The sequence below is a fragment of the Rutidosis leptorrhynchoides genome, chromosome 1 (genome assembly GCF_046630445.1).
Source record: "Rutidosis leptorrhynchoides isolate AG116_Rl617_1_P2 chromosome 1, CSIRO_AGI_Rlap_v1, whole genome shotgun sequence".
Classification (NCBI taxonomy): domain Eukaryota; kingdom Viridiplantae; phylum Streptophyta; class Magnoliopsida; order Asterales; family Asteraceae; genus Rutidosis; species Rutidosis leptorrhynchoides.
In genome coordinates, this window is record NC_092333.1 from 543,230,897 (window position 1) to 543,302,985 (window position 72,089).

Genomic DNA, 72,089 nt, shown 5'->3' on the forward strand with positions numbered 1-72,089 from the left:
CTATCCTATTGCTTCCCGAAGGTAGTGACGACTTTGTTGTTTATTGCGATGCGTCAAAAAGTGGTTTTGGTTGTGTACTGATGCAACGATCAAAAGTGATTGCCTATGACTCCCGCCAATTGAAGATTCACGAGCGGAACTACACTACTCATGATCTCGAACTTGGAGCCGTTGTCTTTGCACTTAAATTGTGGAGACATTATTTGTATGGAACTAAGAGCACTATCTTCACCGATCACAAGAGTCTCCAACACATATTCGATCAGAAGCAACTGAATATGAGACAGCGTTGATGGATCGAGACGCTCAACGACTACGATTGTGAACTCCGTTATCACCCTGGCAAGGCCAATGTTGTAGCTGACGCTTTAAGCCGAAAGGAGAGGACGGCACCTCTTCGTGTTAGGGCTCTAAACATCACCATCCATTCGAACCTCAACAGCCAGATCAGAGTAGCCCAAGTTGAGGCTCTCAAGGAGGAGAATATATCTCATGAACATTTGAACATACTTGTCTCTCGATTCGAGGTTAGGGAGTATGGACTCCGATGTTATGCCGGAAGAATTTGGGTACCTTGTTATGGAGATCTACGGAACCTTATACTTGATGAAGCCCACAAATCGAGATATTCGATTCATCCTGGAGCGGGCAAAATGTACCACGATCTTAAAGAACAGTATTGGTGGCCGAATCTTAAGAAGGACTTGCGACCTATGTCGGTAAGTGTTTGAATTGCTCGAAGGTTAAAGCCGAGCATCAGAGACCTTCTGGGTTACTTCAATAGCCAGAGATCCCACAATGGAAGTGGGAAAGGATCACAATGGATTTCATCACCAAGCTACCAAAGACGGTGGGCGGATACGATACTATTTGGGTTATTGTTGACCGCCTTACCAAATCTGCACACTTTCTAGCGATAAAGGAAACAGATACGATGGAAAGACTTGCTCAACTATACATCAAGGAGGTTGTATCTCGTCATGGTATACCTTTATCGATCATCTCCGACCGCGACCCCCGTTTTGCTTCTAGATTTTGGCGTTCTTTACAAGAAGCCATGGGAACTCGTCTTGACATGAGTACTGCGTATCACCCACAGACTGACGGGTAAAGTGAACGAATGATTCAGACATTGGAAGACATGTTGCGTGCATGTGTCATTGATTTCGGAAAGGCCTGGGAAAGGCATTTGCCACTAGCCGAATTCTCGTACAACAACAGTTATCACTCGAGCATTAATGCTGCACCTTTTGAAGCATTGTATGGCCGTAAGTGCCGATCTCCTATTTGTTGGGCCGAAGTAGGCGAAAAACAAATCACCGGACCCGAGGTAGTCCACGAAACAACGGAGAAGATTGCTCAGATTCAAGCTAGGCTTAAGACTGCCCGCGATCGTCAAAAGAGTTATGCTGATCTTAAACGTAAGGACTTTGAATTCAACGAGGGCGACCGTGTAATGTTAAAGGTTGCACCTTGGAAAGGTGTGATCCGTTTTGGAAAACGTGGAAAGTTAAACCCACGATACATTGGTCCTTTTGAAATCTTGGAACGTGTTGGACCCGTTGCTTATCGTCTAGACCTTCCAACACAATTGAGCTCAGTTAATCCTACCTTCCACGTGTCAAACTTGAAGAAGTGTCTCGCTGCACCAGAACTTATCATACCACTTGAGGAACTTACGATTGATGATAAACTCCACTTTGTGGAGGAACCTGTTGAAATTATGGATCGTGAGATCAAAACTTTGAAGCACAACAAGATTCCGATCATCCGAGTACGATGGAATGCCAAACGAGGACCTGAGTTTACTTGGGAGCGAGAGGATCAAATGATGCGGAAGTATCCTCACCTTTTCCCGACTCCTCCATCTACCTCGGCTTAAATTTCGGGACGAAATTTTCTTTAACAGGTGGGTAATGTAACGACCCTGGATTTTCCAACGTTTATTTATTAATAATTGTTATTATTATTACGTGTGATAAAACGAATGTATGTTATTACATTTACATGTTGCCATGATTGCCCGAACTTGACTTTAATTGCCCGAAACGTCTTTGTGACACCCGGAACTTACACGAATAATATTTTCAAGTATTATTTACATTCATGATTAATTTTATTAATCATTTTAATTAACTATGGTGATGGTGATTAGTTAGTAACTTGGGCTTTATTAGTGTTATGGACTTATGACCTTGGGCTTATAAGCCCACCCTACATTATTAGTGGACTTAGTTAGCCCACTCTTCCTTGTAAGTATTACTTAGAATATGTAACTAGTTGGTTAGATCAATTGGAATCTTGTTAGCTCTTAATCCCCGTGTAACCATCTCGTTTATCCACCCTTTTTAGCTTTAGCATGCAAGAACCCAACAAACAAACTCCCCCCTCCCTTTTTGCTGCAGAACCGTGGCCTTTAGGCCATTATATGGAGCATTTTGGTTTTATTTTTCATTACTACTTGCTCACTTGTTTACTCCCTCAAAAACACACACATACTTGCTTCATTTCTCTCTCAATTCTTTCTACATTCTTGTAAGTAACTTGAAGCATTTCTTCCTTTCTTTTTCTTGGTAAAACCGTGGCCATTAACTCCCATAATCATCATCATTCTTTGTTTGTTTAAATCTTTTGTTACTTGTGTTGATTACTAGTAGTTGTTTATTTATTTACTTACTAGTTTTCAAGAATCAAACTCTTTAGTTTCATTCTTCATTTATCTTGTAATTTCAAGAACAAACAAGAACTAACTTACTAGTTATGTTCTGCATATACTTTCTTAAAAGATTGCAAGTTCATGTGTTGATTAAAAATCATACTAGTGATTCATGAAGTAAACTTTAAAGTTTACTTTCTTAAAGATCAAACTTTGGTTTGAATCTTTAAAGTATGAACAACCATGAACAAATTACATGTGTACTTAGTTTACTTCTTCATTCTTGCACTTTAATTTCATGTAATTAGTTTAAATGGTCAAGTACTACAAGTTAGTCTTGATCTCATTAATCTTGAACTAAAAGTTAACTTTGAAAGTTCAAGAACACACAAATAAGTTTTCTTTAAATATAACTTTGTATACTTATGCTTGATCTAGACTTTTGAGTCTTGGATCTTCAAGATCTAACTAAAAACTATGTTCTACATCTTAAGATCTTGATTAGTTAGTTTACTTTCAAGTTTGTAACTTATTATTAGTTTTAAAGTTCATGTATGTGTTAGATCTAAGACTTTGATGTAACTTTGGTTCATCAAAACACTTGCAACACTTAAGTGAGTTGTGCTTCATGTCTTAGACTTACACAAGGGTTATGATGGTTAAACCTTGGTAAAGATGATGTAAACAAATCAATGAGTTGTACACTTGAAGCTATAGGCATCAAGGATGAGAACCATGATGAACATCAAGCACCAAACTCACCGGAACCCATTATTTTTCTGCTTTCTGTCTGCTACCTACTGTTTTATGGTTTCTGTAACAGACCAATAGACCTGGGCTGTTCTGATTATGATTTTCAAATATCTCTGTTCGATTAGATAACTTTTCATATAGGACTCGTCTTAATCCGAGTTACGGTTTAGGATTTATGGCCCTCCGATCGTCACTATGTCCTTTTAACGTTGTGCAGAAATTTCTGACCTACTCGCACTTAGACCGTCGCCACGGTCAAACGAAGATGAGTTTGATTCTGTAAATTTTACCACACTTAAAGGACTTATATACAGAGCCATGGCCACAGGTCTCACCTTAATTCAGTAAGGGTAGAGGCCGTGGTGACTGACTGAATTCAGCCTTTGTTTTAAACTACTTTCATGAACGAAACTTACTTTACGCCTTTTGTTTGATGATGAATGATGATGACCCTTAAGACCTTATTTACATACTTTTAAACCTATTAAGACGATTTACTGACTTAGTACTATTTGACTTAGGTTGAGGACCTTCGGACCGATTACTTGCACACCTTTTCCGAACCGACTTTACGACTACTTTATCATTGTGAGTTATAGCATTCCCTTTTTACTTTAACTATTTTGGGAACTGAGAATACATGCGGATTTTATGTTTTACATACTAGGAACGAGTACTTAAACTTATATATGTGTGGGTTATACAACGGCATAAACATTCCCTTTAGCTCAGTAACGTTTAATCATTGGTTTTTGAACCGTGAACGCGAATCTTAGATATGGATCCATAGGGTTTGACATCCCCACTCGGGCTAGTAGCGCTAGCATTTAACGAGTGTTTAATACTTCGTAAATATACGCACTTGCCAAGTGTACTTTCAGGGGGTATAAACGTTAAGTTAGTTACCAAGTGCCCACGGTTAACATATACTTTATCATACTATTTTGAAACGCTCTTTGTAGCACTGAAATCTCGTGGCCTACCTTACATACTGTTATACTTAAACTATAGCTCACCAACCTTTGTGTTGACGTTTTTAAGCATGTTTTTCTCAGGTGTTTGAGGTTAGCTTCCGCTGTGTACTAGTCGTGCTGTAGACACCCGCTGCTTAGAGTTGTCATCGCATGAACTACTTTACCTTGCATTCAAAATTTAGTACTTTTGAACTATGACTTGTAATGACCATTGAGGTCACATACACTTATTATTTGCTTCTACTTAGTGAAGCATGCTTTCGGATTGTAAAACATTCGATGTTGGTTTAGACATCACTTTATTTATGAATGCAAACTCTTTTTGAAATCGCATATAGTACTTAACCTTGTAATGATCCTGTTGTTGATGATTCGTACACGATGGTTTTGTACGGGGCACCACAAAGGTTAGACAAAAGTCAGTAACTGGATTTCATAATATTCGACTGATCTATTTTTCAATCGTATGAAAACGATTTCAAAAACTGAGTTATTGTAATCTATTCTTTATAAAGGTAAATTGATTAAATAGAATTAGAAGAATTTAAGTAAAGCTTTATATTATAAATATATATATATATATATATATATATATATATATATATATATATATATATATATATATATATATATATATTGTTTCAAAAACGCAAACGTGTTACGACATAATAAATTCTATTATTTAAATGATTATATATAATAATCTTTGAAATATAATTAGTTTGAAAAGCTAAATATTATATTATTAGATAAATATTTCAAACATAAATGAAAATGTATATATATATATATATATATATATATATATATATATATATATATATATATATATATATATATATATATATATTTTAACTTTGTCATAAAACGTTTTGATTTAAACAAATATTGTTAAATATGCTTTGATAAATAACGAGGCGTTGATTTATTGAAGCAAATGACCCAAAAACTCAAATGTTCAAGTTACATTTCGAGTGATATAGTTTATTGGCAATTTAAGTCTATTTATTAATAAAGTACGTGTCGCGAGACGTAAAATACGAGTTTTCTTAGCATACGAAAGGACGTTCAAAAAACCGGAACCGGGACATAAGTCGAGCGTCAACGTACAAGTTATCGGAACTAAAATTACAAGTCACCTATACACAATAATATAATATAATATATATATATATATATATATATATATATATAATTAATATAAATTATATATTATAAATATAAATATATCAATATGTTGACAATCAAAACAATAAAACAAGTGTGAGCTGGAATTCATAGCCATGCGATCGCATGGCCATAGAGTGTTAACCCCATGCGATCGCATGGGGTGCTGTTTCAGGTCAGGTTCTATAAAAGTTCGAGTGTTGCTTCGATTTCATTTACTCCTTCTCATTTTCTCTGCTCTCTAGTGTGTGTATATATATATATATATATATATATATATATATATATATATATATATATTAAGATTAATATTATTATTAATCTAATTATTATTAGTAGTATTAGTATTATTATTAATAATACACATAAAATACTACGACGAGGTTATGAGTGAATCATTTCAAAACGAGTTTTATGAGCGGAATAGAGCTAAGGAAATTATGGGTTATAATTTTGGAGGTTATAGATTTGGTTCGGGGGTATAGCTCGTGAGGTCAAACTAGCGTTTATCATCTCCGTTGCGTCTACGTATTTTCCTGCAATATTGAATCTCAATATTGATACGTGAGCACTCATATCTTATCTTTTATATATTAATAGTGCATCCCCTGACTAGTGCTCGAGTATATATGATCATGCATGATCGTATGTTTAATTTTGTCGGTAAATAGTTTATGATAGATCGTGAATTTAATACATATGCTACTAGGATAAGGTATATGATATGCATGTCGTTGGAAAGCTGACGAAAAATCAATAACTTTCCATTTAGAAATTGTGTGTGTTTTCAAGGAACGGATTAAAAGTTATGGTCAACTGAATTATGATTAATATTAATTGAAATTGTTTTTGAATATGCAATTGATATATAAACAACTTGTTTATGAGATTGATAAATTAGATTTTCAAATATTATTAGTCGAGTAAATGAATTCTTATATAAGACACGTCTCGTTTTGTTAAACCATTGTCAAAGCTGACTTTTTGAGATGACTTTTGTTAACTTTTGCATGTCGGTCTCGAGCATTAGGATTATGATACACTATAATCCGACCTAGCTTGTTAGACATGCATTGACCAACATATGTTCTCTAGGTTGAGATCTACGGTTATTTTGCATTCCGAGTTTCGGTCACATGTTGGTGAATGACCTTATGTGCTGCTAAGGTGAGTTTCATTTGCTCCCTTTTTAATTGCTTTTGCAATCTATATTTTTGGGCTGAGAATACATGCACTTTATTTTAAACGCAATGGATACAAGTACATACTAAATTCTACACTGAGTTTGAACCGAAAATCCCTTAGCTTTGGTAACTAGTAACTGCCGGTTATAAGAACTGGTGGGCGCGAACAGTTGTATATGGATCCATAGGGCTTGACATCCCCGTCTGTTCCAGGTATAGAAACCCTAGCCTGAACTATAAAACAGGCGTATGCTATTTGAGGTTAGTACACTTTGGATTGCGTGTATTGTACATGTTGGTTGCATGTATGTTAAAACAGGGGTACTTATTATAACGTTAAAGCTTAGTTACTAGGGTGCTCAATCTTGTGGAATATTTTGATAAACGTTTCTGGATGAAACAACTGAAATCTTGTGATCCACCTTTATATACAGATTATACGCAACATTAAAACTATGAACTCACCAACCTTTGTGTTGACACTTTTAAGCATGTTTATTCTCAGGTTCCTAGAAGTCTTCCGCTGTTTACTTATATGTGATACAAGCTATGTGCATGGAGTCATACATGCTTTATTCGAGAAAACGTTGCATTCACAAAATCATCACCATGTATCTTATTTCGACTGCATTACCAACAGATGTAGTATTGTAAACTATTAATTACGGTGATTGTCTATATGTAGAAATCATCAAACGTCAAAAACCTTGGAATTTGATATTCAAATATGGTGTGCCTTTTCAAAAGAATGCAATGTTTACAAAACGTATCATGTAGAGGTCAGTACCTCACTGTGAAATCGATGAATGATGTATTCGTCCAAATGGATTTGGACGGATCATCACAAATGGATATGGATATAAAAATGGATGAACAAAAATTAAATGGATATAGATACGACATCACCTGATCCATATCCGATTCATTGTCATTCCTAGTTATAGTTATTAACAATTGTAACAAAATATCCCCTTTTATGGGTGTGTTTGGCATTACTAGCTGGAGTTAGAGCTGAAGCTTATAGTTAGAGCTGGAGCTGGAGCTTATGACTGGAGCTGGTAGCTAGAGCTTATTTTTTAAGAGTGTGTTTGGCACACAGCTTCTTGGAGCTTATGGGAGCTTATTGGAGCTTGAGCTCATTATTTTAATAAGCTTCAAGTCATAAGCATTGTTTGGTAGACAAAAAAAGTGAAGCTTATGAAAATCATAAGCTCTTAAAAAATAAGCTACTTCTAGTAGCTTATGAAAAAAAGTAGAGCTTATGAATTGAAAAATAAGTTACAGCTAGTTTACCAAACACTTATAAAAAATAATAAGCTCAAGCTACCAGCTTTAGGGTGTGTTTGGCGTAGCAGCTTATGGGAGCTTATGAGAGCTTGAGCTTATGATTTTAATAAACTCTAAGTAATAAGCTTTGTTTGGTAGACATAAAAAGTAGAGCTTATGAAAATCATAAGCTCTAGAAAAATAAGCTACTTCTAGTAGCTTTTGAAAAAAGTAGAGCTTATGAACTAGAAAATAAGCTCCAGCTAGTTTACCAAACACTTATAAAAAATAATAAGCTCCAGCTACCAGCTTTAAAAATAAGCTTCAGCTCCAGCTCTAGCCCATAAGCTCCAGCTCCAGCTACTTTTATCCAAACACACCCTTAAAAATAAGCTCCAGCTCTAGTCCATAAGCTCCAGCCTCCAGCTAGTTTCATTCAAACACACCCGAAGTCGGAAGTTGAAGCTTATTTTTTAATAAGTGTTTGGTAAAAACTAGCTGAAGCTTATCGCTGTAAATTGACTAAAATGGACAACAACATATATGATAGATAATTATATAAGGGTTAAATATGTAATTTCTACTTCATAAGCTAAGAAGCCTATAAGCTAGTTCAACTAGTTTCTTTTTCAATAGATTTTTTTATAAGCTCTGGAACTTATGCCATCCAAACAATGCTACTAGCTTAAGGGGTCTGGCGACACAACTTCTACGAGCTTAAGCTTATTTTTTCATAAGCTACAGCTTCTAGCCTTGTTTGGTATACAAATATTCCAAAGCTTATGAAAAAAGTAAGCTATGAAAAAATAAGCTAGTTGAAGTAGCTTATGAAAATAAGTTACAAAGCTTATGGAAGTAAAATTACATTATTAGCCCCTAAATCATTATTTATCATTTATATTTTGTCCCTTTACATATGTAAGCTCCAACTACTTTATCAAATACTTATAAAACATAAATTCCAGCTTATAGCTTATAAAATAAGAAGTAGCTTTCAACTTCAGCTCCAGCTACAAACTAGTTTAACCCAAATACACCCTAAGCTTATAAAAATAACAAGTTTAAGCTCTTATAAGCTTCGATAAGCAATAAGGTGCGATGCTAAACACCCCTATGTAGAAAAAATCAGATGCCTTGACTAAAGATGAAAACAAAGTACAGGGTGTGTTTGGATGAAACTAGCTGGAGCTGGAGCTTATAGCTGGAGCTGGAGCTTATTATTTTTTATAAGTGTTTGGTAAACTAGCTGAAGCTTATTTTTCAGTTCATAAGCTCTACTTTTTTTCATAAGCTACTAGAAGTAGCTTATATTTTCAGAGCTTATGATTTTCATAAGCTCTACTTTTTATGTCTACCAAACAAAGCTTATTACTTGGAGCTTATTAAAATCATAAGCTCAAACTCCCATAAGCTCTCATAAGCTCCCATAAGCTCTTGCGCCAAACACACCCACAGTATATATTATGTTGGAAAACAGGCCCATCTTATTATCATGGGCCGGATCTATTCTCGATCCGCTTCTAGTTCACAGTTGAAACCTTAAAATAAATCCCTGAGCAGCAGCTTAACCTGTATAAAACCCTAATTTTCTAAAGCCCTGTTCTTTCATCGAGGTCCTCTGTTTTTCACCTCGTTCATAAAAGTTGTCCGCTTTAAATAAAATGGGTCGGTTCACCAAAAAGCCAAAGAAAGCTAAACGGAAGAATAAGGTTAATCCCCAATCAGTTTGTTTTTTCTACGGAGTATTATTTGTACAGATTTTAATTGTTATTGATTTAGGTGTTATGATATTTCATTTTAATTTTAAGTATTTATATTTATTTATATTTTTAACAAAATTAGGGTTCTAAAAAAGGAGAAGGGTCAAGTTCATCGTCATCAAATGCAATACCATCAATTCCAGCAAAAGTATGGCAACCAGGTGTTGATGCTTTAGAAGAAGGCGAAGAATTGCAGTGTGATCCTTCTGCTTATAATTCACTTCACGCTTTCCACATTGGCTGGCCTTGTTTAAGGTTTGATTATTCATTTTATTATTGCATCTAAAGATTGTTGTATTATGTTATTTAAAATTTATATATTTTAGTTACCCTATACTATAAAGTTGCTTGCTTTATTATAAGATAACTGAAGTGAAGAATTATAAATTAGTTATCAATTATGCAGTATAAATATCACAATGATTCTATCTTGATTCGGTGGTTATTGGGTCATATTGTTGCTTGTGTGTTTGGGGTCTTAATATTGAGGTCATGTTTTAAAAGGGTTCATTGCACAATCTTCTATGAATTTCTTTGCATGTTCAGTCTCGAATCTTTGTAAGTTTTATACAGAAATTTGGTTAATGTTTAAACTTCTACAGAGTATACGTTCAAACTTGTGTTTAGTTACTTTACGTAAACGCCTATTAGAGAAGTATTATCATTCGATATTCCAACTATGAACACTTTGTTTGGAATAATGGTATGATTATATGTTGTTCTAAATGATTTAGTAGTTGATAATGCTGTAACACTCACTTATTTCTAGAAGTTTGTTGAAATAAAGTTATGCTATGTTTACCTTGATGTAGCTTTGACGTTGTGCGTGATTCGCTGGGGTTGGTTCGGACAGAATTTCCGCATACCATTTACTGTGTCACTGGCACTCAGGTAATACTATTTGGTGATTTTTATTATAAATTATGTCATTTATCATTTATTGTTATCATTTATCTATTGTCTGCTTAAGTTATCCGATCGTGCTTGTCAATATGGACTTGTATCCGAGCTACAAGTTTGTAACTTTAGCTTTAAGTAATCAGAAGTCACTATTGGTTTGAATTATGAGTTTTTTTTTCCTTCTCAAAATAAGGTCCGTGTTTCTTTAATCAGTATAAACCTAATGCTGCATCTGTTTATGTAATTGCATTTTTTTGATCAAATTCTTTTTACCCTTTCGCTATTGTTTACCTTCTCTTTTATATCTTATTAGTTATTAGTTATAGTTATGATATGCTATTGTTATTCTACTAGGCAAACAATGCTCCCAATTCAATTGGGATATTTAAAATATCAAACATTTCTGGTAAGCGAAAGGAACTGGTACCAACAAAAAAGAACGATGACAACACAGATATGGACAGTGAGAGTAGTGATAGCGACGATGATGAAGATGATGATGATGGAGAAGCTGATAATGATGGACCAAAAGCTCCAGTCTTCCAGGTAACACACGCCAACATTTTTTAGTTTTTTTTTCTTTCTGTTTTTAATGTTTCTGTTTCTTGTTTAACTTTGTAACATATTTCAATTTACAGGTACGAAAAGTGTTTCACGAAGGTTGCGTGAATAGGATTCGTGCTATGACACAAAAACCCCATATTTGTGCATCTTGGGGAGATACTGGTCATGTGCAGGTATATATACGTATGTGTGTGTCATAATATAGTTGCTCAAAGTCTATGTTCTATAGTTAAAGAATTTATAATTTTGTTCTTTTAGAAGCATTAAATATGCTTATGTCAAAACGTACGCCCTATGTGACGCAGATTTGGGATTTCGCGTCTCATCTAAATGCTTTGGCCGAATCTGAGACAAATATTAGCAAGGATGCAACCACAGTTTATAATCAAACTCCATTAATTAAGTTTACTGGTCATAAGGATGAAGGCTATGCAATTGACTGGAGTTCTCTTGTTCCTGGCAGGCTTGTTTCTGGTACGAACATTGACTATTAATTTAAATAATTGCTTATTAAATAAATTAATAATATGATATTTTTTTGAAAAGGGGATTGCAAGAATAGCATTCACTTATGGGAGCCTGCTTCTGACTCGACATGGAATGTTGATGGTAAACCGTTTGTTGGACATACTGCTAGTGTTGAAGATTTGCAGGTACTTAATGTACCAGTTAATCTATTAAATGTGTACGATAAGAACACTATAAGTTCACCTTAAGATTTTTTTAAACTTGTTTTGATGCAGTGGAGCCCTACGGAACCACATGTGTTTGCGTCTTGCTCTGTGGACATGACAATAGCAATATGGGATATCCGTATGGGGAAAAAGCCAGGAACGTCTTTTAAGGCACATGACACAGATGTTAATGTTATTTCATGGAACAGGTTTGTATCGTTGTTTCTTGTTTAATCAATTTTCCATGCACATATATTTACCTTTTTTTTTTTTAATTATCGATTTCAAATTTAAATTAGGCTGGCGAGTTGTATGCTGGCATCTGGTGGTGATGATGGTACATTTACAATCCGTGACCTTAGAATGCTTAAGGTATGTCTTCTGAATTAGTTCACAATAACAAACATACTGACACTCCCTCTTTGTAATTTTGATATGTTTTTGGGTCAAAATAACCAGAATATTAGAAGCATGTGCTTCAAAACCCGATTATCGTACACGGACATGAAGTATTTACAGTGATTATTGTTTGTCCTTTACTTTTATATTTCTTCAGGAAGCTAATTCTGTGGTGGCGCAATTTGAGTACCACAAACATCCTATAACGTCTATCGAATGGAGCCCACATGAAGCATCTACCTTGGCAGTATCATCAGCCGATAATCAACTAACGTATGAAATTTAATTTAATACAGTAATATTATATAAAGCATCCGAATTATTTGTAAAAAATTACCAATGTTTAATATCATTTTCAAAATTATTTCAGAATATGGGATCTCTCTTTAGAACGAGACGAAGAAGAGGAATCGGAGTTCAAAGCCAAAATTCAAGAGGAAGTACACGCACCTACTGATTTGCCTCCACAACTTCTTTTTGTTCATCAGGTTACTTACCTCTGTTAGATATTGATTGTAGTTAATTATATTCGACGTTTTTTTGACTTTTGTTTGACTTTTTTGTTGGTATGATGAACAGGGCCAGAAAGACTTGAAAGAACTTCATTGGCATACACAGATTCCGGGAATGCTCATATCTACAGCTGCTGATGGTTTCAACATTTTAATGCCTTCAAATATTGAAAGTAATCTTCCGGCTAATAACGCTGTTGCTGCTTGAATGCTATGATCTCATCTGTAGCCCATCATTGAAAACAAAGGTTTGAACATCCGCAAACGATGAGAGAGCCAGATGGGAACAAGGTTTGCATAGTTTATGATTGTCAATTTTAATTGTGTACGAACATTTTGGAATTTTGAGTTAAGTTGAAATGGGTTTGAATGGTAGATTTTCATGTTGACTGCTATTTATAATTGCAAGATTTTACAAGTGATTTGTAACGTTTTTAGTCTTCACTCATAAGAGAAAAATAATATATGAGTAATCAATAATAAATCATAAATAATAAATTTATATAATCAAAGTAAAACTCTTCTTAGTTTGTTTGTTTATGGAAAAAAGTGAATCTTTAAATATTACAGTATCTTGTTAGAGTGTTCCCAATGGTTATGTCTTAGTCCTCCAGGACTAGACGTCAACTCAACGTCACATCAGCGCTTAACAGTTACATCTTTATTTCATATTTTTCAATAACTTTATTTTTTTCTAAACAATATTTATTTAAATAACACTAAACTTTTATAAAAAATTACATTAAAATTTAAAAAATAAAATTACATTAAAATTATTACTCCGTAAGTAATTATTAAAAAGATGAAATAAAATCAAAAATAATATAAAAAGTACTCTGTAAATGAATGTTAGCCACAAATCTTGTGGGACCCACTATTAAAATAAAAAAAAATAAAAATATCAAACAACTTCATCTTCATCGTCAACCCATCTTCCTCCATTTCATCATCTAATTTCATTTTAATTTCACAAAACCCATTTTTTCACAGCCGAAAAAATAGAAAAAGAAAATGAAATGCATATAAACTATTACCTTCTTCCGTCCACAAATATGTTACAAAAGAACGAAACGAGGGACGATATGCTGGACGATGGGCTGAGCGGAACCCTGGGCGGTCCGCTGCCATCGGCGCCCAGCTGGACGCAAGGCTGGGCGGCCCCCAGGGTGGAAACGTTGGGAGGGCTCTTATGTTTTTAACAACGTAACAACTTTTTGTTAACAAAAAAGAATATTAAAGCGTTGTTTGTGTTTCAAAGAAGTATACGGTATGGGAGTAGGGATGGCAATTGATCGGATATGGATCAGGTGATGTGACGACCCGAAAATTTTCAACCAAATTTAAACTCAATCTTTATACGATTTCGACACGATAAGCAAAGTCTGTAATATTAAGTCTCAAGAATTTTGGAACTATATTCATATAATCAATTACCCTTTGACTATGCCCGACGATTCACGAACAATTGGTTATAAATAAATGTGTGTGTGTGTGTATATATATATATATATATATATATATATATATATATATATATAAACAAAAATATATGTGTATATATATATATATATATATATATATATATATATATATATATATATATATATATATATATATATATATATATATATATATATATATATATATATATATATATATATATATATATATTGAGATATAATAAAATGCCAATTAATGATATGTAAAATAATATATAATATAATAAGGTTGTTAATATAATAAATCTATAGATATGATTTTTATACATAAATATTATTATATGTATATTATAATATTTAAAATCTCTAAATAATAAATATTCAATAAAAATTACTATATATGTAATTTCAAGATAAAGTATAAATGTTATAGTAATAATATGATCAATACTTTCAGTGTTATTAATAATAGTAACATTTTTATTATTAATAATATTATATCAAATACAAACTACATATATGTATATAAAAATTTTATATATAAATGATGATATTATTATCAATACTGTTATTATCATTAATAATAATATTATTATTATAACTAATGAGATTATTACTATCATTTATATTATTATCATTACTAGTATTATTATTATTGATTGGTATTATGGTATTATTAATTAGTATCAATATTATTAACAATAACATGATTAATAAAATTATTAACCTTAATATAGATTATATTATTATCATCAATAGTATTATTATTAAGTAACATTATTCTTAATACTATCAGTAGCATTAGTATAAATATTGTTAATACTATTATCATTAAGTCTATCATTTTAAGTATTATTATCATTATTATGATTATCATTTATCATTTTATAAATATTAGAACCTTTATTATTAACATAAGTAGATTATTAGTATTAATATTATTTTAGAGTTATTATTAATTGTATCATTAAAATTTATCATTTTCATTTTTGCTATTAGTATTATCATTATTAATAAAATTATTATTATTATTATTATTAATAAATCATTATTATCTAAATTATCATTTTAACAAATAAATCTTTTGTACACTATATATATACTTATTGAATATACTAGGATTGTATTAATAATTCACATAACAAACTAATAATATTTCATAAATACAATACTAATCACAAATATATGTACATAGATATATTAATATCACCAATTGTATAAATATTAATCATTATAAATATATATACATAAAATCGATATATATAAAATATAATTTAAGATATAATATAAGTATACGTTTTAAAATGGAATTTAGAATAAATTCTATAAAACTATAAATATATAAATAATACATATTAATAAATAAAATTTTGTGATTTACATTATACGTATTAATAAATACACAATTGATATAGGTTCGTGAATCCGAGACCAACCCTACACTTGTTCATTGTCGTCATATGTATTTTTACTACAAAATACAATATGGTGAGTTTCATTTGCTTCCTTTTTAAATGCTTTTGCAATATATATTTTTGGGACTGAGAATACATGCGCTATTTTTATAACTGTTTTACGAAATAGACACAAGTAATTGAAAATACATTATATGGTTGAATGGATCGAAGCCGAATATGCCCCTTTTAGCCTGGTAATCTAAGAATTAGGGAACATCACTAATTTTGAGAATTAGTGCACCCCTAATTGATGCGAATCATAAAGATAGATCTTTTGGGCCCAACAAGCCCCATTCTGGAATTTGAAATGCTTTAGTACTTCGAAATTTATCATGTCCGATGGGTGTCCCGGAATGATGGGGATATTCTATATGCACCTTGTTAATGTCGGTTACCAGGTTTTCAATCCATATGAATGATTTTTATCTCTATGCAGTTTGCGAAATGCCTGATACGAGATGTGTATTTATGGAATTAAAATCTTGTGGTCTATTAAAATTATGGAAATGATTGATTACGATAAACTAATGAACTCACCAACCTTTTGGTTGACACTTTAAAGCATGTTTATTCTCAGGTATGAAAGAAATCTTCCGCTGTGCATTTGCTCATTTTAGAGATATTACTTGGAGTCATTCATGACATATTTCAAAAGACGTTGCATTCGAGTCGTTGAGTTCATCAAGATTATTATTAAGTCAATTATAGTTGGATGTATTATGAAATGGTATGCATGCCGTCAACTTTCATTGAAATGAAAGTTTGTCTTTTAAAAACGAATGCAATGTTTGTAAAATGTATCATATAGAGGTCAAGTATCTCGCGGTGTAACCAAATGTAATGTATTCGTCCAGATGGATTAGGACGGGTCGTCTCAGGTGGTATCAGAGCGGTGGTCTTAACGAACTAGGTCTTGCATTAGTGTGTCTAACTGATAGTTGTTTAGATGCATTAGTGGGTCTGGACTTCGACCGTGTCTGCATGTCAAAAGTTTTGCTTATCATTTAGTATCGAAAATTATTTGCTTATCATCCTTAAAGTCTAGACACGTCTTACTACCTCTATTGCATAGACAGTATATAGATAAATTCATATCTTAGCGTATCTGTTATTGTTACCTTTGCCTGACAGCTTCCGTAGATTCCTCCGTAACTTATGGGATTTTAGTATTATATATGCATATGTAAATTATGTATTGCAGGGTACTAATCTACATCCTATAATCTATTTCTTATCGAAAATCCTTCATCTGATCGTACGAGATGAATCCCTCAACCAATTCAAGTCCCTCAGATTTCGATAGCTATTCCGATAGTTATTCCGACAGCTATTCCGATATGGAGTTTCACTCGAGCTCCGAGAGCAACGTCACCGGAATGGATCAACCAATCAGCCATCCCCAATTCATCTGATGGGTTCGTAGTCTACTTAATCAATGGAGACGCTTACCGGCGAACCAATTCGAAACACCATCTTCACTTTCATTTCCAGAGTATCTCGCCGCAACTATATCATATTTACAATTTTGAACCTTATTCATCCGCTCGTTCTGACCGAAAATCATTCCGGAATAATGGAAGAAGTCAACGAACTTCGAGCTCGAGAAATAAATTTGGAGAATATGGTGCAAAATTTACCAGCTTCAGCAACATCACCGGTACCAACAGTACCATCAGTTACAGCACCAGTATCATCAACAATCCATGCCTCAACATCTCATTCTGTATCTCGAGTATAATCATCGTTCTACGTATCGTTCTACATCAATTATCTTCGTTTGACATGACGATTATGTAATCTCTAATGTTTTAGAGATTATGTATTCTAGTTCTAACGGTAAATCAAATGAGTTTAATATCATATTAACTCATTAAATCCATGATTATATCTGAAGAAAATATATATGTAAGTATATTTTCATAAATATTGTAAAAAAAAAAAAAATTCTTTTGTACAAACTGTTAATGGTGAAAATATTTTAATGGGTAGGTAATACCCGAGGAATATTTAGATTTCACATTAATAAGTTACACTGTACATTCTTCGAAGCCGATTCAACAGTCGTTTACTATCCTACTTACATCCACCGATATACGAATTCGTTCACCACAGAATAACCATTTTCATTCAATTTCATATTTGGATTTTGGCCTATCAGAATCCAACAAGTGGCATAATAAAGAAAATATTGAACAAAAATAAAATTTGTTAGAAACAAACAAATTAACTATGAGAAATTTTGTTAAGAATCCACGCTAACTGTTCCTAGCTAACGGATTACATTAATTTATCGCAATTTAATTATCGCAATTTATACTCTCGCAATTTTATGTATCGTCATTTAATTTCTGTTATTTATTTTACGTACTTTAAATATCGGGACACGTATACAAGGTTTTGACATATCATATCGACGCATCTATATATATTATTTGGACACGATAGGTGATGTGACGACCCGAAAATTTCCAACCAAATTTAAACTCAATCTTTATATGATTTCGACACGATAAGCAAAGTCTGTAATATTAAGTCTCAAGAATTTTGGAACTATATTCATATAATCAATTACCCTTTGACTATGCCCGACGATTCATGAACAATTGGTTATAAATAAATGTGTGTGTGTATATATATATATATATATAATTATATATATAAACAAAAATATATGTGTATATATATATATATATTGAGATATAATAAAATGCCAATTAATCAGTAGAATTGGATATGTAAAATAATATATAATATAATAAGGTTGTTAATAAAATAAATCTATAGATATGATTTTTATACATAAATATTATTATATGTATATTATAATATATAAAATCTATAAATAATAAATATTCAATAAAAATTACTGTATATGTAATTTCAAGATAAAGTTATCAATACTTTCAATGTTATTAATAATAATAACATTTCTATTATTAATAATATTATATCAAATACAAACTACATATATGTATATAAAATTTTTATATATAAATGATGATATTATTATCAATACTGTTATTATCATTAACAATAATATTATTATTATAACTAATGAGATTATTACTATAATTTATATTATTATCATTACTAGTATTATTATTATTGATTGGTATTATGGTATTATTAATTAGTATCAATATTATTAACAATAACATGATTAATAAAATTATTAACCTTAATATAGATTATATTATTATCATCAGTAGTATTATTATTAAGTAACATTATTCTTAATACTATCAGTAGCATTAGTATAAATATTGTTAATACTATTATCATTAAGTCTGTCATTTTAAGTATTATTATCATTATTATGATTATCATTTATCATTTTATAAATATTAGAACCTTTATTATTAACATAAGTAGATTATTAGTATTAATATTATTTTATAGTTATTATTAATTGTATCATTAAAATTTATCATTTTCATTTTTGCTATTAGTATTATCATTATTAATAAAATTATTATTATTATTATTATTATTATTATTATTATTATTATTATTATTATTATTATTATTATTATTATTATTATTAATAAATCATTATTATCTAAATTATCATTTTAACAAATAAATCTTTTGTACACTATATATATACTTATTGAATATACTAGGATTGTATTAATAATTCACATAACAAACTAATAATATTTCATAAACACAATACTAATCACAAATATATATACATAGATATATTAATATCACCAATTGTATAAATATTAATCATTATAAATATATATATACATAAAATCGATATATATATAAAATATAATTTAAGATATAGTATAAGTATACATTTTAAAATGGAATTTAGAATAAATTCTATAAAACTATAAATATATAAATAATACATATTAATAATACATATTAATAAATGAATTTTTTTGATTTACATTATACGTATTAATAAATACACAATTGATATAGGTTCTTGAATCCGAGGTCCTCAACCTAAGTCAAAAGTTACTAAGTCAGTAAATCGTTCCCAAAGGTTTAAAAGTATGTAAATTAGGTCTTAATTATCATCATCATTCACCATTAATCAAAAAGTGTAAAGTAAGTTTCAATCAAGAATAGAGTTTGAAATAAAGGCTGACTTCGTTCAGTCGTCACGACCTCTATACAAACTGAAATGTGATGAGACTAGTGACCATGGCTCTGTATACGAGTCCCCTAGTTACTGACCAATTTTCAGAACCAAACTCGTCTTCATTTGACCGTGGTGAAGGTTTAAGTGCGAGTAGGTCAGAAATTTCAGCACAACGTTAAAAGGGTGTAGTGACTTTCGGAAGGCCATAAATCCTAAACCGTAACTCGGATTAAGACGAGGCCTAAATGGAAAATCATCTACTCGAACCGAACTAGCTGGAAATCAACTTTTACAGTAGCCCAGGTTAATGATCAGACCCGGAAAACAGTAGGTAAAGTGCTCCGGTGGGTTCTTGGTGCTTGATGCTCATCACGGTTCTCATCCCTGATGCTTATAGCTTCAAGTGTACAACTCGTTGATGTGTTTGCATCATGTTTACCAAGTTTTAACCATAATAACACTAATGTATGTCTAAGATATGTAGCACAACTCATTTAAGGGTTGTAAGTAGTTTGATGAACCAAAATTACATCAAGATCTTAGATCCGACACACACATGAGTTCTAATAGTAATATTAAGCTACAAACTTGAAAGTAAACTAAATAAACAAGATCTTAAGTTGTAGAACTTAGATCTTAGCTAGATCTTAAAGATCATAGACTAGAAAGTCTAGATCTAGTGTTCTTAAGTTAGATCCTAAGTTATAATACTTGAATCTTTACTTTAATAAAACCATAAGTTATAAAACTTAGATTTTTATCTTGTAAGATGTATATAAGCTTATAAGCTCTTGTTTACAACAAATTTGGAAGACCATAAGCTATAGAAACTTAGATCCAACACAAGTGTATGAAGTTATAACTAGAAAGTTATACTTCCATGTTCTTGAACTTACAAAGTTTAACTTTAGTTTCAAGAAATATGAGATCAAGTTTAACTAGTAATACTTGACCAAATTAACAAAATCACAACTTCAAAATACTTACAAAAGAAAGAAATAAACTAAAGTTACAAGTATTATGTTCATGTTTGTTTCATACTTAAGAAGATTCAAATCAAAGTTTGGATCTTAGGAAAGTAAACTTTAAGTCTACAAAACATGAACACAAGTAAGCTCATAAAGCTTATGGACTTTAGATCTTTAAAACATTTAAGTGTAGAACCATAAACTAACAAGTTTAGATTCTTGTTCTTGGTTCTTCATCAAACAAAAGATGGAAGTAACCAAGATTACATGAAGATACAAGTTAGAAAACTTGATCTTTATCAACAACAAACAACAACAAACAAGTAACTAAAATGATGATGATAGATTCGGTTTTAAGAAAAAAAGAAAGAAGAAATAATGTTGTTACTTACAAAGTTTGAGAGAAAAGAGATGAGAGAAAGAAAGTGTAAGTTTGTGTGTGAGAAAATGATGTAGTACACTAGCAAATAAGTAACAAAAATAAAGTTTGAATCCCTCCCCATGACCAATGAAGGCCGACGGTTTACAAGCACAAAAGGGGAAAGGTCAAATGCTACTTTCATGTGTTGGGAGATGGTGTAAGCTCAAAATGGATTAAAGTTAAATGTATGGGAAAGAGTTGCTAGCATGCTTGTGACAACTTTGTCTCCTCATTAACTTAATTAATCTAAGTTTAAGCTTTAATAATTCACTAGCTTAATGTTGGGCTAGGGTGGGCTTCCAAGTCCATTAACATGAGTCAATGTAAATATGCAACAATTAAATAAATAAAGCCCAAGTAATTAACTAGTAACATTAGTTAATTAAAAATGATTAATAATAATTAATCATGAACGTAAATAATATTCGAAATATTATTCGTGAAAAGTACGTGTCGAATAGACGAGTCGGGCCGTGAAAAGTCAAATACGGTAACAAGTAAAATGTATAAGCATACGTTTATTAAAGTGCAAGTATTAATAATAAATATTATTAATAAAAGTTGGAAAATCCAGGGTCGTTACATTACCCACCTGTTAAAGAAAATTTCGTCCCGAAATTTTAAGCTGAGGGAGATGGAGAAGCTGGGAAAAGGTGAGGATACTTCTGCATCATTTGATCCTCTCATTCCCAGGTAAACTCAGGTCCTCGTTTGGCATTCCATCGGACTCGGATGATCGGAATCCTGTTGCGTTTCAAAGTTTTGACCTCACGGTCCATAATTTCGACAGGCTCTTCCACTAAGTGGAGTTTGTCATCAATTGTAAGTTCCTCCAATGATATGACATGTTCTGGTTCAGCAAGACACTTTTTCAAATTCGATACATGAAAAGTAGGATGAACTGAGCTCAATTGAGTCGGAAGATCCAAACGGTAAGCAACGGGTCCAACACGTTCCAAGATTTCAAAAGGACCAATGTACTGCGGGTTTAACTTTCCACGTTTTCCAAAACGAATGACACCTTTCCAAGGTGCGACTTTCAACATTACACGGTCACCCACGTTGAATTCGAAGTCTTTACGTTTAAGGTCTGCATAACTCTTTTGGCGATCACGGGCGGTCTTGAGTCTCGCTTGAATTTGGACAATCTTCTCAGTTGTTTCATGGACTATCTCGGGTCCGGTGATTTGCGTTTCACCTAATTCAGCCCAACAAATAGGAGATCGACATTTGCGTCCATACAACGCTTCGAAAGGTGCGGCATTAATACCTGAATGATAACTGTTGTTGTAAGAGAATTTGGCTAGCGGCAAATGCCTTTCCCAAGCCTTTCCGAAATCAATAACACAAGCACGCAACATGTCTTCCCAAGTCTGAATCGTGCATTCACTTTGTCCGTCGGTCAGCGGGTGATACGCAGTGCTCATGTCGAGACGAGTCCCCAAGGCTTCTTGCAAAGAACGCCAAAATCTGGAAGCAAAACGGGGATCGTGATCTGAGATGATCGATAAGGGAATACCATGACGAGATACAACCTCTTTTATGTATAGTTGAGTGAGTCTCTCCATCGTATCAGTTTCCTTCATGGCTAAAAAGTGTGCAGATTTGGTAAGACGGTCAACGATAACCCAGATGGTATCGTATCCGCCCACCGTCTTTGGTAACTTCGTAATGAAATCCATTGTTATCCTTTCACACTTCCATTGCAGGATTTACGGTTGTTGAAGTAATCCAGAGGGCTTCTGATGTTTGGCCTTAACTTTCGAGCAAGTCAAACACTTCCCAACATAAGTTGCAACATCCTTCTTAAGATTAGGCCACCAATACTGTTCCTTGAGATCGTGGTACATTTTACCGGCTCCTGGATGAATCGAATATCTGGACTTGTGGGCTTCATCTAGTATAAGGCTCCGTAGATCTCCATAACGGGGTACCCAAATTCTTCCGGCATAACATCGGAGTCCAGTCTCCTTAACTTCGAATCGAGAGACGAGAATCTTCAAGTGTTCATGAAATATATTCTTCTCCTTGAGAGCCTCATCTTGGGCTACTCGGATCTGGCTATTGAGATTCGAGTGAATGGTGATGTTCAAGGCTCGGACACGAAGAGGTGCCATCCTCTCTTTTCGGCTCAAAGCGTCAGCTACAACATTTGCCTTGCCAGGGTGATAACGAAGTTCACAATCATAGTCGTTCAGTGTCTCGATCCATCGACGCTGTCTTATATTCAGTTGCTTCTGATCAAAGATGTGTTGGAGGATTTTATGATCGGTGAAAATTGTGCTCTTTGTTCCATAAAGGTAGTGTCTCCACAGTTTTAATGCAAAGATAATGGATCCAAGTTCAAGATCGTGCGTTGTGTAATTTCGCTCGTGAATCTTCAGTTTTCGGAAGGCGTACACGATAACCATTGTGTGTTGAATCAGTACACAACCAAAACCACTTTTCGAAGCATCGCAATAAACGACAAAATCGTCACTACCTTCAGGAAGTGATAAGATAGGTGTGGTGGTTAACTTCTTTTTCAAGGTTTGAAATGCTGATTCCTGTTCGGGTTCCCAAATGAACTTCTTCCCTTTGTGAGTCAGCGCGGTCAAAGGAAGCGCAATCAGAGAGAAACCTTCAATAAATCTTCGGTAGTAACCGGCGAGGCCTAAAAATTGGTAGATATGAGTCGGAGTAGTGGGGGTTTCCCACTTGCTGATAGCTTCGATCTTTGCGGGATCAACTTTGATACCTTGATCGCTGATGTGCGTAGAGGTGTATATGAAATAGCTTTATTTTTACAACGAAATACTATTAAATATGATACAATTTTACACAAGATATTCATTTATTTATAAAATGGATATACCTAAACCTTGCTACAACACTTATAGGCAGTGTACCTAATCGTACAGTAGTGTAGTTTTTAGTAAGTCCGGTTCGTTCCACAGGGAAATTTTTTTAAACAAAGCTTAACGCTATATTAGTTTTATAAAAAATACAAATATATATATATATAAGTAATATTATTATTATAAAGGGGGGTTTTTACCGTTTAATGACCGGTTTGTCGATTTTTAAAACTTTAGTCGCAGTTAAAACCTAATGTAAAATATTAGAAATAAATACAACTTAATTTAAAGCGTAAAGTAAATAACGATAATGAAATTGCGATAAATAAAAGTGCGATGAAATAAAATTGCGATAATTAAAGAGTACGAAAATTAAAAGTGCAATTAAATACAATAACAATAATTAAAAGTGCAATTAAATACAATAACAATAAATAAAAGTGCAATAATTAGAAGTGCAATTAAATATAAAAATAAAGGAATTATGCTTATTTAAACTTCCGTAATCATGATGTTTGACGTGTTGATTTTTAGTTTTATGCCCATGGGTTAATTGTCCTTTGTCATGGATTATTTAATATGTCCGTCTGGTTTTTGTCCATAACAGTCCATCAGTCATAAATATAAAGTGCGAGTGTCCTCGTCAAATTATCCTTATACCCGAAGTCAAATATTTCAACTAATTGGGGAATTAAACTGTAACAAGGTTTTAATACTTTGTTAACAATTACACCAAGTGTCCTTGTATATAATTTTACCCCTGTTTTAATAATTCTAGTTACTATTAATCCATTCCCGTGTCCGGTTAAATGAACGATTATTCGTAAATATAAAAATCCCGCCCATCGTGTCCGATCGAGTGTATATGGTTATTTATAGGGACATCCAATTGTAAATCTTTATATTAAAATTAACAAACTATCATTTAGTTAAACAAATATAAAGCCCATTAATAGCCCATAGTCTAATTTCCACAAGTGTCGTTCTTTTGTCCAAACCCCAATTATGGTACAAAGCCCAATTACCCAAATTTAATATTTAGTCAAACATCACGATTACTTCGGCATTAAATAAGCATAATAATAACTTAGCTACAAGACTTTAATTTAAAAAGGTAGAATATAACTTACAATGATTAAAAATAGCGTAGCGTTACACGGACAGAATTTCGACTTACACCCTTACAATATTCGCTAACATACCCTTATTATTAGGATTTAAAATTAAAATTAAAATTAAAATATAAATATAAATATATATATATATATATATATATATATATATATATATATATATATATATATATATATATATATATATATATATATATATTTACGTATGATGAATGAGAAAAAGATGTTAAAAAATTCGGCCGAATGCTCGGCCTTTTAAAGGTGGATTTCTGATTTTTTGGGCTCTGCGAGTGTGGTGGATTTTGCTCTTCAGAGCTCCGCGAGTGCGGAGCTGTGGAATCCAGCTCACACAAGCTTGGCTCCTAGCTTGCCGACGGATTATATAATATAATATAATATATATATTAATTTTAAGAATTAATTATATATTATATTATATTCATGTGCATAGTTGACTTGTAATTTTTAGTCCGTTGCGTCGGGCGTTGATAGTTGGCTCAGGTCCCGGTTCCGGATTTTTGAACGTCCAAGCGTACAATTTAATATCTTGTATTTTGTGTTTCGAATCTTGTACTCTTGTAATTTTGAGACGTTTCTCATCAATAATTGGAACCACTTTGATTGTATTTTGTACTTTTGAGCTTTTTGGTCGTTTGCGTCTTCAATTCGTTGTTTTCGCCTTTTGTCTTCGCACTTATTTAATATAAACGATTACAACTTAAAATTGGACAATTACAACTAAATAATTTACATATTAGGAGGATATTGCTACTAAATATATGTTCATTTGGAGCACTATCAAATATCCCCACACTTGAACGTTGCTTGTCCTCAAGCAATACAGAACTTGAAATTAAATCACACTTCACTCGAATCACTTTTTTTTTATTCTCACACTTTATACATCAGTGATTTTGATACGGTGGTATAAACAATGATAGTAACGATGTGGTTTACAGTCCCACATGACTATGAAAATTTAGATCCTTTAAGGAAATTGGATCTTTATGAAAACATTTGATCTTTTTAAAATTCATTCTAGCTTTTACCCTAGATAAGTTTTCCGGAATAACCCTTCACCGGTGTTTGCAAAATATTTTTGTGGGTTTGGTGGGTTTCAGATTTTAAAATTTTAGCTCAAAACTTGCGGTTTTGTTTCACCCACTTGCTAACCTTGTATTAGGAAAGCACACATCCAGTATAGTTGCTCCGTATATTACCTTTCGATAAACTACCGTCCGGTTGTAAAGGAAAGCGTTGAACAAGCAACTGTTAAGGCAATGTCCCCTGACATGCTTTTAATTATGGTCTATAACGTGTCGGATGCAATTACTATCCTTGGTAGGAACAATAGTAAAGCTCACCCTTATAATTTTCCGGTCTGGCACAAGGTCCTGTCTTTGACCATGCTATGCAACCACCGTTCTTACGATTGACACCCGATTTGGTTCAGGTGACCTAATGAATTCCAGGTGAATTCCTAGGATTTTACGTTCAATGGTAATGAACGCATTGAAAATGGGTTTTCAGAAAACAAATCGGTTTGTAATTTTGATCAAAATATTTTCTCGTTCAAGCTCGAGTTTAGATATCATCGAATTCCATGAGTTTGTAATTCTCAATCTTTAAGGTCAATCTCTAGGATTGAGTAATATCAGTCTTAAAAGCTGATTTTTGATCTTTAAAGGAGATTATCCTTTCTGGGGATCTGATTCATTAGTCTTATCCAGCTAATTTGCACGGCGTCCTCCCCATTTTACAAGACAGATCCTCTTATAGTTAGGATAAGTCTGACCACTTGGCGACCCTGTTTGATGCTGAGGTCCGTGGATTTCCTGCTGATTTTAGAGATGACTTTTCTAGATTTTTCGTCAACCTACAGCTGTTCTGGACGACAACTTCCTGACCTAAATCAAGAAGCGCATTTCTTTTTCGGAAGACTTTACTTCCTTTTAATGATGGAATTGATTCATCGTGTAGATCCATCTTTCTTACAGTAAATCGGGTAAAACTTTTTAGAAATTGTCCAAAACAAAAGTATCTTCAGTTATTTGTACAAAAATATGTGATATATGTTTTAAATAACTTGGTAATTTTTCCCACACTTGGCTTTTTATTTTCCTTTTTATTGTCCTCTATTCCATTTAAAATGAATTCTAACATTTTGGTTTGTTTCTCAATTTATGTCCTTTCCGAGGTAACAATAATTTCGGTGTTAACACCTAGTTTTACCGTTCATAAATATGTATAAACATGATTTTGAATTCATTTAATTGAAAATTTTGAAAATTTTTACTAGAATTGGGTAGTCAGTATATAAGACTAGGGCTGTTCTTTATTATCAGAGAGCACTAGATTCTAATACAACTACTGCTTTACTAGTATTTTTAATGGTAACCAAGTGTTTAAATCAATTTTTTTTTTAAAATCCGAAAGAATTTAACCCCTTCCCACACTTAAGATCTTGCAATGCCCTCATTTGCAAGAAATCAGTAACAATTTAAATTATTGAGGGTGATTAGCGTAGAAAAATAAATAAATTTTACCAAAATTTCCAAACATATTGGCGTTTGTTTGCTGAATGATAAATGGTTCACATCATTTGTTCATTCTGTCTGTTGGTACATCATATTTGTTTTTCGTTTTGTCGTCAAAATTAATAGCTTTTGCTGAACTTAATGCCAGTCTTTGAAAATGCGCTGTTTTACCCTGTTTTATACATGAGATAAACTACAAATACATATATACATATTTTTGAAGTTGGGTTTTCACACCACATTCAAAAATTATTAAAATCTAATAAAGTTAGAAAATTATAAAAGCTATTATAATAATAAAATAAAAAATAAGAAATAAGAAAATTAAGAATTAGTAACATTACAATAAAATAAACAAAAATAGAAAATTACGGATGAGGAGGATGGTTCCAGTATGGGTCCCAAGCGTATCCATAGATGCTGTAAAATGCTTGGGCCGGGTCATATGTAGGATATGGTGGTCGGCTCTCTAAAGTCCAAGGAGCAAATTCGGGCATAACGGTAGGAATGTATTCTCTACCTACGTGTGTACAATAACTTATGATTTGGCTTTGATGATACTGCCAATCTTGAAATGCTTTTTGTCTAGCCATTTCATACTCGTGTCGAGCCATAAAAAGTTGCATTTCCGTCATTGGATTACCCCCTCCCGGTTGACCTTGCTGTTGATCTCTTTCAACCTGTGGATGCCTGCCATCATAACGTGCTGCCGCATTGTTTTGTTTCTTTAAGACCTTAGCACCATGATAAACACGCAAATCTATTCTATCGCGGGGTTCTGGTTCTGCCATTAATAATCCCCCCCGACTTCTATCCACACCGAGATATTCAGCAATTAAAGTAATAAATATACCACCTCCTATTATGCTACCACGCCTCATACCCTTAACCATAGTCAATAAATAATAACCCACACAAAAAGGTATACTTACAGCGCTATGTGGGTCTCGAATACACATGTGGTAAAACAAATCCTGTTCATTAACCTTTTCCTTATTCTTACCTCGTTGTGTAATCGAATTGGCTAAAAACCTATGGATTACTCTTAATTCAGCTCTATCAATATCAAGATAAGAGTATAATCCCCCCTGGAATCGGCGATGGCTAGTCATCCTACTCCATACGTCATTTGTATCAAAATTCTCATCCACCCTCCTACCATAAACTATTAACCTCTGGCAATCATAAGATGCTAGCTCCTCGGGCGTATATATACCTAAAGCCCGAGCCATGTCTAGTAAGGACATATGGCGCATCTCCCATCCTAATAAAAATCTAATAAAACTACGATCGGTTAAAGTATCCACCTGATTATTTATTTCAATAGTACATAATAACTCTATACACCATTCTCTATACACAGGTCTACGCATGTTGAATAAACTTACCCAATCACTAAAAGTAGAATTACCATACGTTTGAGTAAGTAATTCCCTGATTGGCTCGGCCAATTCCACTACCTATAATGGTGCCCAATCTATAACTCTGGGTACCTCAACATTATTAGACACAAGGTTGTGCAGGTTCTTTTGATATTTTGGATAGTCTATCCAATATCTATCAAATCTCAAATTCGAATGTAAATCTGCCTCATGAATGTTTGAATATGAAACAATTGGGTAAGGCATATCTTGTCGATAATGGTTATTAATTTCCTGTTGATTTGCATCTTCCGGAGGAGCATTGCGAGCCTGGGATGAAGATTCACCCCTTTCAGTCTGCAAAATATATCAAACACAATTTTTGTGCATCCAAATATGCATTAGTTTTAGCAAAATCATAAATATAAACAATTACAATGACATGTTTAATCCATATTAAACTCTATACACATTTTCAAAATATTAACAATTCTACATTTTTACAAATATACTTTTACAAAAATGTATACAAAGTTTCTTCGCATTTAACTTCTAAAACATGTCAAAAATAATCATTATAACAATTAAACAAGTTCCTCATGGCATTCATATCAATTAAATCAAGTTCATGCAATTTTGGTTCAAAAAGTCCACTTTAATCTTCATAAATCATGTTTAGGATCAAAGTTTTGATCATTTAGCAACCTAAACATGTTACACTACTCAATTTAGCATAAACTAACAACAAAATTCGGCCATAACCTGTTTATATCAAAAAGCCCTAATTTTGCTCAAGAACACAAACCCTAGATTATTCAAAAATTGAAGTTCAAAGCTTCTAATCATGTTAAATAGCATCAATCTAGGTTATACAAGCATAATACACAAACAATTGAAGCATTATTACACTAGAAAGCATCAAATTCGAATTATGTATGAAATTGTTCAAGAACACTAAAATTCGGATTAAATGGTGTTTAGGTGTAGAAATTTACCGATTTCCTTGAGTAATTCCTTGATAATAGTCTCCTCATTGTAATTTCATGAAAGATTTGATGAAAAATGATGAAAAATGGCGAATTTGGGCGATTTTTGTGTGTGTTTTTTCGCAGAAAATTGGGTGTGGTGATGAACAAACTGGTCTGTTCGACCAGTTATATTTTTTTCTGGGTTTTTTGACCTCCGCGAGTGCGGTGGTGTGAACCCACAAATCACCGCGAGTCGCGGCCATTTTTTTTTTATATATTTTATAAAACCTTATAACTTTATAAAACATAAAATTAATTAAATTCTAAAAATTTTGTTTTCCTTTAGGAGCGAGGGCGTTTCTGATAGTTGTCCTAGTCCGTCCCTCGACAAAATTTTAAAATTTGTCAATTTAAAGCGCGATTTTAAAAGTAAAGATTTTTGGGTTTTTTAATGTTTTTGGCATACTTTAATTCAATAAGATTAAAAATAATGATAATAAAAGTTCTCGTCCCTCCCTCGGGTAAAACAATTTCGGTTCAATGACCTAGTCTTCAACTCACGACGAATTTTAACAATCAAATTTTTAACTTAACGAAATAAAGTAAATTTTTTTGTTTTTAAATTCACACCAAACTTAAATTTAAAATGCATAAAATTAAAAATTCATATTAAAAATTCACACCAAACTTAAATTATATTTTTGTTTTTATACATACAAATTTATATTAAAAATATTAATTTTTCAGATATTTACAATTTTAAAGAAGTTTACAATATTAATTTAATATTTATATATTAATTTTAAAAACATGGTAAAAAAAAATTGAAAATCTTTTTGGCTTTTATCCCACTTTAATCAATCAAATATTATCAAAAATATGCGCCCCTCTTTTTGGTAAAGTAATTTCGGTTCCATGACCTAATTTAACTCATGACGAATTTTTGAAATATTTTGGGTTGATTGATTAAAGATATTTATACCTTAAGAATAAACGTTAAATTTCGCAGTGATGTAATAAATTTTTATATGATATCAATAATTTCGGTCGCAAGACCTAATTTTATTGAATACCAATTTAATACTTTATAGCTAACAAATTAGCGTTTATTATCAAAAGGTTAAAAATAAAAATAAAAATAAAAATGAAAACTGTACAAACTTGTCTGTGAAATATATTTCTTAGTGATATGCTCTAGCTCACTCATAAGATAGTCGGACTAATTGGTTTTCCATAGCTAGATAGGCGTAACCTCGAGCATTTAACGTTTTTTCTTCTAAACATATGAACGGTCCGTCTCTGCATAAAGTAACAAATTCGGTGTTTGAATAGGTTTGATTATTTGAACATTTACCTTCGTGTGACCATTTTCCGCATTTGTGACATTTTTCAAGGTGTCGTGCTCTTTTTTTCGCTGCGGATTTTGATTTTCCTTTACCAAATTGTAACTTATTATCTTCGCATCTGGATTCTTTTCTTACTCCGTCCAATTTACCTCTTATTAATGATACCAATTCAATTGGAAGTGTGTTATTATTACGTTTAGTGATCAAAGCGTGTAGCATTAGACCATGGTTTAATTCACAGGAAGTCTTCATTTCGAAAAACCTAAAAAAAAAAAATTCAGAATGGGGGGAGAAGACTAGTTCTTTAGGGTCTGCTAGGGAGAGACCATTCGGGTTCCATTTTCGAGAACTACACGAAAACATAAAATCTAACTCTAACAGAAATACATATTATCCTTTAAAGACTTGATTCTCCCCACACTTAGTTAGCTGTGGTGTCAAAATTGTGATTAACTTCGTTGTCAACTTCTATCGGACTATCTATGTAATGTTTAACTCTGTGACCATTAACCTTAAATTCAATCCCATTTGTATTTATCAATTCCACTGTGCCGTATGGGAAAACTCTTTTGACTATGAATGGTCCAGACCATCTTGATTTCAATTTTTTAGGAAATAGCTTGAATCGTGAATTGAAAAGAAGAACTCTGTCTCCTTCTTTAAATTCTTTTGAACTTCTGATTCTTTTATCATGTCATTTCTTCGTTCTTTCTTTATAGATTAACGAATTTTCGTATGCTTCATGTCTCAATTCTTCTAATTCGTTTAGTTGACTTAATCGTAGAAGTCCAGCTTCATGTAAATCAAGATTACATGTCTTCAAAGCCTAAAATGCTTTGTGTTCAATTTCTACTGGAAGATGACATGCTTTTCCATAAACGAGTTTAAAAGGTGTGGTTCCAATTGGAGTTTTGTAGGCTGTTCTAAAAGCCCAGAGTGCATCCTCCAATTTAATGGACCATTCCTTCGGATTTGTTCCTACGGTTTTCTCTAGAATACGTTTTAAAGCTCGGTTGGTATTTTCAACTTGTCCACTTGTTTGTGGATGATAAGCAGTGGAGATTTTATGAGTTACTCCATATCTTTTAAGAACTTTCTCAAGTTGATTATTACAGAAATGAGTACCCCGATCACTTATTAAAGCTTTCGGTGTTCCAAACCTTGCAAAAAGACGTTTTAAAAAGTTGACTACAACTCGTGCATCGTTAGTTGAGAGAGCTTGTGCTTCTGCCCATTTTGATATATAATCAATGGCTACGAGAATGTAGAGATTATTATGATATTTTGGAAATGGACCCATAAATTCAATACCCCAAATGTCAAATACTTCACATACTTGAATGACATTTTGTGGCATTTCATCACGTTGACTTATTTTTCCGGCCCTTTGACAAGCATCACAGGATTTACAAAGAAGGTGTGCGTCTTTGTAAATTGTAGGCCAATAGAATCCAGCATCGTAAACTTTTCTTGCTGTTAGTTGAGGCCCATAATGCCCTCCTGTTGGTCCTGTGTGACAATGGTTTAAAATTTTACTAGCTTCATTTCCGAATACACATCGGCGTATTATTCCATCAGGACAACTTTTAAACAAATGTGGATCTTCCCAGAAATAGTATTTTATATCACTAAAGAATTTCTTTCGTTTTTGGTACGATAATCCTTTTTCAAGGAATTCACATACTAAGTAGTTTGCATAGTCTGTAAACCATGGAATTTTATTATAATCTATCTTCAATAGATATTCATCAGGAAAGTTGTCTTGTATGGCCGATTCATTTAGAACTTCTAATTCAGGATTTTCAAGACGAGAAAGATGATCAGCGACGAGATTTTCTGCTCCCTTTTTGTCTCGGATTTCAATATCGAACTCTTGTAAGAGTAAGATCTAACGGATTAATCGTGGTTTGGCATCTTGTTTCGAAAATAGGTATCTAAGAGCAGAATGGTCGGTATAGACCACCGTTTTTGCTAGAACGAGATATGATCGAAATTTGTCAAAAGCAAAGACAATAGCAAGGAGTTCTTTTTAAGTAGTTGTATAATTCGTTTGTGCTCCTTGTAACGTCTTACTAGCATAATATATAGATTGAAATCGTTTTTCAATCCTTTGTCCTAAAATGGCTCCCATTGCAAAATCACTTGCATAGCACATAAGTTCAAACGGTAGATTCCAATTTGGAGTTATCATGATCGGCGCATTAGTGAGTTTTTCTTTAAGTATATTAAAAGATTTGATACATTCATCTGAAAAGATGAATGGATCATCCTTTTCTAGGAGTTTATTCATAGGAGTGGCAATTTTAGAAAAATCTTTTATAAAACGTCGGTAAAAACCGGCATGCCCTAGAAAACTCCTAACTCCTCTAACATTGGTGGGATGTGGAAGTTTAGCAATTACATCTACTTTAGCTCTATCCACTTCAATTCCTTCCTTTGAAATTTTATGACCAAGAACGATGCCTTCTTTAACCATGAAATGGCATTTCTCCCAATTAAGTACTAGATTTGATTGTTCGCATCTAATAAGCATTCGTTCCAGATTAACTAAACATGATTCAAATGTATCACCGAAGACTAAAAAGTCATCCATGAAAACTTCCATGCATTCTTCTATCATGTCGTGAAAAATTGCCATCATGCATCTTTGAAAGGTTGCAGGGCGTTGCAAAGTTCAAATGACATGCGTTTGTAAGCAAAAGTACCATAAGGGCACGTGAATGTGGTTTTCTCTTGGTCTTCGGGTGCTATTGGAATTTAAAAATATTCGAAAAAACCATCAAGAAAACAATAGTGATGTTTCGCGAGGTGTATATAAAATAGCTATTATTTTTACAAGGAAATACTATTAAATACGATACAATTTTACACAAGATATTTATTTATTTAGAGAATGGATATACTTAAACTTTGCTACAACACTTATAGGCAGTGTAGCTAATCGTACAGTAGTGTAGTTTTTAGTAAGTCCGGTTCATTCCACAGGGAATCTTTTTAAACAAAGCTTAACGCTATATTAGTTTACTTTTATAAAAATACAAATATATATATATAAGTAATATTATTATTATAAAGGGGGGTTTTTATCGTTTAATGACCGGTTTGTCGATTTTAAAACTTTAGTCGCAGTTAAAACCAAATGTAAAATATTAAAAATAAATACAAGACTTAAATTAAAGCATAAAGTAAATAACGATAATGAAATTGCGAATAATAAAAGTGCGATAAAATAAACTTGCGATAATTAAAAAGTACAATAATTAAAAATGCAATTAAAATATAATAACAATAAAAATGCGATAATTAGAAGTGCAATTAAATATAAAATAAAGGAAATTAAATATGAAATACAAGAATTATGCTTATTTAAACTTCCGTAATCATGATGTTTGACGTGTTGATTTTAGTTTTATTGCCCATGGGTTAATTGTCCTTTGTCCTGGATTATTTAATATGTCCGTCTGGTTTTTGTCCATAACAGTCCATCAGTCATAAATATAAAGTGCGAGTGTCCTCGTCAAATTATTCTTATACCCGAAGTTAAATATTCCAACTAATTGGGGATTCGAATTGTAACAAGGTTTTAATACTTTGTTTAATGAATACACCAGGTTATCGACTGCGTGTAAACCAAGGTTTTACTACTTTGTTAACAATTACATCAATTACCCTTGAATGTAATCCACCCCTGTTTTAATGAGTCCATTGACTATTAATCCATCCCCGTGTCCGGTCAAATGAACAATAATTCGTACTTATAAATATCCCGCCCATCGTGTCCGATTAAGCGTATGTGGTAATTTATAGGGACGCCCAATTGTAAATCTTTATATTAACATTAACAAACTATCATTTAGTTAAACAAATATAAAGCCCATTAATAGCCCATAGTCTAATTTCCACAAGTGTCGTTCTTTTGTCCAAACCCCAATTATGGTACAAAGCCCAATTACCCAATTTTAGTAATTAGCCCAACATCATGATTACTTCGGATTAAATAAGCATAATAATTACTTAGCTACGAGACATTAATATAAAAAGGTTGAACATAACTTACAATGATTAAAAATAGCGTAGCGTTACACGGACAGAATTTCGACTTACACCCTTACAATATTCGCTAACATACCCTTATTATTAGAATTATAATTAAAATTAAAATTAAAATTAAAATATAAATATAAATATTTACGTATTATGAGAGAAGAAGAAAAAGATGGATGATTAAAAATGCTCAGAATTCGGTTGCTTTTATAGGGAGTTTCAAATTTTGGGGCTCCGCGACTCGCGACCCTTTTGGCCTTCAAACTCCGCGAGTCGCGGAGTTTGCTTTTACAGCTCACACGAGTTTGGCTCTTTGTTTACCGACGGTTTTATAAATAAATATAATATATTAAATAATTATAAGAATTATTTAAATATTATATTATATTTATGTGCATAGTTGACTTGTAATTTTTAGTCCGTTGCGTCGAGCGTTGAGAGTTGACTCTGGTCCCAGTTCCGGATTTTCGAACGTCCTTGCGTACAATTTAATATCTTGTACTTTGCGTTTTGAATCTTGTACTCTTGTAATTTCGAGACGTTTCTTATCAATAATTGGAACCTCTTTGATTGTCTTTTGTACTTTTGAGCTTTTTGGTCGTTTGCGTCTTCAATTCGTCGAATCTGTCTTTTGTCTTCACCTTTTATTATTTAAACGAATATCACTTGTAAATAGAACAATTGCAACTAAAAGCTTGTCTTTCTTGAGGAATAATGCTATGAAATATATGTTCGTTTTTAGCATTATCAAATATTCCCACACTTGAGCGTTGCTTGTCCTCAAGCAATATCGTCTTGAAATACTAGAATCACTTCTTTATTCTTCACACTTTGTACATCAGTGATTTCTATACGGTGGTATAAACAATGGTAGTAACGATATGGTTTACAGTCCCACATGACTATAAAAATTTAGATCCATTAAGAAAATTGGATCTTTATGAAAACATTTGATCTTTTGAAAATTAAATCTAGTTTTTACCCTAGATAAGTTTTCCGGAATAACCCTTCACCGGTGTTTGTAAAATATTTTTGTGGGTTTGGTGGGTTTCAGATTTGAAAATTTTAGCTCAAAACTTATGGTTTTGTGTCACCCACTTGCTAACCTTGTATTTGGAAAGCAACACGTCCAGTTTACTTGTCCCGTATATTACCTTTCGGTAAACTACCGTCCGGTTGTAAAGGAAAGCGTTGAACAAGCAACTGTTAAGGCAATGTCTAATGACATGCATTTGATTATGGTCTATAACGTGTCGGACGCAATTACTATCCTTGGTAGGAGCAATAGTAAAGCTCACCCTTATAATTTTTTGGTCTGGCACAAGGTCCTGTCTTTGACCATGCTATGCAACCACCGTTCTTACGGTTGACACTCGATTTGGTTCAGGTGACCTAATGAATTCCAGGTGAATTCCTAGAATTTTACGTTCAATGGTAATGAACGCATTGAAAATAGGGTTTTCAGAAAACAAATCGGTTTGTAATTTTGATCAAAATATTTTCTCGTTCAAGCTCGAGTTTAGATATCATTGAATTCCATGAGTTTGAATTCTCAATCTTTAAGGTCAATCTCTAGGATTGAGTAATATCAGGCTTAAAAGCTGATTTTTAATCTTTAAGGAGATTATCCTTTCTGGGGATCTGATTCATTAGTCTTATCCAGCTAATTTGCATGGTGCCCCCCCATTTTACGAGATAAATCCTTCTCATGGTTAGGATAAATCTGACCACTTGGCGACCCTGTTTAATGCTGAGGTCCGTGGATTTCCTGCTGATTTTAGTGATGACTTTTCTAGATTTTTCGTCAACCTACAGCTGGTCTGGACGACAACTTCTTGACCTAAATCAAGAAGCGCGTGTCTTTTTCGGAAGACTTTACTTCCTTTTAATGATGGAATTGATTCATCGTGTAGATCCATCTTTCTTACAGTAAATCAGGTAAAACAGTTTAGTTTAGTCCAAAGCAAAAGTATTTTCAGTTATTTGTTACAGATATATGTGACATATGTTTAAGATAACTTGGTAAAATTCCCCACACTTGGCTTTTATTTTTCCTTTTTATCGTCCTCTATTCCATTTTAAATGAATTTTAACATTTTGGTTTGTTTCTCAATTTATGTCCTTTCCGAGGTTACAATAATTTCGGTGTTAAAACCTAGTTTTATCGTTCATAAATATGTATAAACATGATTTTGAGTTCATTTAATTGAAAATTTTGAAAATTTTTACTAGAATTGGGTAGTCAGTATATAAGACTAGGGCTGTTCTTTATTATCAGAGAGCACTAGATTCTAATACAACTACTGCTTTACTAGTATTTTTAATGGTAACCAAGTGTTTAAAGTAAAAATTTTAAAATCCGAAAGAATTTAACCCCTTCCCACACTTAAGATCTTGCAATGCCCTCATTTGCAAGAAATCAGTAACAATTTAAATTATTGAGGGTGATTTGTGTGAAAATGATTAAATTTTTACCAAAGTTTCCAAATATATTGGCGTTTGTTTGCTGAATGATAAATGGTGCACATCATTTGTTCATTCCGTCTTGTTGTTATTTCACATATATTTTGCATCTTGTCATCAAAATTAGTTGCTTTTGCTGAACTTAATGCCAGTCTTTGAAAATGCGTTGTTTTACCCTGTTGTGTACATAAGATAAACTGCAAACATATATACATATTTTTGAAGTTTGGTATATTACCCCACATTCAAAAATTATTAAAATCTAAGAATAGAAGTTAGAAAATTATAAAAACTATTACAATATTAACATAAGTATTAAACGTATCAACATTACAAATTACAAAATAAATAAAACTAAGTAGACTAGGGATGATACTGGTACCAATAGGGGTTCCAAGCATAACCATAGGTGCTATAGAATGCTTCGGCAGGGTTATACGTAGGATACGGTGGTTGCATCTCTATAGACCGGGGAGGGAAGATGGCTTTTGGTGTAGGAATATAGTTTCTACCTATATGTTGGCAATGAGCTATGATTTGGTTCTGATGAACTTGCCAATCTTCAAATGCTCTCTGTCTAGCATTTTCGTACTCCTGTGCAGCTATAAACCTTTGCATTTCTTGCATCTCATTTCCCCCTCCTACATTACCTTGCTGTTGGTTTCTCTCAACCTGTGGATGTCTACCATGGTATTGTACTGCGGCGTTATTTCGCCTCTTCAAAACTTTCGCACCATGGTATACATTTAAACCTATCGTATCACGGGGTTCTGGTTCTTCGATTAATAATCCCCCCGACTTATATCCACACCGAGATATTCAGCAATCAAAGTAATAAAAATACCACCTCCTATTATGCTATGCGGTCTCATCCCCCTAACCATAGCTGATAAATAATAACCCACACAATAAGGTATACTTACAGCGCTTTGTGGGTCTCGAATACACATATGGTAAAACAAATCCTGTTCATTTACCTTTTCCTTGTTCTTACCCCTTTGTGTAATCGAATTAGCTAAAAACCTATGAATTACTCTTAATTCAGCTCTATCTATATCCAAATAAGAGTAATTTCCCCCTTTGAAACGGTGATGGCTTGTCATTTGACTCCACACACCGTGTGTATCAAAATTTTCTTCTATCTTTCTACCATTTAGTATCAACCCTCTACAATCGGCAGATGCTAACTCCTCAGGCGTATATATACGTAAAGCCTGAGCCATGTCTAGTAAAGACATGTGGCGCATCGAACCTCCTAACAAAAATCTAATAAAAGATCGATCGGTTAAACTAGATACCTGATCATTTAATTCTATACTACATAACAATTCTTCACACCATACCTTATATACAGGTCTAGGCATGGTGAATAAACGTACCCAGTCATTAAAAGTAGAATTACCATACCTCTGTACAAGTAATTCCCTAATTGGCCCGGCCAATTCTACAGCTTCTAAGGGTCTCCATTCTATGACCCTAGGTACCTCAACAACCTTAGAATGAAGCGTATGCAACCCCCTTTGATATTTTGGATAATCTATCCAAAGTCTGTCAAATCTCAGGTTCGGGTGCAAATCTTCCAAGTGCATATCAGAAAAGGTCATGACTGGATGAGGTATATCCTGCTTGTAGTAGTTATCCACCTCCTGTTGTTCCGCATTCTCAGCAGGAGCATTGCGGGCTTGGGATGAAGATTCACCCCTTTCAGTCTGCAAAACACATCAAACACAATTTTTGTGCATCCAAATATGCATTAGTGTCAGCAAAATCATCAATCAAAATAATTACAATGACATGATCAATTTATATCAAACTTAAGCTCATTTTCATATATTTATCAAATCTACACTTTTTCAAATAAGCATATACGAAAATGTTCGCCAAGTTCATAAGCTTTTAACTCAAATAACATGTCAAAATAATCATTACTAGCAATTAAACAAGTTTCAAATGACATTATCTCTCAAAAATCAAGTTCATGAATTTTAGACTTTGAAAAAGTCCACTTTAATTCTCAAAATCATGTTTAGGCTCAAAGTTTGGATCATTTAACTACCTAAACATGTTACACTACTTAATTTAGCAACAATTCATGACAAAAATCGGCCATAACCTGTTTATATCAAAAAGCCCCAAATTTGCTCAAGAACACAAACCCTAGATTACTCAAAATTCGAAGTTTAAGGCTTCTAATCATGTTAAATAGCATCAATCTAGGTTATACAAGCATAATACATAAACAATTTAAGCCTAATTACACTAAAAAGCATCAAAATCAAATTGGGGAAAAAAATTGCTCAAGAACACTAATTTTCGAATTAAATGGTGTTTAGGTGTAGAAATTTACCATTTTTCTTGAGTAATTCCTTGATAGCATCCTTCTCAACATGATTTTAGTAAAATATTTGGTGATTAACGGTTAAAAATTGTGATTTTGGGGTGTATTTTTCGGGTTTTTGCGCAGTTATTTCGCAGTATGTGCTTTGTGGTGTGTGTGGACTGAGCTGTTTCAGCTCTTATTTTTTTTTTCTGTAATCCGATATCTCCGCGAGTCGCGGTGTTTAAGGCTTCAAACTCCGCGAGTCGCGGAGTTTGGTATTTTTTTTATTAAAACAATTAAGTAATTAATTTTAAAATTTTGTTTCCCTTGTTATTTAGGACGAGGTCGTTTCGGATCGATGTCCTAGTCCGTCCTTCGACAAAATTTTAAAATTTGTCTTTTTGTAGCGATTGTTTTAAAAGCTAAGATTTTTGGGTTTTTTTAATGTTTTTGGCATACTTTAATTCAATAAGATTAAAAATAATGATAATAAAAGTTCTCGTCCCTCCCTTGGGTAAAGCAATTTCGGTTCAAAGACCTAGTCTTCAACTTACGACGAATTTTAAAAATCATATTTTTAACTTAATGAGATAAAGTAAATTTTTGTTTTTAAATTCACACAACTTAAATATAAAATTCAAAATTAATATTAAAAATTCACACCAAACTTAAAATTTAAAATGCATAAAATTAAAAATTCATATTTTAAAAATTAAAAATTAACACCAAACTTAATTTAAAAATTCATATTATAAATTCACACCAAACTTATATTAATTTTTCAAATATTTACAATTTTAAATATATTGTTTTTACAAAGTTTACAATATTAATTTAAGATTTATATATTAATTTTAAAAACATGGTAAAAATAAAATTAAAAATCTTTTTGGCTTTTTATCCCACTTTAATCAATCAAATATTATCAAAAATATGCGCCCCTCTTTTCGGTAAAGTAATTTCGGTTCCAAGACCTAATTTAACTCATGACGAATTTTTGAAATATTTTGGGTTGATTGATTAAAGATATTTATACCTTAAGAATAAACGTTAAATTTCGCAGTGATGTAATAAATTTTTGAATGATATCAATAATTTCGGTCGCCAAACCTAATTTTATTTAATACCAATTTAATACTTTTTAGCGAACAAATTAGCGTTTATTATCAAAAGGTTAAAAATAAAAAAAAATAAAAACTATACAGACGTACCTGTGAAATAGATTTCTTAGTTATATGATCTATCCCATTCATAAGATAGTCGGTTTAATTGGTTTTCCATAGCTACATAGGCGTAACCTCGAGCATTCAGTGTCTTTTCTTCTAAACATATGAACGGTCCGTCTCTGCATAAAGTAACAAATTCGGTATTTGAATAGGTTTGATTATTTGAACATTTACCTCCATGTGACCATTTTCCGCATTTGTGACATCTTTCTAGGTGTCGTGCTCTTCTTTTTGCTGCGGATTTTGATTTTCCTTTACCAAATTGTAACTTATTATCTTCGCATCTGGATTCTTTTCTAACTCCGTCCATTCTTTCTCTGATTACTGATACTATTTCACTCGGAAGTGTGTCATTATTACGTTTAGTGATCAAAGCGTGTAGCATTAGACCATGGTTTAGTTCACAGGCAGTCTTCATTTTCTAAAAAAAATAAAAATTCAGAATGGGGGGAGAAGACTAGTTCTTTAGGGTCTGCTAGGGAAAGACCATTCGGGTTCCATTTTCGAGAACTACACGAAAACAGACAATCTAACTCTAACAGAAATACATATTATCCTTTAAAGACTTGATTCTCCCCACACTTAGTTAGCTGTGGTGTCGAACTTGTGATTAACTTCGTTGTCGACTTCCATCGGACTATGTATGTAGTGTTTAACTCTGTGACCATTAACTTTAAATTCAATCCCATTTGAATTTATTAATTCTATCGTTCCGTATGGGAAAACTCTTTTGACTACGAATGGTCCAGACCATCTTGATTTCAATTTTCCAGGAAATAGCTTGAATCGTGAATTGAAAAGAAGAACTCTGTCTCCTTCCTTAAATTCTTTTAAACTTCTGATTCTTTTATCATGCCATTTCTTCGTTCTTTCTTTATAGATTATCGAATTATCGTATGCTTCATGTCTTAATTCTTCTAATTCGTTTAGTTGACTTAATCGTAGACGTCCGGCTTCATGTAAGTCAAGATTACATGTCTTCAAAGCCCAAAATGCTTTGTGTTCAATTTCTACTGGAAGATGACATGCTTTTCCATAAACAAGTCTAAAAGGTGTGGTTCCAATTGGAGTTTTGTAGGCTGTTCTAAAAGCCCAGAGTGCATCCTCCAATTTAATGGACCATTCCTTCGGATTTGATCCTACGGTTTTCTCTAGAATACGTTTTAAAGCTCGGTTGGTATTTTCAACTTGTCCACTTGTTTGTGGATGATATGCGGTGGAGATTTTATGAGTTACTCCATATCTTTTAAGAACTTTCTCAAGTTGATTATTACAGAAATGAGTACCCCGATCACTTATTAAAGCTTTCGGTGTTCCAAACCTTGCAAAAAGACGTTTTAAAAAATTGACTACAACTCGTGCATCATTAGTTGGGAGAGCTTGTGCTTCCGCCCATTTAGATACATAATCAATGGCTACGAGTATATATAGATTATTATGAGATTTTGGAAATGGACCCATAAAGTCAATACCTCAAATGTCAAATACTTCACATACTTGTATGACATTTTGTGGCATTTCATCACGTTGACTTATTTTTCCGGCCCTTTGACAAGCATCACAGGATTTGCAAAGAAGGTGTGCGTCTTTGTAAATTGTAGGCCAATAGAATCCAGCATCATAAACTTTTCTTGCTATTAGTTGAGGCCCATAATGCCCTCCTGTTGGTCCTGTGTGACAATGGTTTAAAATTTTACTAGCTTCATCTCCAAATACACATCGGCGTATTATTCCATCGGGACAACTTTTAAACAGATGTGGATCTTCCCAAAAATAGTGTTTTATATCACTGAAGAATTTCTTTCGTCTTTGGTACGATAATCCTTTTTCAAGGAATCCACAAACTAAGTAGTTTGCATAGTCTGCAAACCATGGAATTTCTTTATAATCTATCTTCAATAGATATTCATCAGGAAAGTTGTCTTGTATGGCCGATTCATTTAGAACTTCTAATTCGGGATTTTCAAGACGAGAAAGATGATCAGCGGCGAGATTTTCTGCTCCTCTTTTATCTCGGATTTCAATATCAAACTCTTGTAAGAGTAAGATCCAACGGATTAATCTTGGTTTAGCATCTTGTTTCGAAAATAGGTATCTAAGAGCAGAATGGTCGGTATAGACCATCGTTTTTGCTAGAACGAGATATGATCGAAATTTGTCAAAAGCAAAGACAATAGCAAGAAGTTCTTTTTCAGTAGTTGTATAGTTCGTTTGTGCTCCTTGTAACGTCTTACTAGCATAATATATAGGTTGAAATCGTTTTTCAATCCTTTGTCCTGAAACGGCTCCCATTGCAAAATCACTTGCATCGCACATTAATTCAAATGGTAGATTCCAATTTGGTGTTATCATGATCGGCGCATTAGTGAGTTTCTCTTTAAGAATATTAAAAGATTTGATACATTCATCTGAAAAGATGAATGGAGCATCCTTTTCTAGGAGTTTATTCATAGGAGTGGCAATTTTAGAAAAATCTTTTATGAAACGTCGGTAAAAACCGGCATGCCCTAGAAAACTCCTAACTCCTCTAACATTGGTGGGATGTGGAAGTTTAGCAATTACATCTACTTTAGCTCTATCCACTTCAATTCCTTCTTTTGAAATTTTATGTCCAAGAACGATGCCTTCTTTAACCATGAAATGGCATTTTTCCCAATTAAGTACTAGATTTGATTTTTCGCATCTAATTAGCATACGTTCCAGATTAACTAGACATGATTCAAATGTATCACCGAAGACTGAAAAGTCATCCATGAAAACTTCCATGCATTCTTCTATCATGCCGTGAAAAATCGCCATCATGCACCTTTGAAAGGTTGCAGGGGCGTTGCAAAGTCCAAATGGCATGCGTTTGTAAGCAAAAGTACCATAAGGGCACGTGAATGTGGTTTTCTCTTGGTCCTCGGGTGCTATTGGAATTTGAAAATATCCGGAAAATCCATCTAGAAAACAATAGTAACTATTTCCGGCTAATCTTTCCAACATTTGATCTATGAAAGGTAAGGGAAAGTGATCTTTTCTGGTGACGTCATTTAATTTTATATAATCAATACATACACGCCATCCTGTTACAGTCCTAGTAGGAATAAGCTCATTTTTCTCATTTGTAATGACAGTCATGCCACCCTTCTTAGGCACGCATTGAACTGGGCTTACCCATTGACTATCAGAGATTGGATAAATTAAACCTGCATCTAGCAGTTTAATAATCTCTTTCTTAACTACATCTTGCATATTAGGATTTAGTCTTCGTTGATGTTGCACATATGTTTTATGACCTTCTTCCATAAGGATTTTATGTGTGCAATACGAAGGACTTATTCCTTTAATATCATGAATCTTCCATGCAATGGCTGGTTTATGGGCTTTCAACACAGAATTGAGTTGTGATTTCTCATTTTCAGTAAGAGAAGACGATATTATTACAGGTAATTCAGATTCACCATGTAAATAAGCGTATTCCAAATGGTTTGGAAGTGGCTTTAACTCTAATTTCGGAGGTTCTTCTATCGATGATTTGTATCGATATCTGTCTTCTTCTTTTAGCATTTGAATTTCTTCTGTTGTTGGTTCATATCCATTAGCTATAAGTGTAGCTAACATTTCAGCTTCATCAATTGGTTCATTACCTTCTCCTAAAGAACATTCTCCAGTTCCTTGTAATTCTGAAAATTCTTCTAATAATTCTGCATGTGCATCTATAGTTTGAATATAATAACATGTATCATCTGCAGATTGTGGTTGTTGCATTGCTCTATCAACTGAAAAGGTAACACTCTCATCCTCTATACTTAGGGTCAGTTTCTTTCCGAACACGTCTATCATTGCTTTAGCCGTGTTTAAGAATGGTCTTCCTAATATGAGAGGAACTTGAGAATCTTCTTCCATGTCCAGAACAACAAAATCTACTGGAAATACTAAAGTACCTACTTTAACTAGCATGTTCTCCATTATCCCTCTAGGATATTTTATTGATCTATCGGCTAGTTGTATGCTTATTCTTGTTGGTTTCAATTCTCCAAGGTCTAGTTTAGCGTATAGTGAATACGGCATTAGATTTATACTAGCACCTAAGTCTGCCAATGCTTCTATTGAACTAAGACTACCCAGAAAACATGGAATTGTGAAACTTCTTGGATCAGATAGTTTTTCTGGTATCTTATTCAACAGCACTGCTGAACAATTAGCATTCATAGTAACAGCCGAGAGTTCTTCCATTTTCTTTCTATTTGAGATTAGATCTTTCAAGAATTTAGCATATCTAGGCATTCCTGAAATCACATCAATGAAAGGAAGATTTACATTTATCTGTTTAAACATATCCAAGAATTTGGATTGCTCGGCTTCAAGTTTCTCTTTCTTCATTTTACTCGGGTAAGGAAGTGGTGGTTGGTATGGTTTAACATAAGGTTTAGCCTTAACTGTGTTATCTTCATTAACCTTTTCAACTACCGGTTCTTTTTCCTTATCTTGATCAGGTTGTGGTTCTTGTGGAGTAGGAATAGCTTCATCAGAAGTTACAGGTATTTCAGGTGGTTTAAGTGTTGTACCACTTCTTGTGGTAATGGCTTTAGCTGTTTCATTCCGGGGGTTAGGATTTGTATCACTAGGTAGACTTCCCGGTTTTCTTTCACCTATTAACCTTGCTAGGTTACTTACTTCTTGTTCCAGATTTTGAATAGAAGCTTGTTGATTTCTAAATGCTTGAGCATTTTGTTCATTGGTTTGTTTTTGAGATGTGAAAAACTGCGTTTGAGTTTCAACTAGCTTCGTCATCATATCTTCTAAATTCGGCTTTTTATCATCGGTTTGTTGTGGTGGTTTGTTTTGAAAATTAGGTCTTTGCTGAGTGTAAGTATTATTGGATACTTGTTGATTGCTAGGACCTTGTTGGTTGTTGTATGGAATATTTCTGTTATAATTTTGGTTTTGATTGTAAATCGGTCTTGGCGGTTGATAATTATTCTGATAATTATTTCCAGGCCTTTGGTTTATGTATGAAATATTCTCTCTTTGTTCCATTGTTAATTCAATACTGAGACAATCTTTTGTCAAATGTGGTCCTCCACACTGCTCACAACTAATTCATATTGAGTGAATATCTTTAGTCATCTTTTCCATTCGTCTCTCCACAGCATCTATCTTTGCGGAAATGGAATCTAAGTCATGGCTAGAATCGGCTCTAGCTGCTTTAGATGATCTAACGATATCTTTTTCTTGATGTCACTCATGTGAGTGGGAAGCAGTGTTATCAATAATTTTGTAAGCATCAGTTTCGGTTTTCTTCATAATAGAACCACCAGCTGCTATATCTATGTCTTTTCTTGTAGTGATGTCGCATCCTTGGTAGAATATTTGTACTATTTGACAGGTGTCTAAACCATGTTACGGACATCCTCTTAACAACTTTCCATATCTTGTCCACGCCTCATATAGAGTTTCATTTGGCTTCTGTGTAAACGTAACAATTTCTGCTTGAAGTCTTACGGCTTTAGATGCCGGAAAGAATTGTTTAAGAAATTTTTCAACTAAAACATCCCATGTATCAATCGCCCCTTCAGGTAACGATTCCAACCAATCTTTGGCTTCTCCCTTTAAAGTCCAGGGAAATAACATGAGATATATCTGTTCATCCTCAACTTCTCGGATTTTAAATAGTGTGCAGATCCTATTAAAGGTACGTAAATGTTCATTTGGATCTTCCTTCAGTGCACCACTAAATTGGCATTGATTAGTCACCATGTGTAGAATTTGTCCTTTAATCTCATAATCTGGCGCATTAATGTCTGGATGAGTAATTGCGTGACCTTGGCCAGTGCGTTTAGCTCTCATTCGGTCTTCCATACTTAAAGGTTCCAGATTCTCCATAATTGAATTTGTTGAATCGGAATCACTAGAGGATTCTGATTTAATGGTTCGTTCCTCAACAATCTCTGTTTGAATGATTGGTGGTTCCGGAGGAAAGTTTAGTGGTTCAGGATCTACGAATCGTTCCTGAATATTCTCCGGATTCTCAATTGTGAGGTCGGGTTCAAAAAATGGATTATCGAAAATTTGAACTGAAGTACTTGGTCGACTGGATGACGATTCTAAAGAAAAATCAACGGCAGTAATATTTGCTAAATGTCTTGATCTAGTTACAGGTGGTGAACGTACAAAAGGTGGTGAACGTCTTGCTCGGTGCATTCACTGAATATCCTATTAGTTTTTAAAAGGAAAGAAAAATTATAATAAGTTATCCAATCAATAGACTTTTCTGATTTTGCCCACGTTTCGAATAGCCAAAAGATGCAGCAGAGGGGCAGGATTCGTTTGGTCTCAATATAATTGAGGACTGTTTGGCTCCAATAACTCGGTCCACGTACAAATCCAACTATTACTACGAACCAGAAAATTTTGATGTCTATCAATTTAACCACTTAAAATAAATTTTCGTAATTTTAAGAAATTTAGATAAGAAGTAGAATAAAAATCTATGTCCTAAAACTAGAATAGCGAGAAATAAGAAAGAAAAAGAGTTCGTCGGAAAAAAATCGAAAAAAAAAATGGTTGAAAAATAAAAGGTGACGAAAAAAATAAAAGAAACTTATAAAACTTAAGAATACTTGACTAACCTAACCTTATTACTACAACTAACTTAAAATTATAATCGCAAATTGAGATTACTAATTGGAATGATAATTGATACATAGGAAAAAGTCGTCTAAAAATATTAAAGCTTATAGGAAAAAAACTAAATCCCAAATGGAAATAACTTAAAAAGAAACTAAAACTTAAAAAGGCGTCGCAAAATTCTAAAGCAACTAAATCTTAGTCTAAAGAAAAAGCACTTAAGGGATTTTACGGCAAAGCCTAAAAATCTAGAAGTAAAAATAACTATGGCAAAAACTAAGTTTAAAACTAAATATGAGCGAAAAAATACAAATATTACGCTAAAACAATTAAAAAGGGATAAAATATAAAAATATACAAAAAGTTGTAAAAAGTACAATTTTTATAAAAATATTATTTTTATATTATTTATTTATTAAAACTACTAATTTTACAAATTAATTAACTAATTAATACTAAATACATAAATTAAATAAAAAGTAAAAGTAATTATAATAATAATAATTAGGTAGGGTTATAATAATAATAATTAATAATTACTCCGTAATTAATTAAGTTAGGGTTTCTATCGGTGTCAGGTCACCTCCGCGAGTCGCGGTATTTAAAGCAGCAAACCCCGCGAGTCGCGGGGTTTCAAAATTCAAACCTGGAACAGTTTAAAACTGACGCGTTTTTTTTATATGTTTTAAATAAAAAAAATACTTAAATAAAACTTATATAAAAATAAAGAAACTTTATAAAAATTAAATATTTAACAAAATATTAAAAATATTTATATTTTTGTTTTTATTTTTATATTTTCGAATATTTAAAACGTATTTTTATAAAAACGACTTTTAATGAAAGTAAACTAAAAATCTTTTTTTTATATATTATATTAGCGTTGCGTTTCCGGCGTTTAAGAGTTTCCCCGGCAGCGGCGACAAAAATAACTTGATGTTTTGCGAGGTGTATATAAAATAGCTATTATTTTTACAAGGAAATACTATTAAATACGATACAATTTTCCACAAGATATTTATTTATTTAGAGAATGGATATACTTAAACCTTGCTACAACACTTATAGGCAGTGTACCTAATCGTACAGTAGTGTAGTTTTTAGTAAGTCCGGTTCGTTCCACAGGGAATCTTTTTAAACAAAGCTTAACGCTATATTAGTTTACTTTTATAAAAATACAAATATATATATATAAGTAATATTATTATTATAAAGGGGGGTTTTTACCGTTTAATGACCGGTTTGTCGATTTTAAAACTTTAGTCGCAGTTAAAACCAAATGTAAAATATTAAAAATAAATACAAGACTTAAATTAAAGCATAAAGTAAATAACGATAATGAAATTGCGAATAATAAAAGTGCGATAAAATAAACTTGCGATAATTAAAAAGTACAATAATTAAAAATGCAATTAAAATATAATAACAATAAAAATGCGATAATTAGAAGTGCAATTAAATATAAAATAAAGGAAATTAAATATGAAATACAAGAATTATGCTTATTTAAACTTCCGTAATCATGATGTTTGACGTGTTGATTTTAGTTTTATTGCCCATGGGTTAATTGTCCTTTGTCCTGGATTATTTAATATGTCCGTCTGGTTTTTGTCCATAACAGTCCATCAGTCATAAATATAAAGTGCGAGTGTCCTCGTCAAATTATTCTTATACCTGAAGTTAAATATTCCAACTAATTGGGGATTCGAATTGTAACAAGGTTTTAATACTTTGTTTAATGAATACACCAGGTTATCGACTGCGTGTAAACCAAGGTTTTACTACCTTGTTAACAATTACACCAATTACCCTTGAATGTAATCCACCCCTATTTTAATGAGTCCATTGACTATTAATCCATCCCCGTGTCCGGTCAAATGAACAATAATTCGTACTTATAAATATCCCGCCCATCGTGTCCGATTAAGCGTATGTGGTAATTTATAGGGACGCCCAATTGTAAATCTTTATATTAACATTAACAAACTATCATTTAGTTAAACAAATATAAAGCCCATTAATAGCCCATAGTCTAATTTTCACAAGTGTCGTTCTTTTGTCCAAACCCCAATTATGGTACAAAGCCCAATTACCCAATTTTAGTAATTAGCCCAACATCATGATTACTTCGGATTAAATAAGCATAATAATTACTTAGCTACGAGACATTAATATAAAAATGTTGAACATAACTTACAATGATTAAAAATAGCGTAGCGTTACACGGACAGAATTTTGACTTACACCCTTACAATATTCGCTAACATACCCTTATTATTAGAATTATAATTAAAATTAAAATTAAAATTAAAATATAAATATAAATATTTACGTATTATGAGAGAAGAAGAAAAAGATGGATGATTAAAAATGCTCAGAATTCGGTTGCTTTTATAGGGAGTTTCAAATTTTGGGGCTCCGCGACTCGCGGCCCTTTTGGCCTTCAAACTCCGCGAGTCGCGGAGTTTGCTTTTACAGCTCACACGAGTTTGGCTCTTTGTTTACCGACGGTTTTATAAATAAATATAATATATTAAATAATTATAAGAATTATTTAAATATTATATTATATTTATGTGCATAGTTGACTTGTAATTTTTAGTCCGTTGCGTCGAGCGTTGAGAGTTGACTCTGGTCCCAGTTCCGGATTTTCGAACGTCCTTGCGTACAATTTAATATCTTGTACTTTGTGTTTTGAATTTTGTACTCTTGTAATTTCGAGACGTTTCTTATCAATAATTGGAACCTCTTTGATTGTCTTTTGTACTTTTGAGCTTTTTGGTCGTTTACGTCTTCAATTCGTCGAATCTGTCTTTTGTCTTCACCTTTTATTATTTAAACGAATATCACTTGTAAATAGAACAATTGCAACTAAAAGCTTGTCTTTCTTGAGGAATAATGCTATGAAATATATGTTCGTTTTTAGCATTATCAAATAGTAACTATTTCCGGCTAATCTTTCCAACATTTGATCAATAAAAGGTAAGGGAAAGTGATCTTTTCTGGTGGCGTCATTTAATTTTCTATAATCAATACATACACGCCATCCTGTTACAGTCCTAGTAGGAATAATCTCATTTTTCTCATTTGTAATGACAGTCATGCCACCCTTCTTAGGCACGCATTGAACTGGGCTTACCCATGGACTATCAGAAATTGGATAAATTAAACCTGCATCAAGTAGTTTAATAATTTCTTTCTTAACAACATCTTGCATATTAGGATTTAGTCTTCGTTGGCGTTGCACATACGTTTTATGACCTTCTTCCATAAGGATTTTATGTGTGCAATACGAAGGACTTATTCCTTTAATATCATGAATCTTCCATGCAATGGCTGGTTTATGAGCTTTTAACACAGAAATGAGTTGTGATTTCTCATTTTCAGTAAGAGAAGACGATATTATTACAGGTAATTCAGATTCACCATGTAAATAAGCGTATTCCAAATGGTTTGGAAGTGGCTTTAACTCTAATGTTGGTGGTTCTTCTATCGATGATTTATATCGATATCTGTCTTCTTCTTTTAGCATTTGAATTTCTTCTGTTGTTGGTTCATATCCATTAGCCATTAGTGTAGCTAACATTTCAGTTTCATCAATTGGTTCAGTTTCTTCTCCTAAAGAACATTCTCCTGTTCCTTGTAATTCTGGAAATTCTTCTAACAATTCTGCATGTGAATCTGTAGTTTGAATATAGTAATATGTATCATCTGTAGATTGCGGTTGTTGCATTGCTCTATCAACTGAAAAGGTAACACTCTCGTCCTCTATACTTAGGGTCAATTTATTACCAAACACGTCTATCATTGCTTTAGCTGTGTTTAAGAATGGTCTTCCTAATATGAGAGGAACTTGAGAATCTTCTTCCATGTCCAGAACAACAAAATCTACTGGAAATACTAAAGTACCAACTTTAACTAGCATGTTCTCCATTATCCCTCTAGGATATTTTATTGATCGATCGGCTAGTTGTATGCTTATTCTTGTTGGTTTCAATTCTCCAAGGTCTAGTTTAGTGTATAGTGAATACGGCATTAAATTTATACTAGCACCTAAATCTGCCAATGCTTCTATTGAACTAAGACTACCCAGAAAACATGGAATTGTGAAACTTCCTGGATCAGATAGTTTTTCTGGTATCTTATTCAACAGCACTGCTGAACAATTAGCATTCATAGTAACAGCCGAGAGTTCTTCCATTTTCTTTCTATTTGTGATTAGATCTTTCAGAAATTTAGCATATCTAGGCATTCCTAAAATTACATCAATGAAAGGAAGATTTACATTTATTTGTTTAAACATATCCAAAAATTTGGATTGCTCGGCTTCAAGTTTCTCTTTTTTCATTTTACTCGGGTAAGGAAGTGGTGGTTGGTATGGTTTAACATAAGGTTTAGCTTTAAATGTGTTATCTTCATTAACCTTTTCAACTATCGATTCTTTTTCCTTATCTTGTTCAGGTTGTGGTTCTTGTGGAGTAGGAATAGCTGCATCAGAAATTACAGGTATTTCAGGTGGTTTAAGCGTTGTACCACTTCTTGTGGTAATAGCTTTAGCTGTTTCATTCCGGAGGTTAGCATTTGTATCACTAGGTAGACTTCCCGCTTTTCTTTCACCCATTAACCTTGCTAGGTTGCTCACTTCTTGTTCCAGATTTTGAATAGAAGCTTGTTGATTTCTAAATGCTTGAGCATTTTGTTCATTCGTTTGTTTCTGAGATGTGAAAAACTGCGTTTGAGTTTCAACTAGCTTCGTCATTATATCTTCTAAATTTGGCTTTTTATCATCGGTTTGTGGTGGTTTGTTTTGAAAATTAGGTCTTTGCTAATTGTAAGTATTATTGGATACTTGTTGATTACTAGGACCTTGTTGGTTGTTGTATGGAACATTTCGGTTATAATTCTGGTTTTGATTGTAAATTGGTCTTGGCGGTTGATAATTATTTTGATTCCAGGCCTTTGGTTTATGTATGAAACATTCTCTCTTTGTTCCATTGTTAGTTCAATACTGAGACAATCTTTTGTCAAATGTGGTCCTCCACACTGCTCACAACTAATTCGTATTGAGTGTATATCCTTAGTCATCTTTTCCATTCGTCTCTCAACAGCATCTATCTTTGCAGAAATGGAATCTAAGTCATGGCTAGAATCGGCTCTAGCTGCTTTAGATGATCTAACGATATCTTTTTCTTGGTGCCACTCATGTGAGTGGGAAGCAGTGTTATCAATAATTTTATAAGCATCAGTTTCTGTTTTCTTCATAATAGAACCACCAGCTGCTATATCGATGTCTTTCCTTGTAGTGATGTCGCATCCTTGGTAGAATATTTGTATTATTTGACAAGTGTCTAAACCATGTTGCGGACATCCTCTTAATAACTTTCCAAATCTAGTCCACGCCTCATATAGAGTTTCATTTGGTTTCTGTGTGAACGTAACAATTTCTCCTTGAAGTCTTACAGCTTTAGATGCCGGAAAGAATTGTTTAAGAAAATTTTCAACTAAAACGTCCCATGTATCAATCGCCCCTTCAGGTAACGATTCTAACCAATCTTTGGCTTCTCCCTTTAAACTCCAGGGAAATAACATGAGATATATCTGTTCATCCTCAACTTCTCTGATTTTAAATAGTGTGCAGATCCTATTAAAGGTACGACGATGTTCATTTGGATCTTCCTTCGGCGCACCACTAAATTGGCATTGATTAGTCACCATATGTAGAATTTGTCCTTTGATTTCATAATCTGGCGCATTAATGTCAGGATGAGTAATTGCGTGACCTTGGCCAGTGCGTTTAGCTCTCATTCGGTCATCCATACTTAAAGGTTCCAGATTTTCCATGATTGAATTTGTTGAATCTGAATCACTAGAGGATTCTGATTTAATGGTTCGTTCCTCAACAATCTCTGTTTGAATGATTGGTGGTTCCGGAGGAAAAATTAATGGTTCAGGATCTATGAATCGTCCCTGAATATTCTCCGAATTCTCAATTGTGAGGTTGGGTTCAAAAAATGGATTATCAGAAATTTGAATTGGAGTACTTGGTTGACTGGATGACGATTCTAAAGAAAAATCAACGGCGGTAATATTAGCTAGATGTCTTGATCGAGTTACAGGTGGTGAACGTACAAAAGGTGGTGAACGTCTTGCTCGGTGCATTCACTGAATATCCTATTAGTTTTTAAAAGGAAAAAAAATTATATAAGTTATCCAATTAATAGACTTTTCTGATTTTGCCCACGTTTCGAATAGCCAAAAGATGCAGCAGAGGGGCAGGATTCGTTTGGTCTCAATATAATTGAGTACTGTATGGCTCCAATAACCCGGTCCACGTACAAATCCAACTATTACTACGAACCAGAAAATTTTGATGTCTATCAATTTAACCACTTAAAATAAATTTTCGTAATTTTAAGAAATTTAGAGAAGAAATAGAATAAAAATCTATGTCCTAAAACTAGAATGTCGAGAAATAAGAAAGAAAAAGAGTGACTTATAAAACTTTAAAACACTTGATTAACCCAACCTTATTAATATCACTAACTTAAAATTAAAATTGCAAATTGAGATTACTAATTGGAGTGATAATTGATACATAGGTAAAAGGCGTCGAAAAATAAAAATAAGAAAGTAGCGCGTTAAAACTTAAAAAGGAACTAAAAACTAAAAAAAATTAAAAGTTGCGTCTAAAAATTATAAAGCTTAAAAGAAATACTATATCCCAAATGGCAATAACTTAAAAAGGTACTAAAAACTAAAAAAAACGTCGCAAAATTCTAAAGTACCTAAATCTTAGTCTAAAGAAAAAGCACTTAAGGGATTTTACGGCAAAGCCTAAAAATCTAGAAATAAAAATAACTATGGTAAAAACTATATCTTAAAAGTAAAAATGAGCGAAAAATACAAAAATTACGCTAAAAACAAATGAAAAGAGACAAAATATAAAAATATACTAAAAGTTGTAAAAAGTACAATTTTTATAAAAATATTATTTTTATATTATTTATTTTATAAAAGTATTAATTTTTATATATTTATAAAATTAATTAAAACTTAAAAATACAAATTAAATAATTAAAACTAAACTAAATAATAAATAATTAATAACCTAATTAGGTTTAATAGTAATAATTAATAATACTCCGTAATTATTACAGTTTGCAGAGTCAAACTCTAGCCTGTCAGTGGACCTTCGTGAGTGCGGTTGGTCCCGGTTCAAAACCTCCGCGAGTCACGGAGGGTTAAATTTCAGCTGAGAAAGGGGTCGTTTTTTACTCAGGTTCAATTAATTTTTTTTTTTTTTATGTTTTTATGTTTTATCAAATATATATATATAAATAAATATTTCTATAACACAATAAAATACTTATATTTAAACTCAAAAATAAAAATACTTTTTAAATTTATATATTTTTTTTACAAACTCTTTTTGTATTTTTATATTTTTATATTTTTTAAAAACTTATATTTTTATACGAAGAACTTAATAAAAACTTTTACAAAATTATATATATATATATATATATATATATATATATATATATATATATATATATATATTTTTATATCATTAGCGTTGCGCTTTCGGCGTTTAAGTTCCCTGACAGCGGCGCCAAAAATACTTGATGTTATGCGAGGTGTATATAAAATAGCTTTATTTTTACAATGAAATACTATTAAATATGATACAATTTTACACAAGATATTTATTTATTTATAGAATGGATATACCTAAACCTTGCTACAACACTTATAGGCAGTGTACCTAATCATACAGTAGTGTAGTTTTTAGTAAGTCCGGTTCGTTCCACAGGGAAAATCTTTTAAACAAAGCTTAACGCTATATTAGTTTTATAAAAAATACAAATATATATATATAAGTAATATTATTATTATAAAGGGGGGGTTTTACCGTTTAATGACCGGTTTGTCGATTTTTAAAACTTTAGTCGCAGTTAAAACCTAATGTAAAATATTAGAAATAAATACAACTTAATTTAAAGCGTAAAGTAAATAACGATAATGAAATTGCGATAAATAAAAGTGCGATGAAATAAAATTGCAATAATTAAAGAGTACGATAATTAAAAGTGCAATTAAATACAATGACAATAATTAAAAGTGCAATTAAATACAATAACAATAAATAAAAGTGCAATAATTAGAAGTGCAATTAAATATTAAAATAAAGGAATTATACTTATTTAAACTTCCGTAATCATGATGTTTGACGTGTTGATTTTTAGTTTTATGCCCATGGGTTAATTGTCCTTTGTCCTGGATTATTTAATATGTCCGTCTGGTTTTTGCCCATAACAGTCCATCAGTCATAAATATAAAGTGCGAGTTTCCTCGTCAAATTATCCTTATACCCGAAGTCAAATATTCCAACTAATTGGGGACTTAAACTGTAACAAGGTTTTAATACTTTGTTAATAATTACACCAAGTGTCCTTGTATATAATTTTACCCCTGTTTTAATAATTCTAGTGACTAGTGACTATTAATCCATTCCCGTGTCCGGTTAAATGAACGATTATTTGTACATATAAACATCCCGCCCATCGTGTCCGATCGAGTGTATATGGTTATTTATAGGGACGTCCAGTTGTAAATCTTTATATTAAAATTAACAAACTATCATTTAGTTAAACAAATATAAAGCCCATTAATAGCCCATAGTCTAATTTCCACAAGTGTCGTTCTTTTGTCCAAACCCCAATTATGGTACAAAGCCCAATTACCCAAATTTAATATTTAGTCAAACATCACGATTGCTTCGGCATTAAATAAGCATAATAATAACTTAGCTACAAGACATTAATTTAAAAAGGTTGAATATAACTTACAATGATTAAAAATAGCGTAGCGTTACACGGACAGAATTTCGACTTACACCCTTACAATATTCACTAACATACCCTTATTATTAGGATTTAAAATTAAAATTAAAATTAAAATTAAAATTAAAATATAAATATATATATATATATATATATATATATATATATATATATATATATATATATATATATATATATATATATATATATATTTTACGTATGATGAATGAGAAAAAGATGTTAAAAAATTCGACCGAATGCTCGGCCTTTTAATGGTGGATTTCTGACTTTTTGGGCTCCGCGAGTGCGGTGGATTTTTCTCTTCAGAGCTCCGCGAGTGCGGAGCTGTGGAATCCAGCTCACACAAGCTTGGCTCCTAGCTTGCCGACGGATTATATAATATAATATAATATATATATTAATTTTAAGAATTAATTATATATTATATTATATTCATGTGCATAGTTGACTTGTAATTTTTAGTCCGTTGCGTCGGGCGTTGATAGTTGGCTCAGGTCCCGGTTCCAGATTTTCGAACGTCCAAGAGTACAATTTAATATCTTGTATTTTGTGATTCGAATCTTGTACTCTTGTAATTTTGAGACGTTTCTCATCAATAATTGGAACCACTTTGATTGTATTTTGTACTTTTGAGCTTTTTGGTCATTTGCGTCTTCAATTCGTTGTTTTCGCCTTTTGTCTTCGCACTTATTTAATATAAACGATTACAACTTAAAATAGGACAATTACAACTAAATAATTTACATATTGGGAGAATATTGCTACTAAATATATGTTCATTTGGAGCACTATCAATCGCTCACAATATGGCCCAAAAATTGGACTTCCTTCAACCAAAACTCACACTTGGAGAATTTTGCATAAAGTTGCTCTTGTCTCAAGAGTTCCAATACTAGATGAAGATGTTGCTCATGTTCTTCTTTGCTTTTAGAGTAGATGAAGATATCATCTATGAAGACGATAATGAACTTATCCAGGTTAGGCTTGCATGCATGATTCATGAGATCCATAAACACGGCAGGTACGTTGGTTAAACCGAATGGCATCACGAGAAACTCATAATGACCATAACGAGTTCTAAACGCAGTCTTCATCACATCATTCTCCTTCACCCTCAACTGGTGATAACCAATTGATCTTAGAGTAAATGTTTGATCCTTGCAGCTGATCGAAAAGATCGTCAATTCTGGGAAGGGGATACTGATTCTTGATCGTCAATTTGTTGAGTTCGCGGTAGTCGATACACATGCGGAAAGATCCGTCCTTCTTCTTCACAAACAAAACAGGTGCGCCCCAAGGTGATGAACTTGGTTGGATAAATCCACGGTCTAGCAGTTCTTGTAATTGACTCTGCAATTCTTGCATTTCGAAAGGTGCGAGTCGATAAGGTGCGCGAGCTACATGCGCAGCTCCTGGCACTAAATCAATCTGAAACTCTACTGCTCTCGGTGACGGTAATCCAGGCAATTCTTCCGGAAAGACATCAGAAAATTCGTTCACAATTCGTACATCATCTACGCTCTTCACCTCGGTTTCTAACGTTTTCACATGTGCTAAAATAGCAAGACGTCCTTTCTTCATGATCTTTTGTGCTTTCATGCAACTAATGAGATTCAGTTTCGAGCTACATCTCTCTCCGTAAATAATCAGTGGTTCACCATCTCTGTGTGGTATACGAAGAGCTTTATCTCCACAGATAATGTCAGCCCTTATCTTGGTCAACCAGTCCATACCGACAATAACATCAAAGCTTCCCTATTTAATGGGTATCAAGTCAATCTCGAAATCCACACCAGCTATGTTGATAATAGCTCCTCGGCTAATTTGGTCAACTTTCTCAAGTTTTCCATTGGCTACCTCAACAAGCATACTTTCCTTTAAAGGAACTAACGACCAATTTATCTTAGAGCAAAAGTGTCTACATACGTAACTCCTATCAGCACCAGTATCAAATAGGACAGAAGCTAATAGATTGTTGATAGTGAATATACCTGTTACCAAGTCGGGGTTCTCACGGGCATCCCTTGCGTTTACGTTGAAAGCTCTGCCATGCGGTGGTCTGCCATCCTTTCGCTTGTTGGGACATTCATTTCTGAAGTGGCCCGTCTGTCCGCATTCATAGCACTTCCTCGGTCCAGTAGGGTTTGTCTTCACATTCAGGGTGGTGATCTTGCAGTCTTTGCCAATATGCCCAGTCCTTTTACATTTTTCGCAGATCACGTTGCAGTACCCGGTGTGATGATTGTAGCATCTCTTGCACTGCGGCAGACTACCCTTATAGTTAGAGTTCGAGCTAGGGTTCGGGCTGGGGTTCCTTCCGTCGTTGTGCCTCTTAGCAGGGTTTTGTTCAAAGACCCTCCCCTTGTTGCTGTCCCACTTACGCTTCTCACTACTACCCGATTCGGGTTTAGCCTTTTCTGGTTCTTTGCTGGTGATTTGGTTCATCAGGGTATGCACCATGCGTATAGCTTCCAGGACACTGGTTGGCTTAGAAGAGGTGACATTTCCCTGAATGGTCTTGGGAAGTCCCCACAAGTATCGTTCCATTCGCTTAAATTCTGGGGTAACCATCGTGGGACACATTAGAGCTAATTCCAGGTACCTACAGTTATAACCATTGAGATCGGTTCCCACAACCTTCAAATCCCAGAACTCAGCCTCCATTTTCTGTATCTCTGTCCTGGGGCAATACTCTTCAATCATGGCCCCCTTAAATTTCTCCCACGGGGTAGCATACGCCTCATCAATACCCTTAGCTTGAGCAAGTGTGTTCCACCAGGTTAGGGCGCCGTTCGACAGTGTACAGGAGGCATACTTAGTTTTGTTCATTTCTGAACAGTTGCTTACACGGAACACAGCTTCTAATTTCTCAAACCACCTAGTCAGTCCAACTGGCCCCTCTGTATCGCTAAAATTGTGGGGCTTACAGCTTTGGAATTCCTAGTATGTGCACCCGTTATGATTGTGCTGGATAACCGGTGGAGCTTGGGGGTTCATTTCCGCTATAGCTGTGGCCACCCGTTCGGCTATCATTTCTTCAATCTGTGCTGCTGTGGGCGTTGATCTTCCATTGGTCATTGATCTTCTAAACAAAAATTTTGACTCAAGTCAAAATCCAGTATTCAAATAATAATAATACAGTATATGGTAACTGAAATGTCCCGTTCTTAATGATTAAAAACGTTCCATATTAATTGATTTCGTTGCGAGGTTTTGACCTCTATATGAGACGTTTTTCAAAGACTGCATTCATTTTTAAAACAAACCATAACCTTTATTTCATAAATAAAGGTTTAAAAAGCTTTACGTAGATTATCAAATAATGATAATCTAAAATATCCTGTTTACACACGACCATTACATAATGGTTTACAATACAAATATGTTACATCGAAATCAGTTTCTTGAATGCAGTTTTTACACAATATCATACAAACATGGACTCCAAATCTTGTCCTTATTTTAGTATGCAACAGCGGAAGCTCTTAGTATTCACCTGAGAATAAACATGCTTTAAACGTCAACAAAAATGTTGGTGAGTTATAGGTTTAACCTATATATATCAAATCGTAACAATAGACCACAAGATTTCATATTTCAATACACATCCCATACATAGAGATAAAAATCATTCATATGGTGAACACCTGGTAACCGACATTAACAAGATGCATATATAAGAATATCCCCATCATTCCGGGATCCTCCTTCGGACATGATATAAATTTCGAAGTACTAAAGCATCCGGTACTTTGGATGGGGCTTGTTGGGCCCGATAGATCTATCTTTAGGATTCGCGTCAATTAGGGTGTCTGTTCCCTAATTCTTAGATTACCAGACTTAATAAAAAGGGGCATATTCGATTTCGATAATTCAACCATAGAATGTAGTTTCACGTACTTGTGTCTATTTTATAAATCATTTATAAAACCTGCATGTATTCTCATCCCAAAAATATTAGATTTTAAAAGTGGGACTATAACTCACTTTCACAGATTTTTGCTTCGCCGGGAAGTAAGACTTGGCCACTGGTTGATTCACGAACCTATAACAATATATACATATATATCAAAGTATGTTTAAAATATATTTACAACACTTTTAATATATTTTGATGTTTTAAGTTTATTAAGTCAGCTGTCCTCGTTAGTAACTTACAACTAGTTATCCACAGTTAGTTGTACATAAATAAATCGATAAATATTATCTTGAATCAATCCACGACCCAGTGTATACGTATCTCAGTATTGATCACAACTCAAACTATATATATTTTGGAATCAACCTCAACCCTGTATAGCTAACTCCAACATTCACATGTAGAGTGTCTATGGTTGTTCCGAAATATATATAGATGTGTCGACATGATAGGTCGAAACATTGTATACGTGTCTATGGTATCTCAAGATTACATAATATACAATACAAGTTGATTAAGTTATGGTTGGAATAGATTTGTTACCAATTTTCACGTAGCTAAAATGAGAAAAATTATCCAATCTTGTTTTACCCATAACTTCTTCATTTTAAATCCGTTTTGAGTGAATCAAATTGCTATGGTTTCATATTGAACCCTATTTTATGAATCTAAACATAAAAAATATAGGTTTATAGTCAGAAAAATAAGTTACAAGTCGTTTTTGTAAAGGTAGTCATTTCAGTCGAAAAAACGACGTCTAGATGACCATTTTAGAAAACATACTTCCACTTTGAGTTTAACCATAATTTTTGGATATAGTTTCATGTTCATAATAAAAATCATTTTCACAGAATAACAACTTTTAAATCAAAGTTTATCATAGTTTTTAATAAACTAACCCAAAACAGCCCGCGATGTTACTACGACGGCGTAAATCCGATTTTACGGTGTTTTTCGTGTTTCCAGGTTTTAAATCATTAAGTTAGCATATCATATAGATATAGAACATGTGTTTAGTTGATTTTAAAAGTCAATTTAGAAGGATTAACTTTTATTTGCCAACAAGTTTAGAATTAACTAAACTATGTTCTAGTGATTACAAGTTTAAACCTTCGAATAAGATAGCTTTATATGTATGAATCGAATGATGTTATGAACATCATTACTATCTCAAGTTCCTTGGATAAACCTACTGGAAATGAGAAAAATAGATCTAGCTTCAAAGGATCCTTGGATGGCTTGAAAGTTCTTGAAGCAGAATCATGACACGAAAACAATTTCAAGTAAGATTTCCACTCGAAATAAGATTGTTATAGTTATAGAAATTGAATTAAAGTTTGAATATGATTATTACCTTGTATTAGAAATATAACCTACTGTAAGTAACAAAGGTTTCTTGATCTTGGATGATTACTCGGAATGGATTTAGAAAACTTGGAAGTAAACTTGCAATCTTGGAAGTATTCTTGATTTTATGAAACTAGAACTTTTGAAATTTATGAAGAACACTTAGAACTTGAAGATAGAACTTGAGAGAGATCAATTAGATGAAAAAAATTGAAGAATGAAAGTTGTTGTAGGTGTTTTTGGTCGTTGGTGTATGGATTAGATATAAAGGATATGTAATTTTGTTTTCATGTAAATAAGTCATGAATGATTACTCATATTTTTGTAATTTTATGAGATATTTCATGCTAGTTGCCAAATGATGGTTCCCACATGTGTTAGGTTACTCACATGGGCTGCTAAAGGCTGATCATTGGAGTGTATATACCAATAGTACATACATCTAAAAGCTGTGTATTGTACGAGTACGAATACGGGTGCATAAGAGTAGAATTGTTGATGAAACTGAACGAGGATGTAATTGTAAGCATTTTTGTTAAGTAGAAGTATTTTGATAATTGTCTTGAAGTCTTTCAAAAGTGTATGAATACATATTAAAACACTACATGTATATACATTTTAACTGAGTCGTTAAGTCATCGTTAGTCGTTACATGTAAATGTTGTTTTGAAACCTTTAGGTTAACGATCTTGTTGAATGTTGTTAACCCATTGTTTATTATAACAAATGAGATGTTAAATTGTTATATTATCATGATATTATGATATATAATATATCTTAGTATGATATATATACAGTTAAATGTCGTTACAACGATAATCGTTACATATATGTCTCGTTTCGAAATCATTAAGTTAGTAGTCTTATTTTTACATATGTATTTCATTGTTAATACACTTAATAATATATTTACTTATCATTTAACATAATTAACCAAGTGTATCAATATCTTAATATGATTCATATGTACCTAGTAAGACGTTGTTATAACGATAATCGTTATATATATCGTTTTCGAGTTTCTTAAATTAATAGTCTCATTTTTATGTATATAACTCATTGTTAAAATACCTAATGAGATACATACTTATAATAAAATCATGTTAACTATATATATATAACCATATATATGTCATCGTATAGTTTTTACAAGTTTTAACGTTCGTGAATCACCGGTCAACTTGGGTGGTCAATTGTCTATATGAAACCTATTTCAATTAATCAAGTCTTAACAAGTTTGATTGCTTAACATGTTGGAAACACTTAATCATGTAAATAACAATTTCATTTAATATATATATATATATATATATATATATATATATATATATATATATATATATATATATATATATATATATATATATATATAAACATGGAAAAGTTTGGGTCACTACAGTACCTACCCGTTAAATAAATTTCGTCCCGAAATTTTAAGCAGTTGGAGGTGTTGACGTATCTTCTGGAAATAAATGCGGGTATTTCTTCTTCATCTGATCTTCACGCTCCCAGGTGAACTCGGGCCCTCTACGAGCATTCCATCGGACCTTAACAATCGGTATCTTGTTTTGTTTAAGTCTCTTAACCTCACGATCCATTATTTCGACGGGTTCTTCAATGAATTGAAGTTTTTTATTGATTTGGATTTCGTCCAACGGAATAGTGAGATCTTCTTTAGCAAAATATTTCTTCAAATTTGAGACGTGGAAAGTGTTATGTACAGCCGCGAGTTGTTGAGGTAGCTCCAGTTGGTAAGCTACTGGTCCGACACGATATATAATCTTGAATGGTCCAATGTACCTTGGATTTAGTTTCCCCCGTTTACCAAATCGAACAACGCCTTTCCAATGTGAAACCTTAAGCATGACCATTTCTCCAATTTCAAACTCTATATCTTTTCTTTTACTGTCCGCGTAGCTCTTTTGTCGACTCTGGGCGGTTTTCAATCTTTGTTGAATTTGGATGATTTTCTCGGTAGTTTCTTGTATTATCTCCGGACCCGTAATCTGTCTATCCCTCACTTCACTCCAACAAATCGGAGACCTGCACTTTCTACCATAAAGTGCTTCAAACGGCTCCATCTCAATGCTTGAATGGTAGCTGTTGTTGTAGGAAAATTCTGCTAACGGTAGATGTCGATCCCAACTATTTCCGAAATCAATAACACAAGCTCGTAGCATGTCTTCAAGCGTTTGTATTGTCCTTTCGCTCTGCCCATCAGTTTGTGGATGATAGGCAGTACTCATATCTAGACGAGTTCCCAATGCTTGCTGTAATGTCTGCCAGAATCTTGAAATAAATCTGCCATCCCTATCAGAGATAATAGAGATTGGTATTCCATGTCTGGAGACGACTTCCTTCAAATACAGTCGTGCTAACTTCTCCATCTTGTCATCTTCTCTTATTGGCAGGAAGTGTGCTGACTTGGTGAGACAATCAACTATTACCCAAATAGTATCATAACCACTTGCAGTCCTTGGCAATTTAGTAATGAAATCCATGGTAATGTTTTCCCATTTCCATTTCGGGATTTCAGGTTGTTGTAGTAGACCTGATGGTTTTTGATGTTCAGCTTTGACCTTAGAACACGTCAAACATTCTCCTACATATTTAGCAATATCGGCTTTCATACCTGGCCACCAAAAATGTTTCTTAAGATCCTTGTACATCTTCCCCGTTCCAGGATGTATTGAGTATCTGGTTTTATGAGCTTCTCTAAGTACCATTTCTCTCATATCTCCAAATTTTGGTACCCAAATTCTTTCAGCCCTATACCGGGTTCCGTCTTCCCGAATATTAAGATGCTTCTCTGATCCTTTGGGTATTTCATCCTTTAAATTTCCCTCTTTTAAATCTCCTTGTTGTGCCTCCTTTATTTAAGTAGTAAGGTTAGTGTGAATCATTATATTCATAGATTTTACGCGAATGGGTTCTCTGTCCTTTCTACTCAAGGCGTCGGCTACCACATTTGCCTTCCCCGGGTGGTAACGAATCTCAAAGTCGTAATCATTCAACAATTCAATCCACCTACGCTGCCTCATATTCAGTTGTTTCTGATTAAATATGTGTTGAAGACTTTTGTGGTCGGTATATATAATACTTTTGACCCCATATAAGTAGTGCCTCCAAGTCTTTAATGCAAAAACAACCGCGCCTAATTTCAAATCATGCGTCGTATAATTTTACTCGTGAATCTTCAATTGTCTAGACGCATAAGCAATCACCTTCGTCCGTTGCATTAATACACAATCGAGACCTTGCTTTGATGCGTCACAATAAATCAAAAAATCATCATTCCCTTCAGGCAATGACAATATAGGTGCCGTAGTTAGCTTTTTCTTCAATAATTGAAACGCCTTCTCTTGTTCATCCTTCCATTCAAATTTCTTCCCTTTATGCGTTAATGCAGTCAAGAGTTTTGCTATTTTGGAGAAATCTTGGATGAATCTTCTGTAGTAACCAGCCAATCCTAAAAATTGACGTATATGCTTCGGAGTTTTTGGGGTTTCCCACTTTTCAACGGTTTCGATCTTTGCCGGGTCCACCTGGATACCTTCTTTGTTCACTATGTGACCGAGGAATTGAACTTCTTCCAACCAAAATACACACTTTGAAAACTTAGCGTACAGTTTTTCTTTCCTCAATACTTCTAGCACTTTTCTCAAATGTTCTTCGTGCTCTTGATCATTCTTTGAGTAAATAAGTATGTCATCGATGAAAACAATGACAAACTTGTCAAGATATGGCCCACACACTCGGTTCATAAGGTCCATGAACACAGCTGGTGCGTTAGTCAATCCAAACGGCATAACCATAAACTCGTAATGACCATAACGCGTCCTAAAAGCAGTTTTTTGAATATCATCCTCCTTTACTCGCATTTGATGATATCCAGAACGTAAATCGATCTTCGAATAAACCGACGAGCCTTGTAGTTGATCAAATAAGTCGTCAATTCTCGGCAGTGGATAACAGTTTTTGATGGTAAGTTTGTTCAACTCTCTATAGTCAATACACAACCTAAATGTATCATCCTTCTTCTTGACAAACAAAACAGGAGCTCCCCATGGTGATGTGCTTGGTCGAATGAAACCACGTTCTAATAGTTCTTGCAGTTGGCTTTGCAGTTCTTTCATCTCGCTGGGTGCGATTCTATAAGGAGCACGAGTTATTGGTGCAGCTCCTGGTACAAGATCTATTTGAAATTCAACAGATCGATGTAGAGGTAGTCCCGGTAATTCTTTCGGAAATACATCGGGAAATTCTTTTGCGACGGGAACATCATTGATGCTCTTTTCTTCAGTTTGTACTTTCTCGACGTGTGCTAGAACAGCATAGCAACCTTTTCTTATTAGTTTTTGTGCCTTCAAATTACTAATAAGATGTAGCTTCATGTTGCCCTTTTCTCCGTACACCATTAAGGGTTCTCCTTCTTCTTGTACAATGCGAATTGCATTTTTATAACATACGATCTCTGCTTTCACCTTCTTCAGCCAGTCCATGCCAACTATTACATCAAAACTCTCTAACTCTACTGGTATCAAATCAATCTTAAATATTTCGCTACCCAATTTAATTTCTCGATTTCGGCATATATTATCTGCTAAAATTAATTTATCGTTTGCTAATTCGAGTAAAAATTTACTATCCAACGACGTCAATGGACAACTTAATTTAGCACAAAAATCACTACTCATATAGCTTCTATCCGCACCCGAATCAAATAAAACGTAAGCAAATTTATTATCAATAAGAAACATACCCGTAACAAGTTCCGGGTCTTCCTGTGCCTCTGCCGCATTAATATTGAAAACTCTTCCGCGGCCTTGTCCATTAGTGTTCTCCTGGTTCAGGCAATTTCTAATAATGTGGCCCAGTTTTCTACATTTATAACAAACTACATTGGCATAACTTGCTCCGACACTACTTGCTCCGCCATTACTCGTTCCAACACCATTTGTTCCTTTCGGTCTGTTAACCCCTGGTCCGTAGACCTCACACTTCGCCGCGCTATGACCATTTCTTTTACACTTGTTGCAAAATTTGGTGCAGAACCCCGAGTGATACTTTTCACACCTTTGGCATAGCTGCTTCTGATTGTTGTTGTTGTTGTTGTTGCGGTTGTTATTGTTATTGGGATGATTGTTGTAGTTGCTGTTGTTGTTGTTGTTGTTGTTGTTGTTGGGCCGTTTGTTGTAGTTGCGATTGATGTTGCGATTGTTGGGATAATTGTTGCGATTATTATTGTAATTGATGTTGTTGTTGTATTGGTGATTCTTATCACCATTTTCCTCCCACTTTCTTTTGACTTGCTTCACATTGGCCTCTTCAGCCGTCTGTTCTTTAATTTTTTCCTCAATCTGGTTCACTAGTTTGTGTGCCATTCTACATGCCTGTTGTATGGAGGCGGGCTCGTGTGAACTTATATCTTCTTGGATTCTTTCCGGTAATCCTTTCACAAACGCGTCGATCTTCTCTTCCTCATCTTCGAACGCTCCCGGACACAATAGGCACAATTCTGTGAATCGTCTTTCGTACGTGGTAATATCAAATCCTTGGGTTCGTAACCCTCTAAGTTCTGTCTTGAGCTTATTGACCTCGGTTCTGGGACGGTACTTCTCGTTCATCAAGTGCTTGAATGCTGACCACGGTAGTGCGTACGCATCATCTTGTCCCACTTGCTCTAGATGGGTATTCCACCATGTTAACGCAGAACCTGTGAAGGTATGCGTAGCGTACTTCACTTTGTCCTCTTTAGTACACTTACTTATGGCAAACACCGATTCGACCTTCTCGGTCCACCGTTTCAATCCGATCGGTCCTTCGGTTCCATCAAATTCCAAAGGTTTGCAGGCAGTGAATTCTTTATAGGTGCATCCTACACGATTTCCTGTACTGCTAGATCCAAGGTTATTGTTGGTATGTAGCGCAGCCTGTACTGCGGCTATGTTTGAAGCTAGAAAAGTACGGAATTCCTTTTCATTCATATTCACGGTGTGTCGAGTAGTCGGTGCCATTTCCTTCAAAATAGTCAAATGGAACAAGTTAATCATACAGAATATTAAGAGCAGTTAATAGTATTTCGTAGCATAATATGAACTCATTTATAAAAGCTTTTTCTTCATATTAGCGTTTTATAAGTTTAAATTCGGGTAGTACCTACCCGTTAAGTTTATACTTAGTAGCTAATATACAATTCAACTACTACAATTCTATATGAAAAACTGATTATAATAATATTTCGCGTTCAAACTTTTATACAATATTTTACAAACTTACAATACCGCTTATTTTACATAAAGCATGAAATATAGCACACAATAACTTTGATACAAGATAGTTGTGAAGATAATTCTAGCTAGTACACAAGTCGTTCAGCAAAGGCAATAAAGACACGTAATTCATACGTCCAGAAACAAGTCATGCATTCTGGTTTTACTAGGACTACTTCCCATCCTTGGTCTTGTGGAACATAACCGTTATGGCCGTTGATAAGACAGTGTGTTGTAACGTCGTCAAAGGGACGAGGGTTACGTAATGACCAACAGTCTCGTAATAACCTAAAAACCTCATTTCTTACCCCAATTACCGACTCCGTCACTTTTGGGAACGTTTTGTTTAATAGTTGTAGCCCGATGTTCTTTTTCTCACTTTGGTGAGAAGCGAACATTACTAACCCGTAAGCATAGCATGCTTCTTTATGTTGCATGTTAGCCGCTTTTTCTAAATCCTGAAGTCCTATATTCGGATACATTGAGTCAAAATAATTTCTTAACCCGTTGCATAAAATAGCATTTGAGTTCCCCGCAATATATGCGTCAAAGTAAACACATCGTAACTTATGGGTTTCCCAATGTGATATCCCCCATCTTTCAAACGAAAGTCTCTTATAAACCAAGACATTCTTGGAACGTTCTTCGAATGTCTTACAAATTGATTTCGCCGTAAATAGTTGTGCCGAACAATTCTGACCGACTCTAGACAAGATTTCATCAATCATGTCTCCGGGTAGGTCTCTTAAAATATTGGGTGGTCTATCCATTTTGTGTTTTTATACTGTAAAATAGACAAGAGTTAGATTCATAAAAAAAAATACTTATTAATACAAGTAATTTTTACATATATCATAAAGCATAAGCACACTATATTACATATATTACACCACACGAATACAACTATCTTATTCCGACTCGATCGTTTCTTCTTCTTTGGTTTTGGTTCGTTTTGCCAAGTTACTAGGGATATATGATGTTCCCCTAATACGAGCTGTCGTTTTCCACAACGGTTTAGAAAAACCTGGTGGTTTAGAGGTTCCCGGGTCATTGTTACAACTTAAGGGCTTCGGGGGTTGACGATACATATAAAGTTCATCGGGGTTGGAATTAGATTTCTCTATTTTTATGCCCTTTCCCTTATTATTTTCTTTTGCCTTTTTAAATTCATTTGGGGTAATTTCTATAACATCATCGGAATTCTCGTCGGAATCCGATTCATCGGATAATTGGTAATCCTCCCAATATTTTGCTTCCTTGGCGGAAACACCATTGACCATAATTAACCTTGATCGGTTGATTGAGGATTTTCTTTTACTTAACCGTTTTATTATTTCCCCCACAGGTTCTATTTCCTCCTCCGGTTCCTCCTCTCCCGGTTCTGATTCTTCTTCCGGTTCTTCTTCGGAAACTTGTGAATCAGTCCAATATATATTCGACTCTTCGTTATTATTAGGTGAGTCAATGAGATTTGTGCTAGAGGTAGACATCTATCACACAATATCAAACATGTTAATAGATTAATATATCACATTATATACATGTTAATAATATATAGTTTCCAACAAAAATGTTAAGCAATCATTTTTAAAGAAAACACGGTCGAAATCCAGACTCACTAATGCATCCTAACAAACTCGATAAGACACACTAATGCAAATTTTTTGGTTCTCTAAGACCAACGCTCTGATACCAACTGAAATGTCCCGTTCTTATTGATTAAAAATGTTCCATATTAATTGATTTCGTTGCGAGGTTTTGACCTCTATATGAGATGTTTTTCAAAGACTACATTCATTTTTAAAACAAACCATAACCTTTATTTCATAAATAAAGGTTTAAAAAACTTTACGTAGATTATCAAATAATGATAATTTAAAATATCCTGTTTACACACGACCATTACATAATGGTTTACAATACAAATATGTTACATCGAAATCAGTTTCTTGAATGCAGTTTTTACACAATATCATACAAACATGGACTCCAAATCTTGTCCTTATTTTAGTATGCAACAGCGGAAGCTCTTAGTATTCACCTGAGAATAAACATGCTTTAAACATCAACAAAAATGTTGGTGAGTTATAGGTTTAACCTATATATATCAAATCGTAACAATAGACCACAAGATTTCATATTTCAATACACATCCCATACATAGAGATAAAAATCATTCATATGGTGAACACCTGGTAACCGACATTAACAAGATGCATATATAAGAATATCCCCATCATTCCGGGATCCTCCTTCAGACATGATATAAATTTCGAAGTACTAAAGCATCCGGTACTTTGGATGGGGCTTGTTGGGCCCGATAGATCTATCTTTAGGATTCGCGTCAATTAGGGTATCTGTTCCCTAATTCTTAGATTACCAGACTTAATAAAAAGGAGCATATTCGATTTCGATAATTCAACCATAGAATGTAGTTTCACGTACTTGTGTCTATTTTGTAAATCATTTATAAAACCTGCATGTATTCTCATCCCAAAAATATTAGATTTTAAAAGTGGGACTATAACTCACTTTCACAGATTTTTACTTCGCCGGGAAGTAAGACTTGGCCACTGGTTGATTCACGAACCTATAACAATATATACATATATATCAAAGTATGTTCAAAATATATTTACAACACTTTTAATATATTTTGATGTTTTAAGTTTATTAAGTCAGCTATCCTCGTTAGTAACCTACAACTAGTTGTCCACAGTTAGATGTACAGAAATAAATCGATAAATATTATCTTGAATCAATCCACGACCCAGTGTATACGTATCTCAGTATTGATCACAACTCAAACTATATATATTTTGGAATCAACCTCAACCCTGTATAGCTAACTCCAACATTCACATATAGAGTGTCTATGCTATGGTTTCATATTGAACCCTATTTTATGAATCTAAACATAAAAAGTATATGTTTATTGTCCGAAAAATAAGTTACAAGTTGTTTTTGTAAAGGTAGTCATTTCAGTCGAAAAAACGACGTCTAGATGACCATTTTAGAAAACATACTTCCACTTTGAGTTTAACCATAATTTTTGGATATAGTTTCATGTTCATAATAAAAATAATTTTCCCAGAATAACAACTTTTAAATCAAAGTTTATCATAGTTTTTAATTAACTAACCCAAAACAGCCCGCGGTGTTACTACGACGGCGTAAATCCGATTTTACGGTGTTTTTCGTGTTTCCAGGTTTTAAATCATTAAGTTAGCATATCATATAGATATAGAACATGTGTTTAGTTGATTTTAAAAGTCAAGTTAGAAGGATTAACTTTTATTTGCGAACAAGTTTAGAATTAACTAAACTATGTTCTAGTGATTACAAGTTTAAACCTTCGAATAAGATAGCTTTATATGTATGAATCGAATGATGTTATGAACATTATTACTACCTCAAGTTCCTTGGATAAACCTACTGGAAATGAGAAAAATAGATCTAGCTTCAAAGGATCCTTGGATGGCTTGAAAGTTCTTGAAGCAGAATCATGACACGAAAACAATTTCAAGTAAGATTTCCACTCGAAATAAGATTGTTATAGTTATAGAAATTGAATTAAAGTTTGAATATGATTATTATCTTGTATTAGAAAGATAACCTACTGTAAGTAACAAAAGTTTCTTGATCTT

The 72,089-nt window shown here is 33.3% G+C and overlaps 1 protein-coding gene across 1 annotated transcript; it reads left to right on the forward strand.

Annotated features, from left to right (window-relative positions):
* The first annotated feature begins 9,561 nt into the window (after positions 1 to 9,561).
* LOC139878616 (protein HEAT STRESS TOLERANT DWD 1-like) lies at positions 9,562 to 13,234 on the forward strand. The gene is made up of 12 exons (XM_071865377.1): positions 9,562 to 9,709; positions 9,843 to 10,015; positions 10,573 to 10,651; positions 11,015 to 11,206; positions 11,299 to 11,397; positions 11,530 to 11,698; positions 11,771 to 11,877; positions 11,968 to 12,107; positions 12,198 to 12,270; positions 12,455 to 12,570; positions 12,668 to 12,785; positions 12,877 to 13,234. Exons 1-12 carry the CDS (start codon positions 9,662 to 9,664, stop codon positions 13,015 to 13,017), a joined length of 1,455 nt encoding a protein of 484 aa, XP_071721478.1. The 5' UTR covers positions 9,562 to 9,661; the 3' UTR covers positions 13,018 to 13,234.
* The last annotated feature ends 58,855 nt before the right edge of the window (positions 13,235 to 72,089 follow it).

What these genes read in the sequence shown, in the direction of transcription:
- LOC139878616 (XM_071865377.1), top strand. Translation starts at nt 9,662, where the DNA reads ATGGGTCGGTTCACCAAAAAGCCAAAGAAAGCTAAACGGAAGAATAAG. An exon ending in AATGTTATTTCATGGAACAG is followed by an intron (nt 12,108 to 12,197) that starts GTTTGTATCGTT and finishes AATTTAAATTAG; the next exon opens with GCTGGCGAGTTGTATGCTGG. An exon ending in GTGACCTTAGAATGCTTAAG is followed by an intron (nt 12,271 to 12,454) that starts GTATGTCTTCTG and finishes ATATTTCTTCAG; the next exon opens with GAAGCTAATTCTGTGGTGGC.